Below are 72,089 nucleotides of genomic sequence, written 5' to 3' on the forward strand. Positions count from 1 at the left end.
TGCCGCGCAGTGTGTTAGGAGGCTGCGATTCAGAAGGGAGCTGGTTGCAGACATCTGCCAGCTGCTTCACAGAGATCTGCGTCCACAGCTGATGCGCAGGACGTCTCTGTCGGTGGCAGTGAAGGTGACGGTGGCGCTCAACTTCTATGCCACCGGCTCCTTCCAATCCGCTGCTGGGGACATCGCTAACATCTCCCAGTTCGCCGTGCATTGCTGCATCCGCCAGGTGACCAATGCCCTTTTCAGAAGGAGACGTCAATTCATCTCCTTCCCCATGACCCTGGACAAGCAGCAGCAGCGTGCAGTGGGATTTGCAAGAATAGCGGGCTTCCCCATGGTGCAGGGCGCCATTGACTGCACGCATGTGGCTTTGCGGGCACCTCTGGAGCATGCCGAGGATTACCGCAACCGGAAGGGCTACCATTCCCTCAACGTACAGCTGGTGTGTGACCACAGGCAGCGCATCCTAGCTGTCAATGCCCGCTTTCCAGGCAGCAGCCATGATGCCTTTATCCTGCGACAGACAACTGTGGCTGACATGTTCCAGGCACAGCCTCACCCAAGAGGATGGCTTATCGGGGACAAAGGCTATCCTTTGTGTACCTGGCTCATGACCCCGCTCCGCGCGCCCACGACCCCTGCTGAAGAGGCATACAACGAGAGCCATCAAGCGACCAGGAACCTCATCGAACAAACAATCAGCATCCTGAAGCAACAGTTCTGGTGTCTGGATCGCTCCGGGGGAGCCCTCCAGTATTCGCAGGAGCGAGTCTCCCAATTCGTCGTCGTTTGCTGCATGCTGCACAACCTGGCTATCCGCAGGACTCAGGCACTGCCACCTCACGTTGGACCACCACCTCAGGAGGAGGAGCAGGAGGAGCATGAGGAGGAGGAGGATGAGGAGTACCAGCCCAGGAGGGAGGCAGAAGTTCCAAGGGCCGCCCGTCGGCGGCTTATTGAACGTCACTTCTAGGCCCCCTGTCAGGGAATGGCTTGTGCCAATGAAAGAACATGATTGCAGCCGCTCCGCAAGCCCTCAGCCGGTTAAGGCAACAAACACTTCAAAGATCAAACATGGACAATGTGAATAAATAAAATGGTTTATTGTACAAACTCAGGGCCCTTCCCACATGAAAACCAATAACACACGAAACCCCCAAAAAATACTCACACACATGACTCACTCCCACAACCTGGGGAGGATTAACAAAAGATGTCAACAAAAATGGCCTCATCCTCCAAAAAACAAACATACCAAAAAACACAACATTTGGACACACCCTCTACTTTGTGTCCCGCGAGGGCGATGCCTTCTGCAAACTTTGCCGGCCCCTGGATGCCCTGCTGCTCCTCAAAGTGAGGCCAGTGGCTGCTGCAAGGCTGGGGGACGGCTCCTGAGGGGCACATGTCGTGACGGCAGATGCCCTTGGGGGTCGGCCTAGACGAGGTCTGGCCCTCGAGGGGCCGGCTGGTGAATGCTGCAGCTGTGGCTGGCCAGCATCAGTCGCTGCAGCAGCTCGTGGCAGCTCCACTGGGGGAGTGGCAGTGGCGGCTGGAGCAATGGGGGCAAGCTGGCGGATGGCAGGCGCTCGCTGGTCGCCTGAGACACTGGCACTCGGCCGGGCCAGCACTGCAGCATGCGCAGCAATCTGCCGAGGGACAGACCGCTGTGCTGCTGCAGCGCGCCGGGTGCCCTGGCGATGCCGGGCTGACACAGCGAGTGTGGCAGCAGTGAGTGCCCATGTTGCCCTGTTCTGTGACCGCATCAGAGCAGCCAGTGACTGCACGGCACCACTGATCACCTGGCCAGTCGCTGCCACAGAGGCCCCGAATTCGGTGACACTCCGAGACAGGGACTGCATGGCCTCAGGCATCCGTCCCACTACCCCCATGAGCTCCGTGTGCCGGCGCTCCGAGTCCGCGGACATGTCCTCGAGGCGGCGCATCTCCTCGGCGTTGACTGTCCCCGGACTGGAGGCCGGACTCTCCCTCTGGGGAGAAGGCCGCCGAACTGGCCGACCCTTCCTGCGTTGCTGGACGCCGCTGGGCCCAGCAATTGGACTCCCCTCCAACCCTTCCCCCACGCTCCCCTCCAGGGAAGACGTCTCCCCTACAGTGGCATGGCTTGCCGCGGCTGAGGGTTCCCCTGATGGGCCGCCTTCCTCTTGCTCCTCCTCCTCCTCCTCTTCTGAGGGACTGTCACTGGCAACTTCAGGGACCTCCTCCTCACCATCTGAAAGCAGGAAGGCACAAGAGTAGCTTTAGAGTGAGGAGAGGGCGTCAGCGAGGGATGCATGAGTGGTGGCATTCAGCGCATTGGTCGGACAGTGGCAAAGGATGTAGATCTGATGCGCAAGTGGGACGAGAGAGGTCCAAAAAATGATGTCCTTACCATTGGTGCCCAGAACAGGGTCGGCATCTCCAGATGCAACGGGGCCAATCACCCGGGCACCCATGATGCGCTCCACGCGCTGTTGCAGCTCGGTGAGCTGCTGGATCTGGGGTCCGCCTCCCCCGGTCAGAGTCCGGCTCCTCTTATTATTGGCCAGCTTGGCCTGCAAGAGAAAGGACGGCCTCTAAGTACAGTGTGTAGCCCTGATCTTGTGTGCACTGCCTCCCATGGTCAAATAGCCTGGCCAGTCTGTAGCCCTGATCTTGTGTGCACTGCCTCCCATGGTCAAATAGCCTGGCCAGTGTGTAGCCCTGATCTTGTGTGCACTGCCTCCCATGGTCAAATAGCCTGGCCAGTGTGTAGCCCTGATCTTGTGTGCACTGCCTCCCATGGTCGAATAGCCTGGCCAGTGTGTTAAGTGTACAATGTGCAATTGATGTTCATGACTGACCCATAGCTGCTGCATGAGGGCTGGCCATTAGGGCTTTCAGGTCCCTTTGCCCATTATGTGAGGTGCACATGCAAGGATGAGGAGGACACTGGAAAGGGTACTCACCCTGACAATCCTGGCGAGGTCATTTAGTTTCTTGCGGCATTGTACCGCGCTCCTGCGGACCTCACTGTTCGATGTCACCCTGGTGGCGACATGCCTCCAGGCTCTCCGGTAGACGCGGGCCGGCGGCTTCCTCCCATTTTATGGGAACAAAATATGGCGTCTCTTCTCCACAGCGCTAACCAGCACCCTCAGATCAAGCTCTGAGAAGCGCTGCGCTCGTTCACGGGCCTTCTCCATACTTTGAGGCGCTATATGGGTCCAGCAGCAGTGTTCAGGCCTAGCTGGAGGGCTCCAGTGTGCAGGGCGTGGCAGCAGACCAAGTCGACCCTTCCCCCTTAAGAGCTGGCCGGCGCCAGGGTGTCTGCTGTCAATCAAGAAATGGCCGCACCTGCGCTGCGCCCGGTCTCGGCGGTATCGCTCAGCACCTCCGGCTTAGCGCCTAAAGAGAGCCGTGCATCGCCAGTTTTAGCGTTCGAGCAAGCTCTTAAGGCGAAGCTAATGAATATCGGCGAAGTGGCCTCGAATTTGCGCCGGGCGCAAACTTTAGCGGCCGCCCGACTTTACCGCCCCAAAAGTGGCTATAATGAATTTCTAGGCCTTTGTGTCTTAATGCGAGGAGCATTTGTAATAAGGTGGATGAATTGGCTGCGCAAATAGAGGTAAACGGATATGATTTGGTTGGGATTACGGAAACGTGGCTAAAGGATGGCCAAGACTGGGAACTCAACATCCAGGGGTATTCGATATTCAGGAAAGATAGGCAAAAAGGAAAGGGAGGTGGGATAGCATTACTGGTTAAAGAAGGGATTAATACAATTGTAATGAAGGATATTAGCTCTGATGACGTGGAATCTGTATGGGTAGAATTGAGAAATATTAAGGGGAAAAAAACATTAGTGGGAGTGGTATATAGACCTCCAAACAGTAAGGCGGAGGTTGGGGATGGCATTAAAAGGGAAATTAAAGAAGCGTGCAATAAGGGCACAGCAGTCATCAGGGGTGACTTTAATCTACATATAGATTGGGCCAACCAAATTAGTAACAATACTGTGGAGGAGGAATTCCTGGAGTGTTTACGGGATGGTTTCCTGGACCAATATGTCGAGGAACCAACCAGAGATCAGGTCATCTTAGACTGGGTATTATGTAACGAGAAAGGATTAATTAGCAATCTTGTATGATCGAATTCTTCATTAAGATGAAGAATGAAGCAGTTGACTCAGAGACTGGGGTCCTCAATTTAAGTAAAGGAAACTACGATGGTCTGAGGAGCGAGTTGGGTAGGATTGATTGGGGAATGGCACTCAAAGTGTTGACAGTGGATAGGCAATGGCAAACATTCAAAGACCGAATGGATGAGCTACAGAATTTGTTCATCCCAGTTTGGCATAAAAATAAAACAAAAAAGGTGACTCAACCGTGGCTAACAAGGGAAATTAGGGAGAGCATAAGATCCAAGGAGAGGACATATAAATTGGCCAGAAAAAGCAATAATCCTGGGGATTGGGAGCAGTTTAGGAGTCAACAAAGGAGGACAAAGGGATTAATTAAGAAAGGGAAAATAGAATATGAGAGTAAGCTTGCAGAGAACATAAAAACTGACTGTAAAAGCTTTTATAGATATGTGAAGAGAAAAAGATTGGTGAAGTCAAGCGTAGGTCCCTTACAGTCAGAATCAGGGGAATTTATAATGGGAAACAATGAAATGGCAGGCCAACTAAATACATACTTTGGTTCTGTCTTCACAAAGGAGGACACAAATAACCTCCCAGAGATGTCGGGGAACATAGGGTCTGATGAAAGGGAGGAACTGAAAGAAATCAGTATTTGTAGGGAAATGGTGTTAGGAAAATTGATGGGACTGAAGGCCGATAAATCCCCAGGGCCTGATGGTCTACATCCCAGGGTACTTAAGGAAGTGGCCCTAGAGATAGTAGATGCATTGCTGGTCATCTTCCAGAACTCGATAGACTCTGGAACGGTACCCATGGATTGGAGGGTAGCTAATGTTACCCCACTATTCAAAAAAGGTGGTTGAGAAAAAGCGGGGAATTATAGACCGGTAAACCTGACATCGGTAGTGGGGAAAATGCTGGAGTCTATTATAAAAGATGTAATAGCAGAGCACTTGGAAAGCAGTGACAGGATCGGACAAAGTCAACATGGATTTACAAAAGGTAAATCATGCTTGACTAATCTACTGGAATTTTTTGAGGATGTAACTGGTAAAATAGATAAGGGAGAACCAGTGAATGTGGTGTATTTGGACTTTCAGAAGGCTTTCGATAAGGTCCCACATAAGAGATTAGCATGCAAAATTAAGGCACATGGGATTGGGGGCAAGGTATTGACTTGGATAGAGAACTGGTTGGCGGACAGAAAGCAAAGAGTTGGAATAAACGGGTCGTTTTCCGAGTAGCAGGCAGTGACTAGTGGGGTACCGCAAGGATCGGTCCTAGGACCCCAGCTGTTCACAATATATATTAATGATCTGGACGAGAGAATTGGATGTAATATCTCCAAATTTGCAGACGACACAAAGCTGGGTGGGAGGGTAAGCTGTGAGGAGGATGTCGTGAAACTCCAGTACGATTTGGACAGATTGGGTGATTGGGCAGAAACATGGTAAATGCACTATAATGTGGATAAATGTGAGGTTATCCACTTTGGTGGCAAAAACAGGAAGGCAGATTATTATTTGAATGGCAATAGATTGGGAGAAGGGGAAGTGCAAAGAGACCTGGGTGTTCTTGTGCACCAGTCGCTGAAGGTAAGCATGCAGGTGCAGCAGGCGGTTAAGAAGGCAAATGGTATGTTGGCCTTCGTAGCAAGAGGGTTCGAGTACAGGAACAAGGATGTCTTGCTACAGTTGTACAGGGCCTTGCTAAGACCGCACCTTGAGTATTGTGTGCAGTTTTGGTCGCCTTACCTGAGGAAGGACGTTCTTGCCATGGAAGGAGTGCAGCGAAGATTCACCAGGCTGATACCTGGGATGGCAGGAATGACGTATGAGGAGAGATTGTGTCGATTGGGATTGTACTCACTGGAGTTTAGAAGATTGAGAGGGGATCTCATCGAAACCTATAAAATTCTGTTAGGCCTGGACAGACTAGATGCAGGAAGGATGTTTATGATGGCCGTGGAGTCCAGAACCAGGGGTCATAGTCTAAGGATAAGGGGTAAGCCATTTAGGACAGAGATGAGGAGTAATTTCTTCACCCAGAGAGTGGTGAACCTGTGGAATTCTCTGCCACAGAGGGCAGTGGAGGCCAGTTCATTAAATATATTCAAGAAAGAGTTGGATATATTTCTTGAGGCTAAAGGGATCAAGGGATATGGGGAGAAGGCAGGGACAGGGTACTGAATTTGGATGATCAGCCATGATCTCATTGAATGGCAGAGCAGGCTCGAAGGGCCGAATGGCCTACTCCTGCTCCTATCTTCTATGTTTCTATGTTTCTATGTTTCATCAATGACCAAACTCCATCATAATGTCAGAAGTAGGGCCATTCGCTGATGATTGTACAGTGTTAAGTTGCATTTGCAATTCCTCAGATAATAAAGTATTCCATACCCGCATGCACACAGACCTGGATAACATCCAGACTTGGGATGCTACGTGGCACGTAACATTTGCACCACACAAGTGCCAAGCAATGACAATCTCCAACAAGGGCTCATGGGATTGGGGGTAATATATTAGCATGGACTGAGGATTGGTTAATGGACAGAAAACACAGAGTAGGAATAAACGGGTCATTTTTAGGTTGGCAGGCTGTAACTAGTGGGGTACCGCAAGGATCAGTGCTTAGGCCTCAGCTATTTCCAATCTATATCAATGACTTAGATAAGGGGAGTGTTACCACAATAATACTGCAATTATATAGGGCCTTGGTGAGACCAGACCTGGAGTATTGTGTACAGTTTTGGTCTCCTAAACCGAATGAAGGATAAACTTGCCTTAGAAGGAATGCAACAAAGTTTCATCTGACTGATTCCTGGGATGGGGGGATTGTCCTATCAGGACAGATTTAGACCCATCCTCTTTCAGAGCATTCACAGTCAAACCACAAACAACACTGTCAGATCACAGCCAAATTACTATGTATCTCAAAAAGACAGAAACAAACAACATAGAAACACAGCCCAGTAAACTGTACAACACCAAAAAATCGTACAGATGGGCCAAAAACGACACGGAAAAATACCAGAAAACAATTAGCAATGCATCAACTCAAGCTCTCTTAGACACCTTTCTGGATAACATATACACTCACAATAAAGAAGGCGTAAACCGGGCAGTTATTAACCTAAACAATATTTTTGATAATTTGGCAACAAGTGCAAACTTGAAAGCTCGCAAGAACAAACCCAAAACAAAAAACTATGAAAAATGGTTTGACCCAGATTGCCATAACATGAGGAAAAAACTTAGAAAAATATCAAACCAAAAACACAGACATCCAGAAAACGAGGAATTATGCCTTACTTATTGTCAGACACTAACACAATACAGAAACACACTCAGAACCAAAAAAGAGCAATATATTAAGAATACACTCAGCTCCATGGAGGAATCCATTGATTCCAATTGTTTCTGGGACAACTTGAATACACTACACAAAAAACAACACGACGATTTGGCCATTCAAAATGGGGACACATGGGTAAACCACTTTGAAAAATTATACCAGAAAAACACACTAAGACCAGAGCAACACCAAATATGCAAAAAACTGGAAAAGCTAGAAATGGCCATAAAAGATAACCAAAACCCGCTAGACGCCATAATAACAGAAAAAGAACTTCTTGAAAAACTCAAGGACCTGCAACCAGGAAAAGCTTGCGGGACAGACGGCATACTAAACGAGATGATTAAACACACAGATGACAAAATGAAACTGGCTATCCTAAAACTCTTCAACTTGGTTCTGAGTGTCGGTTATTTCCCTGATATCTGGAACAAAGGACTCATAACGCCCATATACAAAAGTGGGGACAAAATCGACCCAAACAACTATCGAGGCATCTGTGTAAACAGTAACCTGGGGAAGGTATTCTGTAGCATCATAAACAAAAGACTTATAAACTTCCTTGAGGAGCACAATGTTTTGAGTAAAAGCCAAATTGGATTCCTGCCAAACTATAGAACATCCGATCATATCTTCACCCTACAGACCCTAATTGACAAACACGTTCACCATAACAAAAACAAAATCTACGCATGCTTTGTAGATTTCCAGAAGGCTTTCGACTCCATCTGGCATGACGGTTTATTCCTGAAACTTATCGAAAGCGGGGTAGGAGGGAAAACATATGATGTAATTAAATCAATGTATACAAACAACAAATGTGCAGTTAAAATTGGAGACAAACAAACAAAATACTTCCCACAGGGGCGGGGGGTGACGCAGGGCTCGCCAATCTCACCGACACTCTTTAATATTTACACAAATGGATTGGCAAAACTACTTGAACAATCTACAGCACCCGGCCTCACCCTATATGAATCCAAGGTTAAATTCCTCCTCTATGCAGACGACCTGGTTCTGCTGTCACCAACTAAGGAGGGTCTACAGCAGAACCTGGACCTGCTGGAGTCGTACTGCCAGACTTGGGCCCTGACAATAAATCCCCAAAAAACCAAAGTCCTTGTGTTCCAGCAAAGATCCAAACATCAGGGACCCAAAATAAATTTCACAGTAGGAACAACCAAAATTGAACAAACCACTAACTACACATACTTGGGCTTAAAAATCAGTCCTACGGGAAACTTCAAACTGGCTGTGAATGAACTGAAAGAGAAAGCAAGAAGGGCTTTCTATGCCATCAAAAAATCAATCCAAATAGAAATCCCAATTAGCATTTGGCTCAAAATTTTCAAATCAGTAATTGAACCAATTGCACTCTATGGCAGTGAGGTATGGGGACCGCTAACACAACAAGAATTTGCAAAATGGGACAAACACCCAATTGAGATCCTACATGCAGAATTCTGTAAAAGTATCCTCCGGACTCAAAGGAAAACAGTAAACAATGCATGCAGGGCGGAACTAGGCCAATATCCATTAATAATCACTATCCAAAAAAGAGCCACCAAATTTTGGAATCACCTACAAATGAGCAACCCCCAATGCTATCACTACGACGCCCTGAAATGCCAAGAGCTGACCTTAAAGAAGAATACCCTCAGTCAACTAGTCCTGGGACTCAGTGAAGTAACTACTAACAATACTAACAATAACCAGCCCCAGGACAGTGACAGGGTAACACAAAGAATTCGACCCAACACAATCGTCGCTAAGCAAAAGGAAAAATATCTGACATATTGGGCAGAAACAACAAAAACCCAAAGCAAACTCAATTGCTACTTGGCCCTAAACAGACAATACAACATAGCTGATTACCTGACCATGGTAAAGGATAACAAACTGAGAAGAACCTTGACAAGGTACAGACTTAGCGAACATAGCCTAGCGATCGAAAAAGGCAGACACAGGCAGACCAGGCTGCCAAGAGAAGACAGGATATGCTCTCACTGCAGTCAGGGAGTAGTGGAGACAGAGATGCACTTCCTCACAGCCTGTGGAAAATATCAGGGCATCAGGGAGAATTTCTACCAAAAATTCTCACAAATATGCCCTGAATTCAGAAATCTGAATGACAACCAAAAACTCCCATTCCTACTGGGGGAGGAGAGAAGCTGTGTAACACTGGTGGCACACTATGTTACAGCTTGCCATGAACAGAGGGACAACCAGTAAACTAAGAAAAGAGTATATATAAACAAGGCGAAAATAATAGGGTAATAATAGTGGGGGATTTCAACTTCCCCAATATAAATTGGGATAGTCAGAGTGTGAAAGGCTTAGAGGGTGCAGAATTCTTAAAGTGCATCCAGGAGAGCTTTTTGAGCCAACATGTAGAAAGTCCTACAAGAGAGGGGGCGGTACTGGACCTAATTCTGGGGAATGTAGCCGGGCAAGTGGTGGAAGTGTCAGTAGGAGAGCATTTTGGCGACAGTGACTACAATTCGGTGAGATTTAAGGTGGTCATGGAAAAAGACAAAGACGGCCCGGAAATAAGGGTTCTAAATTGGGGGAAGGCCGATTTTAATATGATAAGGCAGGATCTGGCCAAATTGGACTGGGAGCAGCTACTTCTAGGAAAATCCGCATCAAAACAGTGGGAGACGTTCAGAAGGGAAATAGAGGGAGTACAATGCCAACATGTTCCTGTAAAGGTCAAGGGTGGGACCAACAAGCAAAGGGAACCTTGGATGACAAGGGATATACAAAAATGCATTAGAAATAAAAGGGGGGCTTTTGGCAGTTACAAAAGACTAAAGACGGAAGAATCCCTAGAGGAGTATAAAAAATGCAGGGGCATACTTAAAAAAGAAATTAGGAGGGCGAGGAGGGGCCATGAAATAACACTGGCGAGCAAAATAAAGGAAAATCCTAAGATGTTTTATAAGTATATTAAGGGCAAGAGGATAACCAGGGAAAGGGTAGGGCCCATTAGGGACCAAAGTGGCAATCTGTGTGTAGAGCCAGATGATGTAGGCGGGGTTTTAAATGAATTTTTTGCATCTGTGTTCACTATGGAGAAAGACGATGCAGACATAGAAATCGGGCAAGGGGGCTGTGACATACTTGAACATATTAGCATCGAGAGGGAGGAGGTGCTAGCGGTTTTAGCAGGCCAAAAAGTGGATAAATCCCCAGGCCCGGACGAGATGTATCCCAGGCTGCTGTGGGAGGCAAAGGAGGAGATTGCAGGGGCTCTGACACAAATTTTCAGAACCTCTCTGGCCACAGGGGATGTACCAGAGGACTGGAGAACAGCTAACGTAGTACCATTATTCAAGAAGGGTAGCAGGGATAAACCAGGGAATTACAGGCCAGTGAGCCTAACATCTGTGGTAGGGAAATTATTGGAAAAAATTCTGAGGGACAAAATTAGTCTCCACTTGGAGAGGCAAGGATTAATCGGGGATAGTCAGCATGGCTTTGTCAAGGGTAAATCATGTCTGACAAATCTGATTGAATTTTTCGAGGGGGTGACTAGGGGGGTGGATGAGGGAAATGCTGTGGATGTGGTTTACATGGACTTCAGTAAAGCTTTTGACAAAGTCCCGCATAGGAGACTGGTTAAGAAGGTAAGAGCCCATGGGATCCAGGGTGCCTTGGCGCGTTGGATCCTAAACTGGCTGAGTGGCAGGAGGCAGAGGGTGATGGTCGAAGGTTGCTTTTGTGACTGGAAGCCTGTGTCCAGTGGGGTACCTCAGGGATCGGTGCTGGGTCCCTTGTTGTTTGTGATCTACATAAATGATTTGGATGAGAATGTAAAAGGTATGATCAGTAAGTTCGCAGATGACACGAAAATTGGTGGGGTGGTAAATTGTGAGGAGGAAAGCCTCAGGCTACAGGACGATATAAACGGGTTGGTCAGACGGGCGGAAAAGTGGCAAATGGAATTTAACCCTGAAAAGTGCGAGGTGATGCATTTTGGACGGACAAATAAGGCAAGGGAATACACAATGAGTGGTAGGACCCTAGGAAGTACAGAGGGTCAGAGGGACCTTGGTGTACATGTACATAGATCCCTGAAGGCAGCGGAACAGGTAGATAAGGTGGTTAAAAAGGCATATGGGATACTTGCCTTCATTAGCCGAGGCATAGAATATAAGAGCAGGGAGGTTATGATGGAGCTGTACAAAACGCTGGTGAGGCCACAGCTGGAGTACTGTGTGCAGTTCTGGTCGCCTCACTATAGCAAGGATGTGATTGCTTTGGAGAGGGTGCAGAGAAGATTCACCAGGATGTTACCTGGGATGGAGCGCCTCAGCTATGAAGAGAGGCTGGACAGGCTGGGGTTGTTTTCCTTGGAGCAAAGAAGGCCGAGGGGGGACCTGATTGAGGTGTACAAAATGATGAGGGGCATAGATAGGGTAGATAAAGAGGAACTTTTCCCCTTAGTAGGGGGGTCAATAACAAGGGGGCATAGATTCAGGGTAAAGGGCAGGAGATTTAGAGGGGATTTGAGGAGGAACTTTTTCACCCAGAGGTTGGTTGGAATGTGGAACTCAATGCCTGAAAGGGTGGTAGAGGCAGGAACCCTCACAACATTCAAGAAGCATTTGGATGAGCACTTGAAATGCCATTGCATACAAGGCTATGGACCAAATGCTGGAAAATGGGATTAGACTGGACAGGGATGGATGAACGGCGCAGACACGATGGGCCGAAGGGCCTCTTTCTGTGCTGTAAAACTCTATGACTCTATGTATATTTATACACTCAGGGATATACCTGTTTATACACTGTATGAATAGAACTGCGTTTATGTGTTCAACCATAAATGTATTTTGATGCTTTGGCAACATAAGATGTACCTTATCATGCCAATAAAGCGATTTGAATTTGAATTTGAATTTGAGTAGACTAGGCATATATTCCATAGATTTTAGAAGAATGAGAGCGGATCTCATTGAAACATATAAAATCCTTACAGGGCTTGACAGAGTAAACAGAAACATAGAAGATAGGAGCAGGAGTAGGCCATTCGGCCCCTCGAGCCTTTTCCGCCATTTAATGAGATCATGGCTGATCATCCAAATTCAGTACCCTGTCCCTGCTTTCTCCCCATATCCCTTGATCCCTTTAGCCTTAAGAAATATATCTAACTCCTTCTTGAATATATTTAATGAATTGGCCTCAACTGCATTCTGTGGTAGAGAATTCCACAGGTTCACCACTCTCTGGGTGAAGAAATTCTTCCTCATCTCAGTGCTAAATGGCTTACCCCTTATCTTTAGACTGTGACCCCTGGTTCTGGACTCCCCGGCCATCGGGGACATACTTCCTGCATCTAGTCTGTCTAGTCCTGTTAGAATATTATAAGTTTCGATGAGATCCCCTCTCATTCTACTAAATTCCAGCGAATATAAGCCCAATCAACCCAATCTCTCTTCATATGTCATTCCTGCCATCCCATGTATCAGTCTGGTGAATCTTCGCTGCACTCCCTCCATGGCAAGAACAGGGTACTGAATTTGGATAAGGCGACCAAAACTGCACACAATACTCAAGGTGTGGTCTCACCAAGGCCCTGTACAACTGCAGCAAGACATCCTTGCTCCTGTACTCGAATCCTCTCGCTATGAAGGCCAACATACCATTTGCCTTCTTAACCGCCTGCTGCACCTGCATGCTTACCTTCAGCGACTGGTGCACAAGGACACCCAGGTCTCGTTGCACTTCCCCTTTTCCCAATCTATTGCCGTTCAGATAATAATCTGCCTTCCTGTTTTTGCCACCAAAGTGGATAACCTCGCATTTATCCAGATTAGACTGCATCTGCCATATCACCCAACCTGTCCAAATCATTCTGTAGTTTCTGTGCATCCTCCTCACAGCACACACGCCCACCCAGCTTTGTGTCGTCTATAAACTTGGAGATATTACATCTAGTTCCCTCGTCTAGATCATTAATATATATTGTGAATAACTGGGGTCCTAGCACCGATCCCTGCAGTACCCTACTAGTCACTGCCTGCCACTCGGAAAAAGACCCGTTTATTCCAACTCTTTGCTTCCTGTCTGCCAACCAGTTCTCTATCCAAGTCAGTACCTTACCCCCAATCCCATGTGTTTTAACTTTGCACGCTAATCTCTTATGCGGGACCTTATCGAAAGCCTTCTGAAAGTCCAAATACACCACATCCCTTATCAATTCTACCAGTTACATCCTCAAAAAATTCCAGTAGATTAGTCAAGCATGATTTACCTTTTGTAAATCCATGTTGACTTTGTCCGATCCTGTCACTGTTTTCCAAGTGCTCTGCTATTACATCTTTTATAATGGACTCTAGCATTTTCCCCACTACCGATGTCAGGCTTTTACCGGTCTATAATTCCCCGTTTTCTCTCTACCACCATTTTTAAATAGTGGGGTTGCATTAGCTACCCTCCAAACTATCGGAACTGTTCCAGAGTCTATAGAATTTTGGAAGATGACCAGCAATGCCTCTACTATTTCTAGGGCCACTTCCTTAAGTACCCTAGGATGTAGATTATCAGGCCCTGGGGATTTTTTGGCCTTCAATCCCATCAATTTCCCTAACACCATTTCCCTACAAATACTGATTTCTTTCAGTTCCTCCCTTTCATCAGACCCTATGTTCCCCGACATCTCTGGGAGGTTATTTGTGTCCTCCTTTGTGAAGACAGAACCAAAGTATGTATTTAATTGGTAAGCCATTTCTTTGTTCCCCATTATAAATTCCCCTGATTCTGACTGCAAGGGACCTACGCCTGACTTCACCAATCTTTTTCTATTCACATATCTATAGAAGCTTTTACAGTCAGTTTTTATGTTCCCTGCAAGCTTACTCTCATATTCTATTTTTCCCCTCTTAATTAATCCCTTTGTCCTCCTTTGCTGAATCCTAAGCTGCTCCCAATCCTCAGGTTTGCTGCTTTTTCTGGCCAATTTATATGTTCTCTACTTGGATCTTATGCTATCCCTAATTTCCCTTGTTAGCCACAGTTGAGTCACCTTTTTTGTTTTATTTTTATGCCAAACTGGGATGAACAAATTCTGCAGTTCATCCATGTGATCTTTAAATGTTTGCCATTGCCTATCCACCATCAACTCTTTGAGTAACATTCCCCAATCCGTCCTAGCCAGCTCGCGCCTCATACCATCGTAGTTTCCTTTATTTAAATTCAGGACCCAAGTCTCTAAGTCAACTACTTCACTCTCTATCTTAATGAAGAATTCGATCATATTATGATCGCTCCCCCCCAAGGGGCCTCACACAACAAGATTGCTAATTAATCCTTTCTCATTACATAATACCCAGTCTAAGATGGCCTGATCTCTAGTTGGTTCCTCAACATATTGGTCCAGGAAACCATCCCGTATACACTCTAGGAAATTTTCCTCCACGGTATTGTTACTAATTTGGTTAGCCCAATCTCAATCTATATGTAGATTAAAGTCACCCATGATAACTGCTGTGCCCTTATTGCACGCGTCTCTAATTTCCCGTTTAATGGGCCCTGACAACATTCTGGCAATAGTACTGAAGACTTGTGCTCCAGAACTAGCTGTGCCCCTAGCCAAGCTGTTCCAGTACAGCTACAACACTAGCATCTACCCGGCAACGTGGAAAATTGCCCAAGTATGTCCTGTCTACAAAAAGCAGGACAAATCCAACCCGGCCAATTACCGTCCCATCAGTCTACTCTCAATCATCAGCAAAGTGATGGAAGGTGTCGTCGACAGTGCTATTAAGCGGCACTTACTCAGCAATAACCTGCTAACTGACGCCCAGTTTGGGTTCCGCCAGGGCCACTCAGCTCCTGACCTCATTACAGCCTTGGTCCAAACATGGACAAAAGAGCTGAACTCAAGAGGTGAGGTGAGAGTGACTGCCCTTGACATCAAGGCAGCATTTGATCGAGTGTGGCATCAAGGAGCCCTAGCAAAACTGAAGTCAATGGGAATCAAGGGGAAAACTCTCCATTGGTTGGAATCATACCTAGCAAAAAGGAAGTTGGCTGTGGTTGTTGGAGGTCATTCATCTCAATCACATGACATCACTGCAGGAGTTCCTCAGGGCAGTGTCCTAGGGCCAACCATCTTCAGCTGTTTCATCAATGACCTTCCCTCCATCATAAGGTCAGAAGTGGGGATGTTCGCTGATGATTGCACACTGTTCAGCACCATTCGAGACTCGTCAGATACTGATGCAGTCCATGTCCATATGCAGCAAGACCTGGACAACATTCAGACTTGGGCTGACAAGTGGCAAGTAACATTCGCAGCACACAAGTGCTAGGCAATGACCATCTCCAACAAGCGAGACTCTAACCACCTCCCCTTGACATTCAATGGCATTACCATCGCTGAATCCCCCACTATCAACATCCTGGGGGTTACCATTGATCAGAAACTGAACTGGACCAGCCATATAAATACTGTGGCTACAAGAGCAGGCCAGAGGCTGGGAATTCTGCGGCGAGTGTCTCACCTCCTGACTCCCCAAAGCCTTTCCACCATCTACAAGGCACAAGTCAGGAGTGTGATGGAATACTCTCCACTTGCCTGGATGAGTGCAGCTCCAACAACACTCAGGAAGCTCGACACCATTCAGAATAAAGCAGCCCGCTTGATTGGCACTCCATCCACCACCTTCAACATTCACTCCCTCCACCACCGGCGCACTGTGGCTGCAGTGTGTACCATCTACAAGATGCACTGCAGCAACTCGCCAAAGCTCCTTCAACAGCACCTTCCAAACACGCGACCTCTACCACTTAGAAGGACAAAGGCAGCAGACGCATGGGAACATCACCACCTACAAGTTCCCCTCCAAGCCACACACCATCCTGACTTGGACCTGTATCGCCGTTCCTTCACTGTCGCTGGGCCAAAATCCTGGATCTCCCTTCCTAACAGTATTGTGGGTGTACCTACACCATATGGACTGCAGCGGTTCAAGAAGGCGGCTCACCACCATCTTCTCAAGGGCAATTAGGGATGGGCACTAAATGCAGGCCTAGCCAGCGACGCCCACATCCCATCAATGAATAAAAAAAAATAAAAAAAAGAGTACCTTCACCAAATGGACTGCAGCGATTCAAGAAGGTGGCTCACCACCTTCTCAAGGGCAACTAGGGATCAGCAATAAATGCTGGCCTTGCTAGCGACTCCTATATCCCAAAAAATAATTTAAAATAATTATGTTATATAAGAAAGCTAGTACATTTCCTGCGGTGTTTTTCCATGGTACGTCAGAATGTACGCTGTTTTATGAGAGCATCATAATGCCATGAAATGTATTGTTATGTAGTATTTGCAGATCTCCTGTTATATTGCTAATAATGGGGAATCAAAGTTTTATAAGAACAGTGCTGTTATGCCAAATAACGGGCTAAAAATTCGGGGGCTTAAAGCCACCCGTTACTGGCAAAAAGTTGCTTTAATTGGGTGGCTGCCGCCAGCTCTTTCGCCAGCTGGGGGCAGGTCCCGCGGCTTCCGCCATTTTCCAAGGCCCAGCAACGCTGCCGGTAACATTCATTGCCCTGCAAATTGAAATGAGGGAGAGGTGACGTGCAGGGCGAACTTGGACCTTTGCGCGGAGTTCAGCGCTGGGTCATAAGCTCACCATGTAAACCTAGCATGCAGCAGACTGACAAGAGGCGCTGGCAGCATCTCTTAAAGGGACACACACATCTTTCAGGTAAGTTTGCATTTAAGCCTTTGGACTGTTTTTTTATTATTTTATTCAAGTCCTGGCTTGCTGCAATACATGTTAAAAGTTTTTTTTTAAGTAAGGAGTGCTGCTGGACATTTGCAAGGCCTCGGATGGTAAACAAAGGCTTGAGAAGACAGAAAATGCTGCAAATACTCAGCAGGTCAGGCAACATCCATGGAGAGAGAAACAGAGTTCATGTCTGAGGTCAAGATACTGCCTGACCTGCTGAGTATTTCCAGCATTTTATGCTGTCATTTCAGATTTACAGTAGGAAGAGGAAGACGCAGAGGGAAGAGGAATACGCAGAAGAGAAAGAGGCCAAAGAGGAGGAAGCAGAAGGAAGGATGCAACCTGGACAGCCCCTTTCTAGCTGGGATATCCAGGATGGAGATATCCAGGATGGAGTCATCCACCTGCGGTACCAGTGACCACAACCCTAATTCCCCTTTCAACATTTGTCCCACACCTTACCTTCCCTCTGTTACTGACCATCACAGCGTCCTCTTGGCCAGGATGCAGAAATAAAAGCCACCACAAGGCAAACTTTCCAATTCAACTTTATACAGCTCTCCATCCAATATGACATCTAGAAATCAACTCATCAAGGCATTCCCTTATTGACTGTCTTGTGTGTGCCTTTGCCTATCCAACTTATGTCACACAGTGCTACCCTAGTGGCTGCAGCATGGCTAGCTGGTAGCTGCTGACTTTCAGTGGGAGACACTGCAAATGACCTTGCTGGTCGACCTTGAGATGCTGGTGGCTGAGAGTGTCAAATTGAGTGACGGTGTTTCTTCTTCTTCATTTTCCTCTCCCTCTCCTTGGTCAACCACTGGCTGGGCAGGCTGCATTTCTTGGGTATGTGAAATGAGAAAGGCACAAGGGTGGAGTTGTGGTGAGGGGAGGGCAGGAAAGCAAGAGGTGCATGTGAGAAGGAGGATAACGTATGAGGATACCCACATCTTGTATCCTTCCTGCCCCGCCGCTGGCCAAGGGCTCAGCCATGTCCCTGCCAAGAATGGCCTGCACTGACTTCTCCAAGGGGGTGAGATGAGGCTAGGAATGGGAGGCATGTCTCATGATTGGTACAGATTGTTGGTAGGTGAGTAATTGTTGTTGGGGCGGCGGGCGGGGGAGTTATGCATTGAGCATTGTGTGAGGCTGGGTATGCAGCTGGTGTGAGACGGCTTTTGAAGATGTATTCACTGACCTTGATCAGTGGTTTGAGGACATGAAGCCTTTTTGGGCACTGGAGCCAGGTGGTGGGTGCGACACTGCAGGCAGTGACGGCCTCAGTGATCTGGTCCCACATCCTTCTTTCTGGAGGGTCTCCTGGCCCGTGGGTAGAGGACCGCTCTTGCAGTGTTGACTCCCTGCACAAAGGGGGAGTGCTGCATGCGAGACTCTGGGTGCCCCTTCCCTAGCTTGCTGAACCTGTTGTGTTAGTGCTGATTTTTTGAGGTTCGGAAGGGAATTCAGTTTTAAGAGCTGAAGACTCCCCTTTGGGACTTTTTAATGTAATTTTTTTTTAATAGGCAGTAAGGGCTGAAAACTGCATTTTTTCCACTTCATTTTAATTTTTATTAGTTCAGAAGGCATTGCCCTTTTAATGCATCGCCCTTTTAATTTCCCACAATGCCTAACGAACTCTATTGCCTCACTTCCAGAGGCTGTTGGAAGCTGGAATGCCGCCTCTAGATGGCAACTTCAACTCTGATGTCTGCACGAACGCCACCGGGAGGGCGTTACACAGTCAGTTAGCGCTGGGCTGAAAGTTTTTCTCTTGTACCATTTTCAGCGGCCGTTAACCTGAGGCTGCCGTGACACTGGCAACTATCATGGCAGCCACAAAGTTTTAGTCCAATATTTCTAAAGACACTGACTTATCGGCATTTGTGGCAGCCCTGGTATTTGGGAAGGGACCTGGAGTTAGGAACTACAGGGATGGAGTCTCATGGTTTACCAGTACTTTGATGGGGCTCCGAGTCTGAGATCTCTGGGAGGGGTTTTCAGGATTACTGGAGAGGAATGGTTTGGGATTAGTATACTAGACCCTAGGTTCAGGGATCACTCGAAGAGGAATCCTGGGATCTGGAAAAATTGGAGAAGGAGGTCTTAGGTTTGGGAACATTGACAGTGGTATTAGAGTGAAACTGCACTGGGAATGCAGTCTAGGGGTTTGTGAGCACTGACAGGAGGTCTCAGGATTTCAGATTGGTTGGAAGTCTGAAGTAGGGAGATCTTGGGGTCCAGCAGTAGTGGGGAGGGGATTATATAACATTGAAGGACTGAGTCTGATAATGTTAAGGGAAGCAGCCATAGCGGGGGGAAGGGAACGAGGGCGGTGGGGGAGCAGGTCCTGGAGGATGGGACCCAAACAGCCCTTGGCCCTGCTTTGGACCACCACCACCACATTCCCATCCATCAACCTCTTTACAACCTGTTTACAGTTCCTTTGGTGTCCTCGGGTACCCCCTAATTGATTTTCCCATTGTCAGTGGTTCTTGTCTTTATGTTCTGGCCTTAAAGTATCTAAGGGTAAACTTTACACATCTGTGCTCCTGGTGCATATTGACAAATTGTGCACCTCCTCATTAAAATTAGTGGAAAGAAAATAATGTACTAGGAATGTATGGAGCCGATTTTCAATTTCGAAGGTCATCAGACAGACGGTGGATGCAGCAATCAGTAGGCCTGCTAGTTGTCATCATCCAGAGGCCTGCAACATTTTGATGGTTAGGCCTCATTTACATTCAATTGGCAAGCTGCCCGCATGTTTTCAGTGCTAATGGGAAGCTTGTCATTTCGGAGGGTGGGATATCAGGTGGGCCTGAAGTGTATTTAAAAGTGTTCTTACACCTCCCCCTCTTGCTTACAACTTACTGCCTCTCCTTCTCAGTACACTGTCTGATACTGCATAACAAATCTGCAGAACCACACACTAGCCCACTCCCACTCTTCTTGCAGGATAAGTTAGTTTGCAAAAGATGGGAGAGGACCAAAATTTGGAGAGGTCCAGCAAACAGTTAAGCACTCACTCCAAAGGAGGATCCTGCCATGGAGATTTTTGGCACCAGGGGAATGCAGAGCAGGGTGTTTGGCTATTTCCATTACCCATTAAATTTGTTAAAGCTTAAATCCCTCCTTCCAAAGCCTTAGCAACACTGGTGTCCTTTACACCCAGTGTTGTTATGTCGCAAATGCAGGGAAATGTATATGACTTATTTCGGTCATTTTCATTACGTCATAATACTGTACGTCTGTCCTGAAATGCACCAGAACATCTGACAGGGTAAAAAGGGTGAGAAACTAAATTCTGCCCCTTATTCTGCTCCTGCCTGATTAGATAGCATTCCTCTTGTGCCCCCAGAATCAGGGAATTACAGCATGAGGATGTTTTAAAAATAATTAGCTACAGCCGGAATTTTCTCTCTAGCTTAGCTCTGTACAAATGCTTTAAGTTTAGTTCATCTGTTTGCAAGCTGAGGGAAGAGCCAAGCTTCTTTTGTATAAACACTAACTGTACAATTTGTTTAGTTATATGGATGACAGACTTAGTTTATAATGCAGTCGACAGTTATTGGAAGACCCAGTAATTGTTTTTGGAGATATTTAAAGAGAAGAGCAGAACTGAGACTGCAGGTGAGTTGGGTGAAGATGAGTTTGGTCTTCTCCAGAAAATAGTCTAAGCCAGTATCAGCTGCCATGAGGGTTGCCAACTCTGGTTGGATATATTCCTCAAGGTTTCATCACGTGACCTCAAGCAGCTTTTTTTCTCATCTATATAGAAACATAGAAACATAGAAGATAGGAGCAGGAGTAGGCCATTCGGCCCTTCGCGCCTGCTCCGCCATTCAATGAGATCATGGCTGATCATCCAAATTCAGTACCCTGTCCCTGCCTTCTCCCCATATCCCTTGATCCCTTTAGCCTCAAGAAATATATCCAACTCTTTTTTGAATACATTTAATGAACTGGCCTCCACCGCCCTCTGTGGCAGAGAATTCCACAGGTTCACCACTCTCTGGGTGAAGAAATTCCTCCTCATTTCAGTCCTAAATGGCTTACCCCTTATCCTAAGACTATGACCCCTGGTTCTGGACTCCCCGGCCATCAGAAACATCCTTCCTGCATCTAGTCTGTCCAGGCCTGACAGAATTTTATAGGTTTCGATGAGATCCCCTCTCAATCTTCTAAACTCCAGTGAGTATAAGCCCAATCGACACAATCTCTCCTCATATGTCATTCCTGCCATCCCAGGTATCAGCCTGGTGAATCTTCGCTGCACTCCTTCCATGGCAAGAACGTCCTTCCTCAGGTAAGGCGACCAAAACTGCACACAATACTCAAGGTGCGGTCTCACCAAGGCCCTGTACAACTGTAGCAAGACATCCTTGTTCCTGTACTCGAACCCTCTTGCTACGAAGGCCAACATACAATTTGCCTTCTTAACCGCCTGCTGCACCTGCATGCTTACCTTCAGCGACTGGTGCACAAGAACACCCAGGTCTCTTTGCACTTCCCCTTCTCCCAATCTATTGCCATTCAAATAATAATCTGCCTTCCTGTTTTTGCCACCAAAGTGGATAACCTCACATTTATCCACATTATAGTGCATTTGCCATGTTTCTGCCCAATCACCCAATCTGTCCAAATCGTACTGGAGTTTCACGACATCCTCCTCACAGCTTACCCTCCCACCCAGCTTTGTGTCGTCTGCAAATTTGGAGATATTACATCCAATTCCCTCGTCTAGATCATTAATATATTGTGAACAGCTGGGGTCCTAGGACCGATCCTTGCGGTACCCCACTAGTCACTGCCTGCCACTCGGAAAACGACCCGTTTATTCCAACTCTTTGCTTTCTGTCCGCCAACCAGTTCTCTATCCAAGTCAATACCTTGCCCCCAATCCCATGTGCCTTAATTTTGCACGCTAATCTCTTATGTGGGACCTTATCGAAAGCCTTCTGAAAGTCCAAATACACCACATCCACTGGTTCTCCCTTATCTATTTTACCAGTTACATCCTCAAAAAATTCCAGTAGATTAGTCAAGCATGATTTACCTTTTGTAAATCCATGTTGACTTTGTCCGATCCTGTCACTGCTTACCAAGTGCTCTGCTATTACATCTTTTACAATAGATTCTAGCATTTTCCCCACTACCGATGTCAGGCTTACCGGTCTATAATTCCCTGCTTTTTCTCTACCACCTTTTTTGAATAGTGGGGTAACATTAGCTACCCTCCAATCCATGGGTACTGTTCCAGAGTCTATTGAGTTCTGGAAGATGACCAGCAATGCATCTGCTATTTCTAGGGCCACTTCCTTAAGTACCCTGGGATGTAGATTATCAGGCCTTGGGGATTTATCGGCCTTCAGTCCCATCAATTTTCCTAACACCATTTCCCTACAAATACTGATTTCTTTCAGTTCCACCCTTTCATCAGGCCCTATGTTCCCCGGCATCTCTGGGAGGTTATTTGTGTCCTCCTTTGTGAAGACAGAACCAAAGTATGAATTTAGTTGGTCAGCCATTTCTTTGTTTCCCATTATAAATTCCCCTGATTCTGACTGCAAGGGACCTAAGCTTGACTTCACCAATCTTTTTCTCTTCACATATCTATAAAAGCTTTTACAGTCCGTTTTTATGTTCCCAGCTAGCTTACTCTCATATTCTATTTTCCCTTTCTTAATGAATCCCTTTGTCCTCCTTTGTTGAATCCTAAACTGCTCCCAATCCTCAGGATTATTGCTTTTTCTGGCCAATTTATATGTCGTTTCCTTGGATCTTATGCTATCCCTAATTTCCCTTGTTAGCCACGGTTGAGTCACCTTTTTTGTTTTATTTTTATGCCAAACTGGGATATAACTAACAAACGAAAGTGTTCAAAGAAAATAAAAACAAACATATAGGGCTAGAAATTCGGGTACTTACTGCCACCCCTTACCGGCAGATTCATGAAAAAAATGGCGGCCGCCTCACTTGCGCCCGCCTCTGGCGCAGGACCCAGCGGCTGCCATTTTGCTGAGGGCCATAGCACAGTTGTTAGCAGCGCTAGCCCTAGACATGCAAATCTGGAGAGCATGACATCAGTCATTGTGCAATGCTGACTTGTCACCATGATCTGCGAATGTGGACCTTTGACCTGAGTTTAGCGCTGGGGCCTAAGCTCGCTCTGAAAAGCAAGCGTGCAGCAGACCTACAGAGACACTGTCAGCGCCTCTTAAAGGGACGTACACATCTTTCAGGTAATTTTGCATTTAGGCTTTTGGACTGGAACTTTTATATTTTATTTGAAGCAGTGGCTTGGTGCAATAGATGTTAAAAGTTATTAAAGCGTGCAGCAAGTGCTGCTGGACGCTTACAAGCCCTCGGATGGTAAATGAAGGCCTCTGAGAAAACAAAAAATGCTGGAAATACTCAGCAGATCAGGCAGCATCCACGGATAGAGAAACAGAGTTCCTGTCTCAGGTCGAGATGCTGCCTGACCTGCTGAGTATTTCCAGCATTTTCTGCTTTTATTTCAGATTTCCAGCATACTCTCACAAAAGAGGAGGAAGCAGAAGGAAGGATACAACCCAGCCAGCCTGTTTCTGGCCGGGATATTCGGGATGGAATCATTCGCCTGCGGTACCAGTGACCACAACCCCAATGCTGAAATAAAAGCCACCACAAAGCAAACTTTCCAATCCAACTTTATACATCTATCCATCCAATATGACATCAAGAAATCAACTAATCACCCTTACGCATTCGCTTAGCGACTGTCTTGCGTATGCCTTTGCCTATCCGACTGATGTCACGCAGTGCTACCCCAGTGGCTGCAGCATGACTGGTGGAAGTTTGCTGAATTTTAGTGGGGGCACTGCAAATGGCCTTGCAAGTCGACCTTGAAGAGCTGGTGGCTGGGAGTGTGAAATCGAGTGACAGTGTTTCTTCTTCTTCACTCTTCTCTCCCTCTTCTTGGTCAACCACTGGTTGGGCAGGCTGCATTTCTTGGGTGTGTGAAATGAGGAAGGCACAAAGATGGAGTTGTGGTGAGGAGTGGGCAGGAAAGCAAGAGGTGCATGCGAGAAGGAGGATAACGTATGAGGATACCAGTATCTTGTATCCTTTCAGCCCCGCCGCTAGCCAAGAATGGCCAATACCGTCTCCTCTAAGAGGATGAGGTGAAACTAGGAATGGGAGATATGCCTCATGGTTGGTACAGATTGTTGGCAGGGAGTGATTGGGGTGGGGGGGGTGGTGGCAGGGGAGTTGTGTATTGAAAAGTGTGCGAGGCTGGTGGTGCAGCTGGTGGCAGATAGCTTTTGAAGATGCATTCACTGACCTTGACCACTGGTCTGAGGTCATGCAGCTTCTTTGGGCACTGGAGCCAGGTCATGGGGGCGACACTGCTTGCAGGGCCTCCTGGCCCCGTGGGTAGAGGACCTCGCTTGCAGTGTTGACCCCCTACACAAAGCTGGAGTGCTGCGTGCTGCACCCTGGGTGCCCCTTCCCTGGCTTGCTGAGCCATTTGTATTAGTGCTGAAGCACTTTTCCTATTTTGTTTAGGTGCAGAAGGCAATTCAACTTTAAGAGCTGGAGACTGCCATTTGGTAATTATTTTAATGTTTGTTTTTGTTCAGAAGGGAGTTGAGCTCTAAGTGCTAAAAGCTGCCTATTTTTAAAAGATTTTAATTTTTTTATTTTCATATTTTTCTAAGAGCCTTGCTTTCAGAGAAGGCTGTTCTTGCTCCAGGGACGCTATGGCCATGCTACATTGGGCCTCCTACTGAGATTACTGCCCAAAAATCAGCCTTACACAGTAAGTTTAACTCTATTAATTTCAGCAGCCGTTAACTGTGGCCTGCGGTGGCACCGGCAGGTTTCCAGCACTCTGGAATTTTTAGCCTATAATCTTTGTTAATGCCCCTGTGATTTTCTCTCCCAGTTTGTTCGCAGCACCATCTAACAGATTAATCTTTAATTCCTGGAGACTCATGGACAATGCTGGAGGGGTGGCAATCATAGCTGCCATAGTAGTAAAACATATAAAAAGAAAAGAAACACTGGGCAGGATTTTCATTGGGCCGTGGAGGTGGGATTGGAGGCGTGCAGTGGGGTTACAATCCCGAAAGCGGGGGTCCTGACACCATCCCGCCCCCATACCAGTTTCAAAGGAGGCAGGTACCCGCCCTGCACTGGGACCCGCCTCCCCGAGGCAGGAAGGGGTTTAGTGCCAATTAACTGCCTGTTAACAGGTAGTTAACAGGCAGTTTTTAGCCTAATCCCTATTTTTAATGTTCAAGTGTGGGATTCCCGACGGCTGCAAACCACAGCAAGTTAGAGGAGGCGGACCGTCAGGATGAAGGGCTTGGAGGGTTCAAGATGTCCAGTGTTCAGGTGAGTGATGGGTGCATGAGTGCAGAGGTACGTGTGTTTGGTGTGTGTAAAGTGTTTAAAGAAGTTTTAATTACCTTTACAGCCTTCCTTCCTTCAGGTCTCGGGAGTCCCTCATCTCACCGGCACAGAAAGCAGAATGGCCGCGAGCTGTCAAAAGTTGCAGGATTCAGCTTTCTGTTCTGGAGAGATCTCTAAATCAGCCTGAGAGGAAGGAATTAACTTAGAGTACAGATTGTCAGTGTTTGACAGCTTCACAGAGCTGTCAAACGCTGATATTTCATCTGTCAAAAGCTCTTGACAGATGAAATGTCAATCTGTGACGTCACCTGTTGCCGGGTGGCCCTTAATTGGTCTGTTGAGCCCGCTGGGCGGGCTCAACAAGGTCAATCAAGTGAAAATCGCGTGGGTTGGCCACAACTCGATGGAGGCGGGACTACAACCCTGAAAGTTGTAGTCCCGCCTCCAGCCCGATGACTCAATGAAAATCCAGCCCACTGTGTCTATGTATTAAAGAATACTGCAAAGGTATAGCTTAGCATTAAATTATGACTTTTCATTGTTTTGTTTTGAGGCGATAGATAATTTTACTGTAAATATATACTTTATATCACTGTTAGTTATTTATTCACTTGTCCATTTTTTGCAAAATAAATTTACTTAATTTAAACTTAAAATGATGTCTGTTATTCTCATATTTTAACATTCATTGAAGACTGGAAAGAGATTCTGTGGAGCCATAGTGTAACTCCAGTTGCTAAAAGCAATTAACAGTAATGTTTGTTATCCTGGGTGTGTTAACAAAAGCTTACCTAGTTATCAAGGCTGGATAAAATACCCTCAAAGGCACAGGGACTCACCTATCAGAGTGATCAAAGTTACAAGAGTTCAAAAGTCTAGACGAAGATGTCTTGAAAAGATCCAGATTTGGTGGCAGCTTACAAAGGGATTTCATGGAGCTCATGCCAATTTGATGCAAAATTTAAAACAAGCAGACTACTAACAGACACTGTTGTAAAAAAAAATGATGCAGACAAGGGCTTGGACTTTCCATCACCCACTGAATGAGGATTGGGGTGAGATTTTCACATGCTGCACTGATCCTGCCATGACTTGACCTTTTTTGTTTTGGATTGGGGCTGATTATTTATGCATAGCAGGCTCCCGGCAGGACTCCAACAGCAAAAGGGAGCTTGCTGATGCCCAGAAGAAAAATTCAGTGGTGCTGGAGTGGTACACCTGTTGCAGGACCAGAGGAGGAGAAGCACTTAAAAGGGACCAGGCTCCCCACAGAAACAACAGCTAATGTGCCCAAAAGTGAGTAGGATTAGTCAACCACCGCAGCAGTGGATGTGGCAGAAGCAGTGACATGGACATCTCCTGTCTCAGCACAAGGAGGTATATGGCTACCTCATTCCCAAGAGTTTTCTACTAACACTGTAGTGTATGTACCCGTCTACCTTTAAGGGAACTATTGAATGTAACCGTTCACCTTTAAGGGAACTACTTTAGGTGTGGGCACTATTTGTTTGGCTTCTGTATACTGTAATACCGATAGTGACCACACCAGTATATAAGTGTTGTAGCAGGATTTCTGGGGCAGATTCGCCCGGACCTTCGAATAGTAAAGACCTGTTTGTTTGTTACTTCTGAAGTCTGTATATTTATTAACTGCACAACCCACAGACTTTACAGTGGCGACGAGTCCGATCGTACCCTGCGGCAAGATTACCATAAGCAACGAAGAGCGTCGAAGAGAGACAACCGCCCTCGTCGTGCTACCAAAAGAAAACACGAGGCTGCAACAACAGAAAGCAGGAAGACTAACAACAAAAGCTGTATCAGCAACAGGCACTGACTACCCTTCTGCCACGGTGCGGAGTGAGCCGACCAGCAAGAAACAAGGCGGCCGAAGAGACTGTGAGTAGGGGAAGGTGTAGAAGCATCCGGAGGATAAGGGCAGAGCACTTGACCTCGGTCGAGGGGGAGCTGTGCCGGCCAAAAGTCGGGTCCAACGGCGTCGGGTGACAGCCGGACCGCGATCGGCGGGACAATCGGGGCAGCGACCGCAGCCACGAAGCGCTGAGCCTGCGAGTAGGCGCGGGAAGAGAAACCCAGCCGCAGCCGGGGAGGGAAACACCGGTCTGCGAGAGGGCTGGGGAGGCGAACGGGAACCGTGCGGGTGAGAGCCGGGTGCGGAGAGAGAGACTGCGAGGAGCCGGTCCAGCGGCTGAGCTGTTCTCCACCAACGGGGTACTCAGAGCCGGCAAAACCGAACGTGCGGGAGTGGGTGAGAGACACAGCTGAAAACGGGGTGAGAGACTGCGCGAGAGCCAGTCCAGCGGTGAGCTGTTCTCCACCAACGGGGTACCCAGGGCCGGTAGCATCGAACGTGCGGGTGAGAGAGACAGAGCCGGGTACGGAGAGAGAGACTGCGCGAGAGCCAGTCCAGCGGTGAGCTGTTCTCCACCAACGGGGTACCCAGGGCCGGTAGCATCGAACGTGCGGGTGAGAGAGACAGAGCCGGGTACGGAGAGAGAGACTGCGCGAGAGCCAGTCCAGCGGCTGAACTGTCCTCCGCTAACGGGGTGTACCCAGCGCCGGTAGAGCCGTGCGGGCGGGAGGAAAAGACATAGCCGAGTAAGGGGAGCTGTGCGGTAGCCAGCCAGCGGCTGAACCTGTCCGCTGAGGGGGAAGCGTACCCCTTCCACCGGGAAGAAACACGGGAAGCCGCCATTAGGCGGAGAAGACGCCAGAAGCGGGAAACCGCCATTGAAGTGGGCGGGGCGAGAAAGGAAGAGCGGGAAACCGCCATTTTCACGGGAAAACCGCCATCTTGATTGACATACCGCCATTGAAGTGGGCGGGGAGAGAAGGAAAGAGCGGGAAACCGCCGATTTCGCGGGAAAACCGCCATCTTAGAAACAAATAAATAAATAAGAAATACTGGTGCTGCTCCCAAAGGAAGAAAGATGCCTAAGCGAGGGAATATTAACGACTTTAATTCTGAAATAGAAGACTGGGCCACGTACGTGGAACGCATAGAGATCTATTGCGAAGCCAACAAAATAGAGGAAGACGACAAGGCGATAACATTGCTAAACTCGATGGGGGCAAAAACATACGGGCTCTTGAAGCATTTAATAGCACCAAATAAACCAGCGGATCAGACCTTCGAAGAGATTGTGGCTGTGCTGAAGGACCACTTGAACCCCACACCGCTGATGCTGGCTGAACGATTCAAATTCTACGCAAGAACGCAGAAGAAAGACGAAAGCAATGCGGAATACTTGGTCGAACTGCGTAGGCTAGCGAAATACTGCCAGTTCAGAGGGAATCTGACAGAAGCGCTGCGGGACAAGTTCGTATGCGGATTGTCCAAAGAAGGGACGCAGAAGCAACTACTGGAAGAGAATGACCTCACACTGGACAGGGCTGTCCTTATAGCTGCATCGCACGAAGCCGCAGCGAAAGGAACGGCGGAAATGCAACTAAAGGCGGCGGCACTCGGGGTGGACCAAATTACTTCAAGCACAACAAAATGCTACCGTTGTGGGAAGACAACGCATGACCAGAATCAATGCTGGTTTAAGAACCAAGAGTGTAGGAAATGTGGCAAACTGGGTCACATCGCGAAGGTATGCCGGTCCGGGAAAAAGATCAATAATCAAAGGAAGCCACCACCAGAAAAGTACAACAAGGTACACAAGGTGGCTGAGAAGAGTTCAGACGAACAGAATTCAGACTCAGACCCAAACAACCAGGAGCTGGGTAGTCTGAGAATCCACAATGTGGGTAAAGAAACGGATCTACAGGCCATCTGGGTCATACTAAAAATAGCTGGAGTCCAAATAAGAATGGAGCTGGACACTGGATCAGCTCTATCAGTCATCAACCGAAGGGACTACCACCGGCTATTCTCTCACATACCTTTAAGAAATACCAAGTTCGTATTACAGACATACACGGGGCATAACGTATACCCCGTGGGGAAAATAAGAGTCAAGGTGAGAGATAGGGGCAAAGAACACCCAAGAATGAGCTTGTACGTATTACCTGAGGGAGGACCACCACTTCTAGGATGGGAGTGGATTAAGAAAATAGACATGGAATGGCATTACCTAAAAGCCATAATGAGGGAGGACTCGGTGCAAGCTATTAGCTCAGATTCTGAAATGGATGATGAGAAGACCAAGTCGAAAACGAAGACAGGCAGAAGGACTTATGGTACCAAGAAGAATAAAGCTGCAGAGCAGAACTCCAGGTTGACAGAGAATTCTGAGCCTGTTCAAGCAAAGGATTCATCCATGACGGAAGAACACCGAGCTCGGACGCAAACTTATGTCAAAGTACGACAACAATTAGAACAGTTGAGTGATCGTCTCGTACAGGAGATGAAAAATATGGAAAAGTTCTGGGACACCGAATGGGGGAACCTGGAAAGACTACAGAGACAGCTAGCTCAAGCAGAGAGCGACCATAGAGCCATCATGGTCAAATACCAATCACATTCCCCTGATGCTGTTCAGGAACTAGAATATTTACAGAATGAACCAAAGGAAGAGGAATCTTCAGGGAGCCAGGATTTTATTCCAGTTCTTCTTTACGACTCCTTACAAGCAGAGTGTGAGAAGTTGAAAGAACAGTATGAACAGGCCCAGGCTACAATTCAGAAGGGGGTTAACTCGGCAGCCTCCGAAAAGCTAGTTTCAGTAGAAGCATATGAACAACTAAAGGTTGAACATGAGCAAGAAGTCCAAAGGCTGCAGGAAATTCTTGATGAGCTCAAGGCCAAGACAGACTCATCGATAGAAGCTCCATCCATAGAGGAGCAATTAGAGGTGAAAATCATGGCAGAGCATGAAAGACAGGATGTCCAAGAACTTATAAAAACATTGAAGGACACCCAAGACAAATATGAGGCGGCAATGTCTGAGGTTCAACAACTTGAAGAACAGATTCAACTGGGAATCCTTGCAGTGGAAGAACAGGACACTGTAAAAATGGTCCCTGAACATGAACTAGAGAGCATCAGGGCGCAACTTTTCCGAGCGCTGAAAGCCAAAGTTCAAGAGGAACGTAAGGTGGAAGTATTGGAGAAAGAGGTGGATGAAATGGAGAAGACTCTGATCCACCGTGTTCCCAGGGAAGAGTTAACGGTCGGCCAACTCCTTCATATGCTGAAGGACAAGACTCTACAAGGGGAACAATCTGAACACGAGCTTCAATCTTCAGGGGGAACGAGTTCGGGGCTCTCAAAAGTCACGGAGATAGCTGAGGTGGCAACACAAATTTTACAAGGATGCCAAAAGTACGTTGAATCACGTCAAGGTGAACAGAAGAAGGTGGAAACCGTTACTTCAGTAGAAGGGTTAAATAGCCTGATAACGCAATTACCGGTGGAAAGGAAGGTATTGAACTCACAAATGAGGTCCGTCGTGAAGGAATGGCAGATAACCCAGGAAGAGCGGGATGAATATGAATGCATGAAGAAGGCTTTTCAAGAAAGATGTTTAGGGAAGGAACCACCGTCAGCTAACGTCCAGACGGGTGAGGAGGAAGAAGAAGTCTCTCTCGCTGGCCTAACTCAGGACGAACCTGAATATTACCATGACCTGTTGAGTGACACTGAATATTATGAGGATGTGGTCTGCCCAGCTTGTGATGAAAACTCTCAAAGTGCTGAAATCCGGATGAAGCACTTAAGGTCTAAGGAACATAGAGAGTTGGTGGCACTACAGCTGGCAGCCGAGAAAGGCGCTCCGAGAGTTTCAAAAAGGCAGAAAAGAAAAAGAAGAAGCAGAAGATAATAACTGTCTAAAATATTAGCACTTCTACCATTCCAGGCGGGACATTACGAAAGGAGCTAAATTAGTTGAAAAACTGGTAAATGTCAAGACAGCCAGTTGGTTGTCAAAGTCCGCACTGCTGGTTCAACAGGACGAAAGTTCAAGCTGCTACGTCAAGAAAAAGGCTATGGAGGAGTCACGCTAGCCAGGTGAACCGGCTACCCCAAAGAAATGTTGTTCGGAACGAGTCAAGATCAGAGACTGAATCTATGAACTGTTTCCGCAGAGACGGAACCTGTGAACTGTTTCCACCGAGATTATATTTGTAAATTGTTTTATATGACATTGACTCCACCGAGATTATAGCTGTAATTTGTTTTATAGGAAGTTGAAGATATGTATGTTTAACGGGGACTCTGTAAGTAATAAGCTAAAAAGGGAGGATTGTAGTGTATGTACCCGTCTACCTTTAAGGGAACTATTGAATGTAACCGTTCACCTTTAAGGGAACTACTTTAGGTGTGGGCACTATTTGTTTGGCTTCTGTATACTGTAATACCGATAGTGACCACACCAGTATATAAGTGTTGTAGCAGGATTTCTGGGGCAGATTCGCCCGGACCTTCGAATAGTAAAGACCTGTTTGTTTGTTACTTCTGAAGTCTGTGTATTTATTAACTGCACAACCCACAGACTTTACAAACACTTAGTAATCACTTACTGCTCCCAGTGGGGATAATCTAGAAGGAACAGTAGAATAGGGTGGAGAAGACATACATCATACACTTTAACCAAGGGGAGACACCAGGGTAAAAATAATATCATGACATACACTAATCATTTGTAGGGGAATAAATTGGTTGCACTTTTGGAATCATTTTATGAATTCACTCTCCAGGCATAGAATTTACTCTGTCCATTTTAGTGGGTGAAGGTCTGAGCCAAGGGTGTAAATTCCTATAATTTATCCTCTATTCCAACTCTGATCATTTTTGATGGGGCAGAATAAAATAGCAGATGAAAGGATGGGCCTGCATGGGAGATTAAATAAAGCAGAAATAATAGTGGATGTGGTTGGTGTTTGATGGTTTACTTCATTGTATGCATGTGGACATGACTGGTTGTATGTGGAGCAACTTTGCTATTTAATTAAAAGTGATGTCTGTAAAACTGACATGAGTTTTTCTAGGTGCACCTCTGTTTAGCAACTACTGTACTTCTGCCTCAAGCTCAAACCACTGGTTCCAGCTATTTTTTTCTTCAAACTGCACAACAGCCCTTTGTACAGAAGGTTTGTTGCTGTCAAAAAATCATGGTTGTGGGGTAGGATTAGGAATCAGGCCTATTCGTCATTCGTAATGTCATTGTAGTGGCACTTCTTAGTTTCCAAACAGGCAGGCCACTGAGCTGTGGGGCCTTTAACAACGAGTAGACGCGTGTCGAAATAAAACGTTCCCAAACGTAGCTTTGTCTTTTAAACCGTTTATCACAGAAATCACAGAAACCCCACAGTGCAGATAGAGGCCATTTCGGCCCATCGAGCCTGCACCGACACATATCCCACCCGATCCCCGTAACCCCTACACCAACACCAACACATATCCCACCCTATCCCTGTAACCCCACGTATTTAATCCCCCTAACACTAAGGGTCAATTTATCATAGCCAATCAACCTAACCCGCACATCTTTGGACTGTGGGAGGAAACCGGAGCACCCGGAGAAAACCCACGCAAACACGGGGAGAATGTGCAAACTCCACACAGACAGTCGCCCCAGGCCAGATTCGAACCCGGGTCTCTGGCGCTGTGAGGCAACGTTTACTATAACACTTAACAAACAGAATTACAAAGCAAACACGTATAAACGAACACGGTCAAAAACTGTACTGCTCCAAACCTCACAGCTTCTGCCTCTTTCACCACGTGCAGTTTAAAACTGTAAGATGGCTGCACCCATGTGTGGCTTAGGGACTGTTCCATTGTGGCAAGAATGAAGGGGGTGTCGGACTATACTACTGGAGCAAGAAAATAGGGGGTTTCTTAATACAATAAGTCGTTCAGGTAAATTAACTGTATTATGCCATTTAGCCACTATTTTAAAGTATTTTCTTAAGCTTTTATGGCTCTTACATTCCGGCCCCTAATTGACTAGGCACATGAAGCATATCAATTACTCAAACATTAAGAGTCATAAACTAATGAGTTCAACATATTTACAATACAAGTGTCCACTTTTTTCTTTCGTTCAGGAGCTTTTCACGCTGCTTCTTGTAGCAGGCAGAGCTTTGTGATCGGTCTCTCCAGGGTACTGGTCTTGGTTTGCAAACAGACGCGACGAACGACGCCTCTGGAGTCTGGCATGGTCTTAATTATTTTTCCCATCAACCAAGAATTTCTAGGGGCTGAATCATCCACAATTAAGACAATGTCTCCGACGATGAAGTTCCTCTTTATTTTGGACCATTTTTGACGCTCCTGTAGCAGAGGTAAGTATTCTCTTGTCCATCTGGTCCAGAAGAGGTCTGACATATACTGAACTTGCCTCCACTTCCGACGGGCATACAGATCTTCCTTTTTGAAGACTCCCGGGGGCATGGCTGGCTGTGTTTTCAACAACAACAGGTGGTTCGGAGTCAGGGCTTCGAGGTCATTGGGATCATCTGATGTCTTAGTTATCGGTCGGTCATTAATGATGGCTTCGACCTCGCACAGAACGGTTTGGAGTCCCTCGTCGTCCAGCGCTTGCTGCTTCAGTACAGAACTGAGTAGTTTTCTTACGGTGCGTATCTGTCTTTCCCAGACACCTCCGTGGTGGGATGCAGCCGGAGGATTGAGGATCCACTTAATTCCTGTTTGCATCATGGCTTCCTGTATTTTAAGCTGATTCCAACCTTCAATAGCTTCCCGTAGTTCTCTCTCCGCTCCAACGAAATTAGTGCCATTATCAGAACGCATAATGGACACCTGTCCTCTTCTACAGACAAAGCGCCGCAAGGCGTTAATACAGGAATCAGTGTCAAGCGTGTGTGCCACCTCAATATGAACTGCTCTGATGGTCAAACAAGTGAAAAGCACACCATATCTCTTGGCAAGGCTCCGTCCTCGCTTTACCTCGAAAGGCCCGAAATAGTCCACCCCTACGTTTGTAAATGGGGGCTTGTCTGGTAACAAACGGTCTTCAGGCAGGTCTGCCATTTTCTGCTCCCCAGCTCTAGCGTGTAACCGTCTGCAAACAATACATTCAGAGAGTATTTTTCTTATTACGGAATTAGCTCCTGGAATCCAGTATCTTTGTCTTAGCTTCAGCACCGTCGTGCTATCCGTCCAGAAGACGGATTCTTCTAATGGGAGCTGTAACTCTTTACGCATCACCTGGTCAACTTTAACTGCAACAACCGCTGCCGTCAATTCCAGTCTCGGGATGGTGACCTGCTTCAGCGGAGCCACCCTGGATTTTCCCATGAGGAAGGCACAATGTTTCTGGCCCTGTTGATTTGTCAGCAAGAGGTAGGTAGCCGTGCCATAGCCGTCCTCACTGGCGTCCAAGAAATGATGTAGTTGAGCCGTCTTTGTAACTCCAAAACTCGCGGGCTTGATGCATCTACTGACGTTGAAGCTAGAAAGTTGTTGCAAATCTGTCAGCCATCTGTGCCATCTCTGAGCTTGACCTTCTGGGATATCTTCATCCCATCCTCTCTTGTCTCTACACAGCTCTCGTAGCATCAGCTTCACCGGCAGAATGAGTGGTGCCAGGAATCCGAGAGGGTCGTAGATGGAACTGACCACGGAGAGAATCCCTCGTCTTGTGGATGGTCTTTCGTTCACCATTATCCTGAAGTTGAACGTGTCTGACTCGATGCACCATTGTACACCAAGAGCTCTCTCGATAGGAAGGACATCGTGGCTCAGGTCCAGATCTTTGACTTCAGTGGCTCTTTCCTTTTCTGGGATAGAAGCTAGAACTGCTCTGCTGTTGCTTATCCACTTAGTCAGATGGAATCCTCCATTCGAACACAGAGTTCTAAGGTCTCTTGACAGTGCGATGGCATCGTCTTCTGTTGACACGGACTTCAGACAGTCATCGACATAAAAGTTTCTGAAGATTGTCTCCACAGCCTCGGATGGTGCTTTGCCCTTGCCATCTTCTGCAGTTTTTCTGAGAGCGTAGCTTGCACAGCTGGGAGATGATGTGGCTCCAAACAGGTGTACGGCCATTCTACATTCCACCATCGCTTCACTAACGTCGCCATCTGGCCACCAAAGGAAACGCAGAAGATCAGCATCTTCGTCAGGGATTCTGACTTGGTAGAACATTGATTCTATGTCTGCCATCATGGCAACGAGCTCTTGTCTAAACCTAGTCAAGACGCCAATGAGGGTATTAGTAAGGTCAGGACCTTGAAGCAGCTGGTCATTCAATGAAGTTCCTCTGAATGAGGCGGCGCAGTCAAACACTACACGGATCTTTTTCTTCTTTGGGTGATACACCCCGTGATGAGGCATGTACCAGACCCTTCCATCGTCTCTGTTCAACTGTTCTTCGGGCACTTTTACAGCATAGCCTTTCGCTATGATGTTTCTCATGAAGTCTTTGTAGTCTTCTTGAAAGTCGGGGTTCTTGTTCAGCTTTCTCTTTAGATTGATGGCGCGTTGCTCTGCTATGCAGCGATTGTTCGGCATCTTCGCGGTCTGTCTTCTCAGTGGCAAACCAATGTGATAGTGGCCATCAATGAACTGTGTAGACCTTGTCATCAAACCCATGAACTGATGGTCTTCTTGTGACATCTCTGTCTTTTCCTCACAGCTGCGTTTTGAGAAGTCTGCGTTGAACTGCTGTATAAACAGCTCTTCAATGCTTGCGATAGAGATGCGATTAACTGTGACGTTTTGTCGTTCCTCCTTGTTCGACTTGTGGCCATCATCTCTCCTTACCGGTCCATTGATTACCCATCCAAGGGCTGTCCTGATGGCGTAGGGTCCGTCATCCTTGCTGTTTATCACCTGCCATGGCTCCATAGTTTTGTAGGCATTGGTTCCAATTAATAGGCCAATTTCTGCTTCAATGTATGGGAGACGCACCTTTTCTAGGTAGGGCCATCTATCCACATCCTTCTGCAGGGCTAGGTTCCCTATTCTAACAGGAATCTCCCTCTGTGTGAAAACATTAGGCAGGTCTATGAAGTCCTTCTCTTCAAGTCCACACACTTCTAGGTCTGACAGGATATAACTTTGCATTGACTTCTCATGACCCATGGTGCGTAATAGGATTTCTGTTCTTCTGCCTCTAACGTTCAGCTGTCGCATGAGTGATTCTGTGCAGAACGTTGCTGAACTACCTGGATCCATGAAGGCGTAAGTCTCCACAATCTTCTCACTCCTCTTAGACTTGATCCTTACTGGTACGATGGCAAGAATACAGTCACTGTCACCGGCCCCAGTGAGTCCACAAGTCTCTGGTTCTAGCGACACCAGAGCACTTGAAACAACCTTCTCGTTGGTATTGTTTTCTTCACTCTTCTTAGAGACTTGTTCTTCTTTATGGATATGCAGCAGACTGGGATGTTTCCGAGTGCACTCTCTGCATGTTGTTCTTTGCTTACAGTTTCTACTCAGGTGCCCCTGAGAGAGACATCCAAAACATAGGCCGTTGTACTTCAGGAATTCGATTCTGTCCTTATGTGGCTGTGCTTTGATGTCGCTGCAGAAATCCAATGTATGATTCTTCTGGCAGAATAAGCATGGCTTCTAAAAGGCATTAGCAGGCGTCACTGTGCTGCTCTTTTTGGGAGATGAGTTCTGGGGCCTTTCTTCCTCGGCCTGAGTGACGATAGTTGCAAAGCTGCTTCCCCTGGAACCACCTTTCCTGAGAGTCTTTGATTCAGCAGGCTTGGCTTTCACTCTTCCATCGGTGGTCGGGCTGACATCCTGGATGTTTCCAAACAATGGGTCCCTAGCAATTTTAGCCTGTTTGTCTATGAAATTCACTAAGTCTGCAAACCTGGCTCTACTTTTCCGTCTCTCCATTATCTCAAAGGCTGTTCTTCTCCATTGTTCTCTCATCCTGTAAGGAAGCTTAGAGATGACGATTCTCATAGTCGTAGGATTGTCCATCTCTTCCATGAATTCAACATCCTCCATGGTGTTGCGACATCCTATGAGGAAGAGAACATATGCGTTCAATGCCTCTCTGTCTTCCGATCTGATCTGTGGCCACTTGGTAGCCTTTTCGATATATGCAGTGGCTATCTTCAGCTCGTTACCATAGTGCTCCTGCAGCAACTTCCTGGCTTCTATGTATCCCCGGTCCGGTCTCATGTGTTCACAGCTTCTGACCAGGTCTTGTGGTTTACCACTGGTGTACTGTCCCAGGTAGTACAACTTATCACTGCTGCTCTCTGTCTTGGAGTCAATGGCTTGTTCAAAGGATCTGATGAAGGGCTTATACTTGAGTGGGTCGCCTTGGAACACTGGTATGTCTCTTTGAGGGAGTCGAAACAGATTCTGTTGTTTTACAAGCATCTCTGTAATTTCGTTCTGACGTTGCATCACTCGGTATAGGCTTCTCCCTGTGTCTTCAGGCCTCTGGTGGTCATCAGCAGGGTCTAGTCTAGACCATCTGACGTCTGGGGTAGCATCACGTGCTCCTGTTAGTGGAGAGGCCACTCTTCCACGCTGTGATGCCGGGGAATTGCTTTCGGGCTCTGTTGTAACTCTTGAAGGTGCCCTGGATCCAACTCTATGTGGCAACGTTGACTGGCAGTGGCTCCCGCCGTCCCGTGAGCCTTCATAATCTTCGTACGCACTCAACCTGGCATCTGAGACCTCGATAGCTGTTTTCATCTCCAGCCGTTCTTTCTTTGCCTGCACCTGGGCCCGCTGGGCCTGCACTTGGGCCTGTTGAGCCTGCACTTGGGCCTGCAGTTGGGCCTGTTGGGCCTGCAGTTGAGCCTGCAGTTGGGCCTCTTGGACCTGCAGTTGGGCCTCTTCCCGTTCAAGAGCTTGATTCTCATCTAAAGATGTTGCGCGCGCCATCAACGCCGCCCGTTCAGCCTCCGCTCTCATGCGTCGCGCCGAGCTTGTGGTAGAAGCGACTGACCTGCGTCCAGAAACAGAGCTACCTTCTTTTCGATTTTTGCTCGGTCTGGCGGAAGTCTCTGAAATGCTATCGTCTGGTCCGACTTCATCGTCAACCTTATCTTTCTCTGCTGTATCAGCATCTTGACGAATTTTTAACATCCACTGCTCCGTGGCCTTGATATAGTCCTTAATGCTGGTTGATTTAAGATCAAACCAGTCGTGCTGATCAGTGTTTCCCTCTTCTTCAGACAGAAGTGCTAATACATCTTCATTGAGTATATTAAATTCTTCATGCAGCTTGGAGAAATCGTAATACATCATGTCTTCAGCTTTCTTAATATTAGCATTATCTTCCATGAGACGATCAATTATCTTCATTTTTCCAGTTATCTGAACTAATTTAGCCTTCCTTGCACCTATGCTTCTATGTAACTTCTCTTCCCTTGCCTTTGGGGTGAGCTTTATTTCCCTCTTTTGGCCAGCAATCCTTCTGGCTGGGGGAAGCTCCTGGCTCCGTAAGGCCTCGGCCATTTTACCCGCAGCTCTTATTTAGCTTCTCAACAGAATGAACAAAGCAAGTAACAGTCACTGTACCTTCGCTTTCTTAAATTGTCGTCTGGCTCCGTGACCATTCATGTATACGTTCGCCGACGATTCCGTCCCTTCCTTCTTAGGGAGCTAGTTTTTGACTAATGTAGTGGCGCTTCTTAGTTTCCAAACAGGCAGGCCACTGAGCTGTGGGGCCTTTAACAACGAGTAGACGCGTGTCGAAATAAAACGTTCCCAAACGTAGCTTTGTCTTTTAAACCGTTTACTATAACACTTAACAAACAGAATTACAAAGCAAACACGTATAAACGAACACGGTCAAAAACTGTACTGCTCCAAACCTCACAGCTTCTGCCTCTTTCACCACGTGCAGTTTAAAACTGTAAGATGGCTGTACCCATGTGTGGCTTAGGGACTGTTCCATTGTGGCAAGAATGAAGGGGGTGTCGGATTATACTACTGGAGCAAGAAAATAGGGGGTTTCTTAATACAATAAGTCGTTCAGGTAAATTAACTGTATTATGCCATTTAGCCACTATTTTAAAGTATTTTCTTAAGCTTTTATGGCTCTTACAGTCATCAATGCCACAGCCAATGAGGATCTTTGAAAAATTGACCCTTATACGCTTAAACGGAAAAATGTGAAACAAATTATTAGTGAAATGCTCATAAAGCTGATGGAAACCAGGCAGATATTGAAGTGCCACAGATGATAAAAAGAATCAGAGAATTTCTGAGTGGGTAAGAAGGAGATTTGGAACAATAATTTTCTCTAAAACTCCAGTGAAACTGCCAAGCACGAAGATAAATGCGCCAGTAGTGTGTGTTTGGAAAACTAGAGACTTCTGAATTCTGAATTAAAAATAAATCCACTGAACAAATGGCTGATTCTGTGGAGTCAAGGCAAGGCACATTTTGTAACACAAAAGCTTTGTTTCCTCAGGTAGAACGAAGACAAATAAAGATAAACTGACAACATTTTTATTCTCTGAGTATGACATTCACAGTATAAAATGGTGTTTTAAGTCCTATATGCAGCGCAGTAGAAAAATCCAATTTACAGTATCTGGTTGTATTCCTCCCATGATCTAAGCAGAATTTTGTAGCAAAGCCACAGTACAGATGCTAACTGAAACCATATGTCAGTTATCTAAATAACTACTGCAAAAAGAAATATCAAATTCCGCTAATATACAGCGAATAACATGTTCTGCTCTTTCCAGTGCTTCTGCACCACAAGTCATGCAAACAGCATGTATTACAAATATAGATAATTGTTCCTGTGATTTTCAAACAGTGTCGAACTTGTTTACCTTTATTTTGGGTCTCATCCTCTCTCCAGAAATATGGTTAAGATTGACATGAGGGATGCAGCTTCTGGTAAAGGCTTTCAGACACTTACATCACCATCTTGCTAATTTCAGTTTGCAAAGACTGGAATATCCTTTCCAATAGCTCAATTAAAAACTAAATTTCCACAATGCAAAAAAATGTAGTGCTCCACACTTTTAAAAACAAATCTATATTCCATTTTGGTGCTATATTTAAAAACACTTTTTAAAAATCTAAATAAAAATAAATGTTAATGGTGAAGAATTTGTCCATTTTTCCATGCACTATCATGATCAATGTCCTTCCCTCCTTGAGCACTGCAATCTAAAACATATCTGCTTGCCTTCCACAGGCTCCCTAGGCAATATAGCACAATTTGACTGAGAAGGATGGGCAGGCAACTTGCTGCGTGGTCTCTACCAATAGTATTCTTTAGTTGGTGGCTAGACAGTGTTCAGAAGTGAATTATGATAGCTTGCCACCTGACTCGGGCCCACTTATCTATCTCTTCCTTTGGGAAGGGTCTTTCCTCTATGGTACACAAGCTCTGATAAAATGTTAACATTGGGAACTCAATGTGCATTTCGCAATTCATAATTAATAATTTGTGTTAAAGGTTAAGAAAATTAAAAGGAATGGTAAATTACCCACCAGAATACAATATCTTAAACATTTAAATTAATCAGAATTTCTGAAATGCAGTAACAGATATTTTTCAGATGACTTGTTGGAAGTCAGAATTCTGATAAATCATGAGTCATTACTCTACTGAAAATCATTGGAAAAATAACTAAATTAATGGCTAAGGACTATTCAACCCTGAATTTCAGGAGGAATTTAATAAAAGTTCCATATTTGAAGCTTTAAAGGAGGGCACACATCATGCAATGAAAGGTAGTTGCATCTGCTCATTCATCCTCTGTGCCTCACCCAGTGGATTCCCCAGTCCTTTATCTCTCATTTCCCAGGGGTGGAGAGGTAATGGCCTGTGCTGTGAAGTGCTGTCAGAGTTGGATGTAGCGGGGCCTAGCTCATCTTCTTCAGGCACTCTGCGCACGAAGAGGGGTTAGAACAGGTTGCTGAGGAACAAAGTTCCTAAGTTACTTTCAGTAGGAGTAACATGAAGGATTCTTGATCTAGTTTGCTGATAGGTGGTAATGTAGGGTACAGTAGGAAGAGAAATAGATGCTCAACATAAACCTCCAACTGGCATCCACCTTCCTACTTCCCCATCCCTAACCTATGTCCTCCCTCCCAAGGATCGGAACAGCTTCCTCCTCATAGGGAGTCATTAGGTGGACATTTGGGGTTGTTTTCCTTATTACAGCTCTCTCTCAACTATTATGGGCTATACTGTTCTTGAAAAACGATGTAAAAAATAAGATTTATGGTTGGTTATAAAGGCCATAACGAGCATGATGGCAGGCACCAACACAAAGCAATTAGATTCCATATGAGGCTTTTCATAGAATAAGGCTGAGTGAAGAAACACTTCCAGGTGAATACTAGGGGTGTAAAAGGTATCACACTGCCTCCTGTACATTGATGATAAATGATTCAAGCAATTTAACAGATTGTGAAAGGGAGGTCATTGTAAGTGGAGACATGCTTAGTACAATACATTCTTGAAAGATGTGCGTGGCTCCTCTACCTTGCCAGACCTCTTAAGTTCATGAAATTTTCTCAGGTACTGAATTCTCATTCGTGGGCTCATACATTTGACAGTGACTGCCCTGGCCACCTCCTGCCACTGCTGATTTACTGCTCATTTTTGATACCTACACGACTCCAAATCAAACAAAGTGATCCTCACTGTCTAACATCTAATAGTAACATTTCCACATCTTCATTAGACAACTTGTGAACTATCTCCCACTAAAAAGGCCTCACAGACATCAATCCTAAATTGATCATTTTCTTCAACAGAAATGTTTAGATGCTGACCACGTGGTGGCTTTTAAGTCTGGCAGCAGCTCCACAAATGGCAAACTTCGAATCTGGTACTAATGCCAGGAACTCGCCACTTGTTGCAGGTAGGCTTAGGTACTTCGATGCACTGCAACGGCATTTGATAATAAGTCAAAAAGAAATTATTCAAATCTTATCCATGACAAAAGGTGGAAAACATCTCGCTGTCAGACCGTACTGTCAAAGTTAATGCTAGTGTCAAATTTATTTGCAAGAATTATAATCATACAGAAACAAAAGAATACAGAAAGAAATTAGATAGTTATAAAACCAAAGAGACTGAATCACAAGATTTTCGATGGGGGAGAAATTTAGCTAGTGAGATAAGTGCTCGATTGGAACCCGCACCCATTGACGTCAGGGAGAAGCCCTTGCGAAATTGGTGAGCGTGCTTCATTTTCATAAAATTACATCAAATTCACAGCACAGCAACAGGCTCTTCAGCCCAACTGGTCTATGCCAACATTTATGCTCCACACAAGCCTCCTCCCACCCTACATCATCTAACCCTACCTGCATATCCTTCTATTCCTTTCTTTCTGGATAAAGACATTTCTCCTAGATTCCTTATTGGCTTTATTAATGATCATCTTTTATTTATGGCTCCTAGTTTTGAACTCCCCCACAAGAGACCTCTATTCGGTCACCCCTCAGCCTCCTTTTTTCTAGAGAAAAGAGCCAGAGCCTGTTCAATTTTTCTTGATAGTTATAATATAGAAACATAGAAGATAGGAGCAGGAGTAGGCCATTCGGCCCCTTGAGCCTGCTCCGCCATTCAATGAGATCATGGCTGATCATCCAAATTCAGTACCCTGTTCCTGCCTTCTCTCCATATCCCTTGATCGCTTTAGCCTTAAGAAATATATCTAACTCCTTCTTGAATATATTTAATGAATTGGCCTCCACTGCCTTCTTTGGTAGAGAATTCCACAGGTTCACCACTCTCTGGGTGAAGAAATTCCTCCTCATTTCTGTCCTAAATGGCTTACCCCTTATCCTTAGACTGTGACCCCTGGTTCTGGACTCCCCGACCATCGGGAACATCCTTCCAGCATCTAGTCTGTCTAGTCCTGTTAGAATTTTATAAGTTTCGATGAAATCCCCTCTCATTCTTCTAAACTCCAGCGAGTACAAGCCCAATCGACCCAATCTCTCCTCGTACATCATTCCTGCCATCCCAGGTATCAGCCTGGTGAATTTTCGCTGCACTCCTTCCATGGCAAGAACATCTTTCTTCAGATAAGGCGACCAAAACTGCACACAATACTCAAGATGTGGTCTCACCAAGGCCCTGTACAACTGCAGCAAGACATCCTTGTTCCTGTACTCAAACCCTCTCGCTACGAAGGCCAACATACCATTTGCCTTCTTAACCGCCTGCTGCACCTGCATGCTTACTTTCAGCGACTGGGGCACAAGGATGCCCAGGTCTCGTTGCACTTCCCCTTCTCCCAATCTATTGCCATTCAGATAATACTCTGCCTTCCTGTTTTTGACACCAAAGTGGATAACCTCACATTTATCCACGTTATATTGCATTTGCCATGCTTCTGCCCAATCATCCAACCTGTCCAAATCATACTGGAGTTTCTCGGCATCCTCCTCACAGCACACACACCCACCCAGCTTTGTGTCATCTGCAAACTTGGAGATATTACATCTAGTTCCCTCGTCCAGATCATTAATATATATTGTGAATAGCTGGGGTCCAAGGACCGATCCCTGCGGTACCCCACTAGTCACTGCCTGCCACTCGGAAAAAGACCCGTTTATTCCAACTCTTTGCTTTCTGCCTGCCAACCAGTTCTCTATCCAAGTCAATACCTTGCCCCCAATCCCATGTGCCTTAATTTTACACGCTAATCTCTTATGCGGGACCTTATCGAAAGCCTTTTGAAAATCCAAATACAACACATCCACTGGTTCTCCCTTATCTATTTTACCAGTTACATCCTCAAAAAATTCCAGTAGATTAGTCAAGCACGATTTACCTTTTGTAAATCCATGTTGACTTTGTCCGACCTGGTCACTTTTTTCCAAGTGCTCTGCTATTACATCCTTTATAATGGACTCTAGCATTTTCCCCACTACCGACGTCAGGCAATTCCCCGTTTTCTCTCTACCACCCTTTTTGAATGGTGGGGTAACATTAGCTACCCGCCAATCCATGGGTACTGTTCCAGAGTCTATTGAATTTTGGAAGATGACCAGCAATGCATCTACTATTTCTAGGGCCACTTCCTTAAGTACCCTAGGATGTAGATTATCAGGCCCTGGGGATTTATTGGCCCTGAATCCCATCAATTTCCCTAACACCATTTCCCTACAAATACTGATTTCTATCAGTTCCTCCCTGTCATTAGACCCTATGTTCCCCGACCTCTTTGGGAGGTTATTTGTGTTCTCCTTTGTGAAGACAGAACCAAAGTATGTATTTAATTGGTCTGCCATTTCTTTGTTCCCCATTATAAATTCCCGTGATTCTGACTGCAAGGGACCTACGCTTGACTTCACCAATCTTTTTCTCTTCACATATCTATAAAAGCTTTTACAGTCAGTTTTTATGTTCCCTGCAAGCTTACTCTCATATTCTATTTTCCCTTTCTTAATTAATCCCTTTGTCCTCCTTTGCTGAATCCTAAACTGCTCCCAATCCTCAGGTTTACTGCTTTTTCTGGCCAATTTATATGTCCTCTCCTTGGATCTTATGCTATCCCTAATTTCCCTTGTTAGCCACGGTTGTTTTCGAGTATTGGTGATGCCATTTAAAAGCAGTCTGCACTTCTTAAAGGGGAGGTGGACATGGACTTTATTTAACTGAATTAGTCCTGTACAGTGCAACTGGCAGGTAGAGGAAATGCATCAAGGCCCCCCTCTTCGCACATCCCGACGCTAGGTGACTGATCTGGAGGTTCTGGTTGAGGAGGTGAGCAGGAGGAAGGAAGTGCTGTACCAAACAGGCAACAGAAGGGTGTCAAGGCAAGTTGTCTGTTACCAATGGGCCTTGATTTAATGTCTCATCTGAAAGACAGCACCTTCGACAGTACAGCATGCTGTAAGTACTACACTGAAGTGTCAGCCTGGATTAAATACTCAAGTCTCTGGAATGAACCCCCAACCTTCTGTCTCAGAGGCGAGAGTGTTACCACTGAGCTACGCCTGACACCTTGAAGACCCAGATGCTACTTTCAAGGGCTCAGGCTACCAAAGAGGCTGATGCCATATAACAGGAGATGCTAGGTGCACTGGGCAGCCTTACAGTGAGCTTGAACATAAGAACATAAGAAATAGGAGCAGGAGTAGGCTATTTGGCCCCTCGAGCCTGCTCGGCCATTCGATAAGACCATGGCTGATCTGGTCTTGGCCTCAACTCCACTTTCCTGCCCGCTCCCCATAACCCTTGACTCCCTTATTGTTCAAAAATCTGTCCATCTCCACCTTAAATATATTCAATGACCCAGCCTCCACAGCTCTCTGGGGCAGAGAATTCCAAAGATTCACAACCCTCAGAGAAGAAATTCCTCCTCATCTCCATTTTAAATGGGTGACCCCTTATTCTGAAACTATGCCCCCTAGTTCTAGATTCCCCCATGAGGGGAAACATCCTCTCTGCATCTACCCTGTCTAGCCCCCTCAGAATCTTATACGTTTCAAAAAGATCATCTCTCATTCTTCTAGACTCCACATGCTCCTAAATTGTTACTTAAATGGAGGGAGACTACAAAATGCTGTGGTACAGAGGGATCTGTGGTCCTTGTACATGAAACACAAAGAGTTAGCATGCAGGTACAGCAAGTAATTAGGAAGGCAAATGGAATGTTGGCCTTTATTGCTAGGGGGATGGAGTATAAAAGTAGGGAGGTCTTACTACAACTGTACAGGGCGTTGGTGAGACCACACCTGGAGTACTGCGTACAGTTTTGGTCTCCTTATTTAAGGAGGGATATACTTGCATTGGAGGCAGTTCAGAGAAGGTTCACAGGTTAATTCCTGAGATGAAGGGATTGTCTTATGAAGAAAGGTTGAGCAGGTTGGGCTTCTCCAATGCTACCTCCTGGATCCCCATACCTGCCTCATTCGTAGTCACACCCCCCTGTCCCTGACCATGGACCAAATCTGAAGTATTTAACCTAAGGGGTGTGACTGCTTCCTGGAACAAAGTTCTCCCTCCCTGATGTATCGCAATGTCTGTAGCTCGGACTTCAGCTCATCAACTCTGAGCCGAAGTTCCTCGAGCTGCAGACACTTACTGCAGATGTGGTCGCCTTGGATCACACTGGGGTCCACCAGCTCCCACATGCTACAGCTGCAACACATCACTTGCCTTGCCATCTCTATTGTATTTTATTTAATTAATTACATTAATATCAATCAATTGTCTATTTAGAGGTTTTAATATAGGCAAACTAGGTTATAACCTTGTTTAATTTATTACATTTATTAAAATATAAGTTTAGTTAGTTATAAATTTAGTTATATGCTATAGGTCTTTACTGTAACTTAGCCCTCAGTCCTAAGAGAAAAGAAATACTCACCGCCAATCACCTACCTGCTTACGTGTGACGTCACACTTTGATTTTTTTTTTGTGATTGAATCGGAGCCTCGCTGCTCCTCCCCCGCTGGCTCTGCTTGCACACAATATTGCAGAGCATGGAGGAGTCCAGGTCCAACTTGTGTCAAGGCTTTGTGCAGAGCATGGAGACCCTTCTGTCCAACATGGATCAAGCGGTCCGCTCCATCAACCCACCCACCATTATGAAGCCTCTCTTGACAGCTCTAACAGCTGTCATGGAAGCTCAGACGGCTACCATGTTGGCTTTGGGGACCACTGGTGGCACAGGCTTCCAGAGCGTCATGTCACTCTTGCACTCAGTTCTCACACAGAGCCACAGGAATGCTGAGGAGCAGTGGCCTTGGCTCCATGGGAGAGGCGCCTATTGTCCTCTCTCAGGATGATAGCGTGCTTGCTCCACTGCCAGCTACTCTGGCAGTATCCTTGTTAGTGCCACACAGACAACTGGACCAGATGGCTCTGGCCCTTACCAAGATGCTGCAGTCTGCAGCAGGGCCCTCAAGGACCACAGATGCTCAAGGTTGCTTACACGGCCGTCTGAAGTGCCCTCAATGGTAGCTCAGGAGCCTTCCACCTCCCAAGCTGTAGCCACTGAGGATACAGTGTAGAAGCAGTAGGATAGGTAAACAAACACAGAAGATTGACACTAAGGACTTGCACAAGAGTGATTCATAATTATTTCTGCTAACTTTTAAGACACTGATGGAATTGAGTTGTTTGATAAATTTATTTTTTGTTCTGGTGTTGGTGTTTATATTCATAGTGAAGTGAGGGCAAGACCCATAGGCTTCACTGAAGGAAGACAATCGAATGGTGGTAGTAAGGACAGTGGTAAGGATTATGAGACTGTTGGTGTATTGGAATGGGAGGGATGATTTAGGTTAAACGCTCTTTGCTGAGCTGCTTTCTGAGAGCTCTGGCAACTTGGGGCACATGTAGTTGATGTCTCTTCTGCTCTTCCTTCTCTGGAGCATGCAGCAGATGACCACAGATCTGGATACCCACTCAGGGGTGTACAGCAAAGCTCCTCCAGAATGGTCCAGGCAGCGGAAGTGTTGCTTGAGCATGCCAATTGTTTGTTCCATGACGTTTCTGGTGGCAGCATGGCTCTGGTCATAGGCCAGTTCTGCAGCTGTGCCTGGTTTTCTGAAAGGATTCAGGAGTCGTCTCTGGAAGGAATAGCCCTTGTCGCCCAGTAACCAGTCTGTAACAGAATGGCCTATCTGGAATAAAGGCAGCACAGAGCATTGGCACAGGATAAATGAGTCATGACGACTGCCAGGATGCTGGGCACAGGCCTGCATGATGTATTGCCTATGGTCGCAAACCATAAGAACATAAGAAATAGGAGCAGGAGTAGGCCATTCAGCCCTTCGAGCCTGCTCTGCCATTCAATGAGATCATGGCTGATCTTCTGCCTCAACTCCATTCACAAGCGCTATCGCCATATCCCTTGATGCCCATACCAGTCAGAAATCTATCGACTTCTGCTTTGAATATAACCAATGACTGAGCCTCCACAGCCCTCTGGGGTAGAGAATTCCAAAGATTCACCACCCTCTGTGTGAAGAAATTTCTTCTCATCTCAGTCCTGAATGGCCTACCCTTTATCCTGAGGCTGTAGCCCCTGGTTTTAGACTCCCCAGCCAAGGGAAACATTCTCCCAGCATCCACCCTATCAAGCCCTGTAATAATTTTGTATGCTTCAATGAGATCCTCTCTCATTCTCCTGAATTCAAGAGAATACAAACCTAGTTTACTCAATCTCTTCTCATACGACAGTCCAGCCATCCCAGGAATCAATCTCGTGAACCTTCGTTGCACTCCCTCTATGGCAAGTATATCCTTCCTTAGGTAAGGAGACCAAAATTGTACACAGTACTCCAGGTGTGGTCTCATCAAGGCCCTATATAATTGAAGTAAGACTTCTTTACTCCTGTACCTAAATCCTCTTGTAATGAAGGCCAGTATACCATTTGCCTTCCTAATGGCTTGCTGCACCTGCACATTCACTTTCAGTGACTCATGTACAAGGACACCCAGGTCCCTTTGAGCATCTGCATTCCCCAACCTTTCACCATTTAGGAAATACTCTGCCTTTCTGTTTTTTCTACCAAAGTGGATAACTTCACATTTATCCATATTATATTCCATCTGCCATGTTCTCGCCCACTCACTGAGCCTGTCGAGATTCCCTTGAAGCCTCTTCACATCCTCTACACAACTGACACTGTCACCTAGCTTTGTATCATCAGCAAATTTGGAAATGTTACATTTAGTCCCCTCATCCAAATCATTGATATAGATTGTGAATAGCTGGGGCCCAAGCACTGATCCTTGCGGTACCCCACTAGTCACAGCCTGCCATCCTGAAAAAGACCTGTTTATCCCTACTCTTTGATTTCTGTCTGTTAACCAATTCTCAATCTATGCTAGTATATTACCCCCAATTCCATGTGCCCTAACTTTGTTCACCAACCCCTTGTGTGGGACCTTATCGAAGGCCTTCTGAAAATCTAGATACACCACATCTACCAGTTCCCCTTTGTCTACTCCACTAGTTACATCCTCAAAGAACTCTAGTAGGTTTGTCAAACAGGATTTCCCTTTCATAAATCCATGCTGACTCTGCCCAATCTTACTATTAGTTTCTAAGTGCCCAGTTATTGCACCCTTTATAATAGATTCCAGCATTTTCCTAACTACTGATGTGAGGCGAACAGGTCTGTAGTTCCCGTTTTCTCTCTCCCTCCTTTCTTAAAAGCGGGGTTACATTTCCTATCCTCCAATCTGCAGGAACCACTCCAGAATCTATAGAATTTTGGAAGAGGCAAGCCAGCTGGACTTTGAGGGAGTGGAATCCCTTTCGATTGATAAAGGTGCAAGGCTTGATATGGGATCATGCAAGGCAATTTGGGTGCACTCCATGGCACCTTGTACCCTGGGGAAACTTGCTCTCTTGTCTTGCTTTGCTCTGACCATGGGGAAAATAATGTAGCTCTTCCTCCTGGTGTAAAGAGCCTCGGTGACCTCGTTGATGCAGCAGTGGACTGCAAACTGTGATATGTCGCTGATGTCACCTGCTCCAGCCTGAAAGGAGCCTGTGGCATAAAAGTTACGGGCAACGACGACCTTGACAGCCACAGGCAGTGCTGAGCTGTGCCTGCAGCAGATAACATAGCTTGGTGACTGCCTCCTTTGTGACGCGAAGGTGCCTCATATATTGCTGCTCCAAAAAGTTTATGTTGTAGAATTACACCCTGAATACCCGCTATGGGTATGGCCTCCTGCGCAATGCCCTTGATGTGCCTCAATAATTCCGAGACTCGAAGTTAGCAGAACAAAAATAAGGCTTTTATTAACTTAGAAAGTAACACGTAAGAGAGAGAGATGTCTTCCTTCTGGAGACTGAGGCCAGACTGAAGCTAGCTTACAAACGGGGCCAGGTATGGGCGGAGCCCTACACACAGCACATTCCAGCACATTCCAGTATACAATACAGCACATTCCAGTACACAATACAATGAGGTCTGGGGGAAGGGAAATGAAACTGAAACCGATCTCAGTCACAGGCAGTGGTGAATGGAATATTTCATCACATTCACCCCTTCTATAGATTTAGTCTGTTCGTGGGTTTGATAGTCCTCTGCGACCGACGTGGCTGTTGCGGTGCCGCGGGTGTCGGCTGGGTGTCCCCGGTAGCCTCCTGGGTCTCTGCCGGGGGTGCCGCCAGGGTTGTTGGAGGGGTAGTTGGTGGGGGTGCCGTTGGTCGGTGTTCTTCCGGGGGTGATGAAAGAGTAGTGGGTGGGTAAGAGTTGCTGTGATCGTCGTTGCCGCTATTGCCGTGGTTGTTGTCGATGCCGGCTGGGGCGACGTCTTTTATGGACATGGTGTCCTCCCTTCCGTCGGCGTGCCGGACAACTGCGTATTGGGGGTTGGCGTGGAGTAGGTGTACTGGCTCCACGAGAGGGTCCGTCTTGTGGCCCCTCACATGCCTTCGCACGAGTACCGGACCTGGGGTGGAGAGCCATGACGGCATGGATATGCCTGAGGTGGATTTCCGGGGAAAGACAAACATTCGTTCATGAGGCGTGATATTAGTGGCCGTACACAATAGCGACCGTATCGAATGGAGCACATCCGAGAGGACTTCCTGCCAGCGGGAGATAGGGAGGCCCTTGGTCCTTAGAGCTAGAGTGACTGCTTTCCATACTGTCCCGTTCTCTCGCTCCACTTGGCCGTTACCCCGGGGGTTGTAGCTGGTGGTACGGCTCGTGGCGATCCCCTTGGACAGCATGTACTGGCGTAGCTCTTCACTCATGAAGGACGCCCCCCTATCCGTATGGATGTAGCTCGGCATACCGAACAGGCAGAACAGGCTGTTGAGGCATTTAATGACCGTGGCGCTGGTCATGTCTGGGCAGGGGAAGGCGAATGGGAACCAGGAGTATTCGTCCACAATGTTCAGGAAGTAAACATTGCGGTCGACGAACGGGAGGGGGCCCTTGAAATCTAAGCTGAGCCGCTCAAAGGGCCGTGTAGCTTTGATCAAGTGGGCTCTATCTGGGCGGTAGAACCGAGGCTTGCACTCAGCGCAAGTGCGGCAGTTCCTGGTCAGGGACCGAACTTCCTCAATCGAGTAGGGTAAGTTACGGGACTTTATGAAGTGGAACAGCCGCGTGACCCCTGGGTGGCAGAGGTCATTGTGGAGGGTCTGTAGCCGATCCCTGGTGGCGCTGGCACACATCCCTCGTGAGAGGGCGTCAGGGGATTCGTTAAGGGCCCCTGGCCGGTAAATGATGTCGTACTCGAAGGTGGAGAGCTCAATCCGCCACCTAAGAATCTTATCATTTTTAATCTTCCCCCTCTGTTTATTATTGAACATAAACGCTACCGACCGCTGGTCGGTAAGTAGGGTGAAGCGTTTGCCGGCTAGGTAGTGGCGCCAGTGGCGCACTGCCTCCACGATGGCTTGGGCCTCCTTTTCCACGGAGGAGTGTCTGATCTCGGGCCCTTGGCGGGTCCTCGAGAAGAAAGCTATGGGCCGCCCCGCCTGGTTGAGGGTGGCCGCCAAGGCGAAGTCAGACGCATCACTTTCCACTTGAAATGGAGTGTTCTCGTCCACTGCCTGTAGCGTGGCCCGCTCAATATCCTGCTTAATGCTTTTGAAGGCGGCGTGGGCCTCAGCAGAGAGCGGGAAAGAGGATGCTTTTAAGAGGGGGCGGGCTTTGTCGGAGTAGTTGGGGACCCATTGGGAATAATAAGAAAATAACCCCAGGCACCTTTTCAGGGCTTTGGGAGTGTTGGGCAGGGGCAGCTCCCGTAGGGGGCGCAATCGGTCGGGGTCTGGCCCGATTTCCCCATTCTCCACCACGCTGCCTAGTATGCAGAGGCGCGTGGTGTTGTAAACGCACTTGTCCTCGTTGTAGGTGAGGTTGAGTTTTTGTGCGGTTTTCAGGAACCTCTCGAGGTTCGAGTCGTGATCCTGCTGGTTGTGACCGCAGATGGTGACGTTGTCGAGGTAGGGGAAGGTTGCCTGCAAGTGGTGGTCATCGACCATGCGGTCCATCTCCCTCTGGAAGGCCGAGACCCCATTCGTCACCCCAAAGGGGACTCTGAGGAATTGGTAGAGGCGTCCGTTCGCCTCGAAGGCGGTGTACGGGTGGTCCTCTGGTCTGATAGGGAGCTGGTGGTACGCTGACTTGAGGTCGATGGTGGAGAACACCCGGTATTGGGCGATTTGGTTCACCATTTCTGATATGCGGGGTAGCGGGTAGGCGTCTAGTAGGGTGTACCTGTTGATCATTTGACTATAGTCGATCACCATCCGTTTCTTCTCGCTACCCCTTACCACTACCACTTGGGCGCGCCACGGGCTGTTGCTGCGTTCAATAATGCGCTCTTTCAGGAGCCTGTCTACCTCGGTCGCGATAAACCGCCTGTCCTCCCAGCTGTACCTCCTGCTTTTGGTCGCTATTGGCCGGCAGTTAGGGGTAAGGTTCGCGAATAGCGAAGGCGGCTTTACCTTCAGGGTAGCCAGACCGCACACTGTGAGGGGCGGCTGGGACCCACCGTACTTGAGCGTGATGCTTTGGTGGTTGCACTGGAAATCCAGGCCCAAGATCACGCTCGCACATAGGTTCTTCATGATTAATACTTTTTGTGGTAAACCACTGTTTTATAGACCAGACAGGGCCCACCTGATAAAAGCCACTCGCCCCTTCGAGCGCCTGAGCGTCGATTTTAAAGGGCCTCTCCCCTCCTCCGACCGCAATGTGTACTTCCTCAATATTATTGATGAGTACTCCCGTTTCCCGTTCGCCTTCCCCTGCCCGGACATGACCAGTGCCACGGTCATTAAATGTCTGAACAACCTCTTCACCCTGTTCGGCTTCCCCAGCTATATCCATAGCGACCGGGGCTCATCGTTTATGAGCGACGAACTCCGTCAGTACCTGCTAACTAGGGGTATTGCCACAAACAGGACCACCAGTTACAACCCCCGGGGGAACGGACAGGTGGAAAGAGAAAATGCGACAGTTTGGAAGGCCGTCCTGCTAGCCTTAAAGTCTAGGGGCCTTCCAACCTCCCGCTGGCAGGATGTGCTCCCCGATGCGCTCCACTCTATTCGGTCACTGCTCTGCACTGCCACTAACGCCACCCCTCATGAGAAAATGTTTGTCTTCCCAAGGAAGTCCACATCGGGGACATCGCTACCGCCATGGCTGACGTCCCCAGGGCCGGTCCTACTGAGAAGACACGTGAGGACCCATAAAACGGACCCCCTGGTCGAGAGGGTCGACCTCCTCCACGCCAACCCCCAGTATGCTTACATCGCATACCCGGACGGGCGAGAGGACACAGTCTCCATAAGAGACCTTGCACCCTTGGGGGCCGCAGTAACCCACTACCCACTACCACCCCCCCCACGATCCGATATCCAGCCCCAGCAGACGGCAGGCCTGGGCCCCGCGACCCGCTCGACATCTACGAGGACGACACGCCTGTGCCACAGCCTACGCTGGACTCGACGCCGGAAACTTCACTACCCCTGCCGTCGCCACGCAGATCACAGCGGCAGACAAGACCTCCGGAGAGACTCCAATACACTAACTTTTAATACACTTCACCCCGCCGGACTCAATTTTAAACAAGGGGTGAATGTGGTAAACCACTGTTTGTATTCCTGTTTGTCCTGTTTGTATTCCACTGTGTACATGCCTGGACATGCCTCGGCTGACTCCTCCCACAGGTCCTAGTATAAAGGTGACTGCTCCCCAGCCCTTAGTATCATGGACCGGTCGACCACGCGAGGCAGACCTCCATTCTGTTGTTAATAAAAGCCTTTGGTTACTCTTCTAACTCTCAGTCTTTTATGAGTAATTGATAGCGCATCACTTTTAAATTATCATATACAGTTCCGTTAACGCACAATTGTACCATGCAGTAACCCAGAATGGTCGATGTCTGGGTTTTATCAGCCATAGAGATGGTACCCTGAGTAGGGACCACCTTTAGGGAGAGTTGTTGTGCCAGTTCTGGGTGGATAAAGCTCTCCGTGCTTCCACTGTCAATTAAGCATTTAACCCGGCACCCGTTTACCTCGATGTCCACCATTGATCTGGATAGCGGGTGCGGCCTGGTCTGGTCCACTGACCGATGCCACTGTAGGGCCCTGATCGATACAAGATGGCGTCCACGCTGTCTGCTCACAAGATGGCGGACCCCACGAGGTCGGGCAAGATGGCGTCCAAGATGGCCGCTCCCACGGCGCACACGCGGCGGTGGCGGGTTTTCCGGCGGTTGGTTTTCCGGTGGGTTTCCCTCTGCACACCTTCCCGAAGTGCCCCTTCTTACCGCACTTAAAGCAGGTGGTGCCTTTCGCCGGGCACAGGTTTCTGGTGTGCTTTGGCTGCCCGCAGAAGTAGCAGTTGGGTCCCTGACGCATCGCGGCTGTCGTAGGGCTTCTGGGGGGGGAGAGGCCCAGCCGGTGTCGGGCTGTCGGGCGGGGAAGATGCCTTCCAAGATGGCGGCGCCCTCGGTGCACACGTGGCGGCGTGGACGGCGCGGGCTGAAGAGTAGGCGTCCGAGTTTCTCTGGGCCACATCCAGGTGTCCGCAGCCTGTTTCAGGTCCAACCCCGTTTTTTCCAGCAGTCTTTGCCGGATGTAAGTGGAGCTGAGGCCTGTGATGAAGGCATCGCGAACAAGCTCGTCAGTGTACACTGCGGCTTTTACATCTCGGCACTTGCAGTCTTTGCCAAGCATTTTCAGGGTGCTTAGGAACTCCTCCACCGATTCCCCAGGTCGCTGTGCGCGGGTAGCGATCAGGTGCCTAGCATACACCTCATTCGTAGGCTGCTGGTAATGCACCTTTAAGATGTCGCAGGCGGCCAGGTACGTCTCGGCGTCTTGGATGAGGGGGTAAACCCGGTGGCTTACCCAATTCCGCAGAATTCCGAGTCTCATCCTCGCAGCGTCCGTAGCATCTTTGACGGCTGCGGAATTGTCCAGGAAGAATTCCATACACTCAAACCAGTGTCCGAAGCGTGCTGATGCGTCCGGAGCATGTTGATCCAAATCCAAACGTTCGGGTTTCAGGAGTTGATCCATAGTGTTGAAAAATAAGTTAATAAAATTGATGTGCCTCAATAATTCCGAGACTCGAAGTTAGCAGAACAAAAACAAGGCTTTTATTAACTTAGAAAGTAACACGTAAGAGAGAGAGATGTCTTCCTTCTGGAGACTGAGGCCAGACTGAAGCTAGCTTACAAACGGGGCCAGGTATGGGCGGAGCCCTACACACAGCACATTCCAGCACATTCCAGTATACAATACAGCACATTCCAGTACACAATACAATGAGGTCTGGGGGAAGGGAAATGACACTGAAACCGATCTCAGTCACAGGCAGTGGTGAATGGAATATTTCATCACAGCCCTCCTCCTCCTCCCATTTGTCACAGCTGCTCCTGCTCTCAGCTGTCTTCTTTGCTGCTCCCCTGCCTCCTCCAGCCCCAAAGGCAGCTCTACTAGACACCTACTTGTCCAACCAGATTCTAATCACTCAGATTTACAAAGGTGGACCACCTCTGTTTTAAAACTAACTATCCCTCTTTTGAAACTAACAAATGTGGCCCAAAATCGAATGTCAATTTGCTGGCAAGCTGCCAAAAATCGGGTGTGCCTCAGACTACCCGTTCTGGCACAAGAATCATTCCCTGTGCCTATTTCAAACCAGCAACTGTGAAGCTTTTCGAGCTACAATGTAACTCATTCTTGTAAAGTCCGCGCCTCAATAATACAAGGACTTCGGGAGAACAGTTTAACAGGTACTTTACTGAAACTACAGAAGCCTGCTAGGGCCTTTTATACAGGGGTGGTCACTGCCGGTACTGCAGTCTAAGGCCAGTTATTCCCTTAAAAGGTACATACACAACAATTCCTCCCCTTTTAGATAAACAGTACATAACATTCATTTAACAACTAAATAATAACTAATTACAATTACAATTTTCTCAGTAATATATACATCAACTGAAATAGTCATTTATAAGTTCAGTCTTTGAGGAGGCTTCCTGATCCGGACTGGATAGCGCCTTTCTCGAGTATCCTGTTCTGGCGGTGGAGTCAATTCTGGCTCATTGTCATTGGTTGGTTCGTCAGCTTCCAATACCCCTGCTTCTGAGGTAGACGCAATCTGTACTTCGGGCTCATTACCAGGTGCACATGCTTGTGGTACAGGTTTGGCTTGTTCCTGTGACTCTAGAATCTGGTCAGCATGGCGTCTCACGATGCTCTCTCCAACGTCCACTGTGTACATTAGTGGTCCCTGCTGTGTGCATATCGTGCCTGGCTGCCATTTTTCTGTTCGGTAGTCGCGGGCCAAGACTGGTTGCCCTATCTTGAAGCTCCTGGTTGGCTTCTCATTTATGTGCTGGAACTGCTTATCCTCAACATCTCGTCTTATGTTTGGTTTCAGCAAATCCAAGCGACATCTTAGTCTCCGGTTGAAAAACAGTATGGCTGGAGTTTGGTTGGTTACTGCATGTGTCGCATTCCGGTAAGCAAACAGGAAGTTATCCACCTTGTGTTGCAGTGGTATGTCGTCATTATACATTGCCTTCATGGCCTTTTTAAAGGTCTGAACAAACCTCTCAGCCAATCCATTTGTGGCTGGATGATATGGGGCAGATGTGTAATGTTTCACCCCATTATTCTTCAGGAACCTCCGGAAATCCTCAGACACAAACTGTGGGCCATTGTCGGAACAGATCTGTTCTGGCAACCCATTCCTGGCGAAGATGGTCCTTAGGACTGCAATAGTTTTCTCCGTGGTGGTGGAGGACATTTTAATGACCTCTGGCCATTTCGAATGGGCGTCCACAGCGATTAGAAACATTGAGTCCATAAATGAACCAGCGAAATCAATGTGTACCCGTTGCCATGGAGATGAGGGCCACTCCCATGGATGTAGCGGGGCCTGTGGTGGAGCGTTTTGGACCTTCTGGCATCCTGTGCATCTCTTGGTCATATCCTCGATTTCTTTATCGATTCCCGGCGACCACACAAACGCCCTGGCTAGGCTCTTCATTTTTACCCCTCCCAGATGACCCTCGTGAAGCTCATTGAGTACTCTATCTCTCAACTTGGGTGAAATTACCACTCGGGATCCACACATCAAGGTTCCCCGGCACACTGACAGCTGTTCCCTCCTTGGCGAGAATGCTGGCAACAGTGAGTCGCCATATGCTGGCCATCCCTTCACCATTAAATCGTAGACCCGAGAGAGTGTCGGGTCATTCGGGTTTCCTTCTCAATACTTGCGTTTGTAACAGGCAAACATTCGACTATGGTCGCATGGAATATCTCCACAGGGTCCACTGCAGGTGTTTCTTCCGCCATAGGCAACGGTAGGCGCGACAGCCCATCAGCGTTTCCATGTTGTTTCGTACCTTTGTACTCTATGTCGTACTGATGTGCCCCTAGAAAAAGTGACCATCTTTGCAGCCGTTGCGCCGTCATCACCGGAACGCCCTTCTTTGGGTTAAAAATTGAGACCGGGGTTGATGATCAGTCAGTAGGGTGAATTTCTGCCGGTGCAGATAGTGATTGAACTTCTTCACCCCCCACACCAGGCTGAGGGCCTCCCTGTCAATCTGGGCGTAGATACGCTCGGCTGAGGTTAGCGAGTGCGATGCAAAGGCTATTGGCCTCTCTGAACCGTCACGGAATTTGTGTGACAGCACCGCTCCAATGCCGTAAGGTGACGCATCACATGCCAACCGAATCGGTAGTGTTGGGTTGTAGTGGGCCGATACTTCTTTTGAAGTGATTTGGCATTTACATTCCTGAAAGGCACGCTTACACTCATCACTCCATTTCCATGTTACACCAGTTTGAAGGAGGGCGTTCAGTGGGTGCAGCATTGTAGATAAATTCGGCAAGAACTTATGGTAGTAGTTCACCAACCCGAGGAATGACCTCAGTTGCGACACATTTTCTGGTGCTGGAGCCTTGACTACAGCCTCAATCTTGTCCGGCGACTTATGCAACCCTTCCTCATCAATCATGTGGCCACAATACGAGATATGTCTCCTGAAGAACTCGCATTTGGGACGGTTGGCTCGTAGCCCATATTCCTGCAATCTCGTGAGCACCTGTTCCAGGTTGGCAAGGTGTTCATTGTCATTTTCGCCCGTAACCAGGATGTCGTCCAAATAACACTGGGTCCCCGGGATCTCTTGCAGGACTTGTTCCATTGCCCTCTGCCACATAGCCGGGGCCGATGCTACTCCAAATACCAGTCGATTGTACTGGTAAAGGCCTTTGTGAGTGTTTATCGTGAGGTATTTCCTAGATGCTTCTTTCACCTCCATTTGTAGATATGCTTGAGCCAGGTCAATCTTTGTAAAACGTTTCCCTCCAGATAGTGAGGCGAAAATATCTTCTATCCGCGGAAGCGGATACTGTACTGTGTGCAGGACTGGGTTCACAGTCACCTTGAAGTCCCCACAGATGCGAACCTTCCTTGGCTCCCCAGGCGTGCTGCTCAATGCTTTCTTCATTACAGGAACGATGGGTGTGGCCCACTCGCTCCAGTCCACCTTAGACAGCACCCCTGAACGCTCCAGACTCTCCAGTTCAGCTTCCACAGCTGGGCGTATCGCGTATGGCACCGGTCTGGTGTAGAAAAATGTTGGGGTTGCGTTATCCTCAATCTTTATGGTCGCCTTTACTCCTTTTAGAGTCCCACGTCCTTGTTGGAACACCTCTTCCGCGTCAGATAGAATTTGTGACAGACGTCCAGGTGCGACGTCATCATCTTTTTTGTCAGTCACAGTTAGTGCCAGAATGGAATGCCAATCCAATTGTAGTCTTCGAATCCATTCACGTCCCAATAATGGTGGTCCTCCATCTCGTAGTATATACATGTATAGTTTCTGTGTTTCCTTTCCGTTATATTCAACTGGCACCCTTATTTTTCCTCTGGGGTAGACCTTTTGCCCCGTGTATGTCTTCAATACAATGGACGTGTCCTTTAAGGGTATGTGTGAGAATAGCCGCTGATAGTCTCGTCGATTCATGACAGTTAGGGCTGATCCTGTGTCCAATTCCATCTTCACTGGGGACCCTGCTATCATGAGGGTGACACAAATGGTTCAGTGATCTTCTTTTGCGATCACGTTGTGTAACTTTAAACAACTTAGTCGCCTGCTCCCGGAGTCCTTATCACTCTCCTGATCTTCTGAACTACTATCTGTCAGTTTCTTTACTTTCCGGTACTGTTCCTTAGTAGTTCTTGTCGTGTTGGTCTTCTTTCCCGACCTGCAGACTCTTGCTATGTGTCCCATCTTCCCACATTGCCTGCATGTTTTGTCTTTAAACCAGCAGTGCTTCTGCTCATGGGTTGTTCTGCCGCAGCGATAGCACTTTTTGGCTCCATACGCCATTTTGTTAGCGCTGTATTCTTGTGGTTTCTGTTGTATTTCCGCAGCTCCCCATGCTGCTGCTTCGTAGGATACTGCCACGCTGAAAGCCTGTTCTAGCGTCAGGTCCTTTTTTGAAAGTAGTCGTTTCTGGGTTCCTTCACTCTGGAGCCCGCAGACAAACTTATCCCGTAAGGTGTCTGCCAGTCCTGCTCCGAACTGGCAGTGCTTCGATAACTTGCGTAGTTCTGTAAGATAGTCAGCATTGCTCTCATCTTTGTGCTGGTTTCTTTTATGGAACTTGAATCTTTCTGCTATCAGCAGTGGTGTAGGGCTTAGGTGTTCCTGTAAGATATGAACAATCTCCTCAAAACTTTTCTCCATTGGTTTAGCTGGGGTAATTAAATTCCGCAATAGGCCGTACGTATTCGCCCCCATCAGATTTAATAATACCGACGCCCTCTTTCCATCGGCCACCTCATTTGCCTTGCAGTACACTTCGATTCTTTCTACATACGTGGTCCAGTCTTCTACCTCGTTGTCGAAAGCAGTGATACTGCCACTTTTCAGCATCTTGGGCGATTTAAAATGGCGCCTCCCACGCTTTTGCTTCTTCCCCAATGGAATAAAATGGCGCCTCCCGTGCTTTTGCTTCTTCCCCAACGGGATAAAATGGCGCCTCCCGCGCTTTTGCTTCTTCCCCTTACTGCCACGCTGCTCCTAGCGTTTTACGGGGTAATGGCGGTGACCCGCAGCTTCGGCGCGTCTCACTTTCCTTCCCCCCCCGTTTAGTTTCTCTCCGCTGTCCTGTTCTCGAGCACCGACCGCGCCCTGTGCGCTCCACCCTCTCTCTCTTGTTTTCTTTCCCCGGCGACGCTGCGCGGCCCGATTTGTAGAGCCGCTCGATCGAACTTGAGCCCGCCGCAGTCCGGAAGGGTCAGTGCGCTACCTGCTACCAGCACGATTCGCTGGAACCACAGTCTCTCCCACAATTCTCGAAACACCGATGGATTCTTTGGGCGGTTGCCCTCGGTCGACGCCCATTGCTCAGGCTACGACCTTCCAGGACCTTCCTTTCAGGCGAGATCCCCGTGAGATGATGCCACACTGCAGGTGAGTTCGAACTTACTCGTCGCCACTGTAAAGTCCGCGCCTCAATAATACACGGACTTTGGGAGAACAGTTTAACAGGTACTTTACTGAACAAGAGGCAGCTTGAAACAAACTACAGAAGCCTGCTAGGGCCTTTTATACAGGGGTGGTCACTGCCAGTACTGCAGTCTATGATCAGTTATTCCCTTAAAGGTACATACACAACAATTCTGATGCCATAAAAATGCATTAAAAGATACAGAAAATGCCATGCAGGGCTCAGTGAGGAGGAATTTTTAAAACTGCTTTAAAAAAAAATTGCCTATTCAGAACTTGCATAAATCCAGGAAACACACATTCTCTGGTCTATTTCATGGGGGACAGAGCTGCATTAATGATTTTGGCAGAGGTTTCAATGAATTAGTGCAAAAGATCAAGGAAACTCAGGCGTACTGTAAAAATTGGCATAAGTCACTTAAGCACAAATTTAATTTATCATTTTGCACTGTAAAGCCGCATTATGCCACATTGCTTCAGTGCTAGTTTTCAAGAAATTCCAGGCTGATATCTACTGGGTCTTCCAGAATCAATCATTTTAGTCACTTACTCAAAAAATTGTATTTGGTTTATCAAACATGACCTTTATTTTCTGTACCTATGTTGGTATCCCCTAAATCTCCTGTAAGTTCTAAATGCTCATTTACTGCATACCTTATAATATGTTTCAATGGCCTAGAAATTCCTCGGTGTAGCACCGGCTGTAAAGGCCTGTTTTGTTGAAAAAATGGCGGCCGCCTCACTTCTGCTTGCTTCCGGCGTAGGACACATTGGCTGCCATTTTGGTGAGGGCCATAGCGCTGCCGTTGACAGCACTCGCCTCTCAAATTTAAATAATCAGATCGTGACGTCAATCAGCGTGCAATGCCTGATTTGATGCCACGATTGCTATTTTGGACGTTCTCGCTCTCCATAACGCCGTGTCTTGAATACGCACAGAAATGCATGCCTGAAGTAGCCCTGCAGAGACGCTGTCAGTGCTTCTTAAAGGGACACACAAATCTTTCAGGTAAGTTTGGATTTCAGCTTTTGGACTTTAAAAAAAAAAATGTTTTATTGAAGCAGTGGCTTGGTGCAATAGATTTAGAAAGTTGGTAAAGTGTGCAGGGAGTGTAGAGAGTGCTGCTAGATGCTTGCAAGGCTTCGGATAGTAAAGGAAAGCCTCTGAGAAGACAAAAAATGCTAGAAATACTCAGCAGGTCAGGCAGCATCAGTGGAGAGAGAAACAGAGTTTACGGGCTAGATTTTGTGGAGGGTCAGCGGGCGCAATCGGTGGCGGGTCGGGTGGGAATGTGTTTTTTTTCCCAGCGGGTCAGGACCCCGCTGTGAACCCACCAGCACGCCAAATGTCAGGTCTGTCAGCGCTGAGCAGACCAGACACGCAGCGGCAGGGGAGGCAATTTTTCCCAGCTTTTTGGATTTGACAGGTCGCCCACCAGTTTCCTGCTGTGCCTAGACCTTGTCAGTGGAGCTGAGGTGGGAGGTCAGTGGCCATTGAATCAACTGATGAGTTGACAGCTTCAAATGTCAAGTCAAAGCTCCCAGCTGATTGAGAAATGTTCCCTTAATCACTAGCTTCTCTAAACTGCATTTCCACTACAGATTCAGGTGCTGCAAGTCTTTACACAAGTCTCTATCCAGTCTGACCTGATTACCTCTCCCAACATTGACAGATCGCTTCTGTCATCTCTACTTCACCTGCCATCTATTCCATCAGCATGGGCGCACTTGAAACTCTCTCGCCTTGGTCCTCAGAATCCCACCACGATCAGCCCCAACACCAGCAACATCTGGCACACCAGCAGCACCAGGCACACCAGCAGCACCAACAACACCAACCTTCTCTGCAATCAACTGATGCTGCACAGGACTCAGGGCATCAGCACCCGACCACACTGCGGCCCGGGAGGACAGGGATTTCCTCACCTTGGACAGATTTACTTCACTTGACACTGTACATTCTGGCTGCCACATGATACGCCAAGTTGGCACCACCCCACTCCAACACCATAAAGCATCCCTACAATGCCAAGCCATTCCTTTCACACCCATCATCATTGCGGGGGTAACGTTATGTCTCACCATTCATTGCAATTCACTAAGCCACTTTCAAAGGTGCACACAAATCTGTCCAAGAACGCAAAGTGTTGAAAATAAAGGTTTCAATGTTTGACACCAAATTAACAGAAACCTTACATGAACATTGCATAAAATACCCAAGTGCCTACCCTTGTGTGTTGTTAGTTGGTATGACTGCACTAGGATGAGGGTGAGCGTGAGGGGTGGCTAGTGAGATGGGGATGTGCTAATGTAGGTAGAGAGAGATGGGTGGAGGTGCAAGATAAGTTGGTGTGAGTAAGGATGTGCAAGAGTAGGGTAGGGAAGGCAGAGTGATGGGGATGTAATGAGAGGCACAACAGGATGAGATTGAGTGTGACTTTGCACTAGCGTTTCGTGATCTACTGAGATCATTGAAACGTTTGCGGCACTGCATCCAGGTCCTCCTGACCACATCCCCACTTGTGCTTTCCTGTGCAATGTGCAACCAGGCTGCATTAATCTCCTAGGGAGGTCTCTTCCGCCCATGGGAAGGGAAGAGGACCTCCCTGTGTGCTGTGACTCCCTCGATAGCATATGGAGGGAATCATGGGAGAGCCTAGGTGCAGCCGTACACCTCTGCGCAGTCCTTGTCAGTGTTTGCAGCACCTCAATGCTGTAGAACACGGACAGCACAAATATCAAAATAAAGTTGGCCATGGTCCCTTTAAGGAAACCAGCTGATGACGCGTCATCAAATAACATCATCAAACCTGCTTCCTCTAATTGGCTGGGAAACTCGCTGGGCGGGCTTAACAATCCCAACCACGGTGAATTAATTTCAGAGGCCTGGATGGAGACCCGCCACCGACATCGCCCGCCACCGCCGAGGTTTGTAAAATCTAGCCCACTGTCTCAGGTCGAGATGCTGCCTGACCTGCTGAGTATTTCCAGCATTTCCTGCTTTTATTTCAGATTTCCAGCACCTGCAGTATATTGCCCCTGAGAAGACCACTTGCTCACAATCCTGAGGGCCACATGGAGATGAAGCAGAGGCAGCAAAAGGGACAAGCTGCTCAAAGAGGGACGAAGCAGAAGGAAGGATGCAACCCAGACAGCCCCTTTCTGGCCGGAATATCTGGGATTGAGTCATCTGCCTGTGGTACCAGTGACCATAACCCCAATTCCCCTTTCAACATTTGTCCCACACCTTACTTTCCCTCTGTTACTGACCATCACAGCATCCTCTAGGCCACAATGCTGAAATAAAAGCCACCACAAAGTAAACTTTCCAATCCAACTATCCATCCAATATGACATCAAGAAATCAACTCATCACCCTTATGCATTCCCTTAGTGACTGTCTTGTGTCTGCCTTTGCCTATCCTACCGATGTCATGCAGTGGTACCCCAGCGGCTGCAGCATGGCTTGTGGAAGGCTGCTGACTTTCAGTGGGGGACACTGCAAATGGTCTTGCTGGTCGACCTTGCTGATGGCTGGGAGTGTCAAATCAAGTGACGGTGTTTCTTCTTCTTTGCTCTCCTCTCCCTCTTCTTGGCAACCACTGGGAGGGCATGCTGCATTTCTTGAGTGTGTGAAATGGGAAAGGCACAAGGCTGAGTTGTGGTGAGGAAGGGTGGGAAATCAAGAGGTGCATGCGAGAAAAAGGATAACTTATGAGGATACCAGCATCTTGTATCCTTTCTGCCCTGCTGCTGGCCAAGGGCTCAGCCATGCCCCTGCCAAGAATAACCAGCACCATCTCCTCCAAGGGGGTGAGGTGTAGCTAGGAATGTGAGGTGTGCCTTATGTTTGGTACAGATTTTTGGTAGGTGAATGATTGTAGAGGGTGGCGGGTTCTTGCAATGAACAGTGCGTGAGGTTAGTGGTGCAATTGGTAGGGAGATGGCTTTTGAAGATGCATTTACTCGCCTTGATCACTGATAGAAGGTCATGAAACCTCCTTGGGCACTGGAGCCAGGTCATGGGCCGACACTGCTGGCATACGGCCTCGGTGATCTGGCCCCACATCATTCTTTCTGGAGGGCCTCCTGGTCCCCTGTGGGTAGAGGACCTTTCTTGCAGTGTTGACCCCATGCACAAAGCTGGAGTGTTGTGTGCGAGACTCTGGGTGCCCCTTCCCTGGCTTGTTGAGCCATTTGTGTTAGTGCTGAAGCACTTCTCCATTTTTTTATATGCTGAAGGCAATTCAGCTTTAAGAGCTGAAGATTGCCATTTTAAAATTATTAATGATGGGTTTTTTTCAGAAGGCAGTTGAGCTCTAAGGGCCAAAGCCTGCCTATTTATAAATGATTTTTTTTTTCCTATTAGAAGGCAGTTTCTCTTTAAGGGCTCGAAACTGCTTTCTAAAATGATTAGCTAGTTATAAGACAACGCTACCTTGCTCCAGGGGCTCTACAGCTAGGCTACATTGGGCCTCCTCCTGAGAGTGCCGCCCGAAACAGTGTGTTACATGGTTGGTTCTGCACTCTGATCATTTAAATCAGCAGGCAGCACTAAATTAATGGTGCTGCCTGCACTCTTTTAATGGGCAGGAGATAACCTCGCCCTGTGGTGGCACCGGCCGTTTTCCGTCCCTATCGGATTTCTAGGCAATAATCTCTCCCATCAGAGAGGTTAGACTCAATTGTCTATTGTTTCCCAAATGTTTAATATCCATTTGAATATGGGGATCACATGTAGTTTTATCCAATCCTCTGGCAATATCCTAGATCTCAATGAGATATTAAAAGCATCTACCCGGGAATTATCCAAGACCTCCATCATTTCCTTCAGCACCCCAGGATAAATTAGTCTGGCCCTGCTGCTTTTCCATCCAAGCCAGGAACTCTTTTGAAGGTATGCAATGAATCCATATGAGCCGGCAACCTGTTCCATAGGTCTACAATCCTCTGGGAAAAGAATCTCTTGGCACCCAACCTAGTTCTAACCTTGCATAACTTATACCCATGAACTGCAGTTGAGAAACGAGGGAAAATTGCCATTTACTTATCACAATGCTGAGGGAGTGAACAACAGCTTTTACCAACATCTGATAGAAACACTCTGATCAGGTGTTTTTGATGGGTCGACCATCGGGAGAAATTTCTCCATTAGGAGGGAAACAAGAAAGGAGAGAAACCTGTGAGTATGTAGCCGGAAATCCCAAGGAAACCAATATTGAATCAGGGACAGGGACTCAACAAAATTAACGTAAGCAAAATAGCAGTAATGAAGAAAATAATAGCATTAAAGAGTTACAAATCCCCAGGCCAAAGCAAATTAACTGCTCATATATCTCAATATTTGTGGAAAATAATCAAAAAGGCTAATGGAATGCTGGCCTTTATATCTAGAAGACTAGAATACAAGGGAGTAGAAGTTATGCTGCAGCTATACAAAGCCCTAGTTAGACCACACCTGGAGTACTGTGAGCAGTTCTGGGCACCACACCTTAGGAAGGTGTTGGCCTTGGAGGGAGTGCAGCGTAGGTTTACCAGAATGAAACCCTGACTCCAGGGTTAAATTACGAGATTACACAAACTAGGGTTGTATTCTCTGAAATTTAGGGGTGATTTGATCTAAATTTTTAAGATATTAGGGGGAACAGATAGGGTAGATAGAGAGAACCAATTTCCGCTGGTTGGGGAGTCTAGGACTAGGGGGCATAGTCTAAAAATTAGAGCCAGACCTTTCCGGAGTGAAGTTAGGAATCAATTCTACACACAAAGTGTGGTAGAAGTTTGGAACTCTCTTCCGCAAACAGCAATTGATGCTCGATCAATTGTTAATTTCAAATCTGAGATTGATACATTTTTGTTAACCAAAGGTATTAAAGGATATGGGGCAATGGCGGTATATGGAATTAGATCACAGATCAGCCATGATCTCACTGAATGGCAGAACAGGCCCGAGGAGCTAAATGGCCTACGCTTGTTCGTAGGTTCCTATATTACCCATGTGTAAGATGCTCCTCCCACACTACTTTTATTCTGGAATGAGGCAAAAATTTCAAATCTAATATGCAAGTGTGTATGGTAAAATATTTGGTGCAACAATATTCACTGAATTTTCTGATAGAGTATGTTGTCATGTAGAAGCCAGAAAAACATTGTTTTGCTGCTTTAATGTAGTCTAGATTTTTTGTGCAATCCTGGCCAAAATTGAGAACCTTAAGAGAACCATAAGCTTTTTAAAAATATCCTAAAAGGGAAATGCAATAGTTTTCAATGCACAATTACCATGCCTTTTACTTCCCCATCTCACAATACTGAGTATTTGTTGATTAATTTTAAAATCACCATAAAATTACACATTACAACAAGAATCACAAAATATTCCCAGATGTATGAATTACCATGCAAAGGGGACTTATGACAAGTTGGTGAAAATAGATGCACACAGCTTGAATCCAGGATTAAAGAATTAAACAGAAAACTTTAATCAAGGTTCACATATGTGCATTTTTGAAAATGCAAGACATGAAATTGGAAACAAGTGCAAATACTTGCCATAAACAATATTACTGGCAACATTCCATTAGCATGGAATTGTAGGATATGAGGGCAATAAGTCTGCTGAGCTTTTGTCCAACATGTACTATTCAGTTCTGGACATTCTCAAGTGACTAACAGACATAAAATACCTACAACATGGAACAAGTTGGAAAGAATTTGACAGTGAAAGCAATAAAACAAAACAATGTTTGTTCTGGCTTGTACATCACAACATACCCCAACAGAACATTCAGTAAATATTATCACATTAGACCAATGCTTAAAAGCTTATTAAATATTGAAGCTCTCACAGACCATATTATTCCCCGCAATTTCTGTGATTTGGCTCCATATATTGTTATTAAACCTTATCGAACAAACATTGTAAGAACCTTGAATCTATGTTACTCCAAAATTATGCAGAACATTTCTGACATTTGATAGATTGTAAGCTACAGATTTCTCCTGTTCTCATAGAAATGCATTTTAAATTTGAATTTTGTCCTTTTATATTTACTTCAGGCTCTGATTTCTAAACAGAAAAAGCAGAACATGAACTTTGTGTTTTTGAGAATTAACAAAGTACAGTCATAACTGTTTTCAAAGATAATTTTTTTGTTGATTTCACACTATCTATCATTTTACATTTTTGTTAAACAACAGTAAAAGGCTTTTAATCTGAACAATTCTAAACTACCTCACGGAGAATTGCTAAATCAATACTTTATGAAGAAATATTTTGCACATCACTCCAGTTATAGAAAGCATTTTTACAGCATAATTTATATTCTTGGCTGACATTTTAGTGAGCTAATAAAAGGAGAGTTAATGGGTTTGCTATGCAATATGTGGATTGAAAAAATAAACACAAAATCACAGATACCTGGAAGAGAGTTACAAGGCTATAAATTAAGTGAAGGGATTCAGGTGGTGTTTGAAACTATGACAGGAAATTTCATGTACTATAGTTTGTGTACAGCATTTGAACCCTAAAATTGATCTAGTCTTATTACTCACGCTCAGCAAATTACAATTTTATACTTTATGAGGGTATGGTAGCCTAGTGGTTATGATATTAGACTAGCAATCCAGAGGTCATAAATTTAAATCCCAGCATGGCAATCAGCGAAACTACATTCAATAAATCTGATTATTTGTAGGCTAGCGCCAGAAAAATAATCATGAGAGCTTCTGGATTGTCATTCAGGGAAGGGTGCCTGCTATTCCTATCCAGTCTGACTTACACATGACTCCAGTCTCACACTACGTGGATGACTCTTAATGCCCTCAGATGTGGCCACGTTATCAGGTTCAAAGAATTCAGACAGACCTATTGGCAATGGCCCAGGCAATCTCAAGCCAGTCAACCCAGCAAAGTCCTTGTCACTAACATCTGGGAGCTGGTGTCCAAGTTGTCCCTTAGACTAATCAAACAACTGCCTGAACTGACATAGTCATACTCACTAAATCATCTATGAGCCAATATCCAAAACTGCTTCATCACCATCCCTGGGGGTGCCCTGACCCACTTGGAGAATAGACCCACCTTTAGTTGGGCCTGGCTCTGGGAGTCCTCAACATTGACTCCAGACTCTGTAGTCCCATGGCTTCAGGTCAAACAAGGTTATGGAAACCGCCTGCTGAAATCCATCTACTACACCTCTTTAACTGCTGAATCAGTACTCATCCATGTTGAACATCATTTGCAGGAAGTTCTGAGGCTTGCAAAAACACAGAATGGACTCTAGGGGACGTCAATGTCCGTGAACAAGAGTGCCTCGTTAGTACCACCACTGACTGAGCTGACCGAGTCCTAAAGAACATAGGTGCCAGATTGGGCCTCCATCAGAAGATGAGGGAATCGACACGAGGATGTAACTTACTTGTCCACATCCTCAGTAACCTACCTGTCGCAGATATGTTTGTCCACGATACCACTGCTATAAGTGACCACTAAGCAGTCCTTGTGAAGACAAAGTCTTATCTCCACAGCAAGGACACCTTTTATCCTGTGGTGTAGCATGATCGCTGTGCTAGGTGGGACAGGTCTAGCAGCCTAAAACGGGGAATCTATTAGGCACTGTGGCCCATCAGCAGCAGAACTGTATACCATTGTGATCTGTAGCATCATGGCCCAGCACATTCCTCACTCCATGATTACCATCAAGCTGGGAAACCAACCTGGTTCAATGGAAATGCTGAGGGTGTGTCAGGAGTAGCACCAGGCATACCTTAGAATGAGGTATGAACCAAGTGAAGCTACTGCACAAGACAGAGCTAAGTGGTTCTACAACCAACTGATCAAAGCAACGCTCTATAACCCTACTACATCCAGTTGAGAATGGTGATGGATGACTAAACAAACCAGAGTAGGAGGCTCCATGTAAATCTTCGTCTTCAACCATGGTGGAGCTTAGTACCCAAGTGCAAGAGACAAGACAGTGTTTGCAAGCATCTTCAGCCAAATGTCCCAACTAGACAATCCTATTTGGTCTCCTCCTATGGTTTCCACCAACATAAATGTCAGTATCCACCCAATGCAATTCATTCCATGTGAAATTAAGAAGGGAATGAGTACACTGGACAAGCAAAGTCTATGGACCCTGACAATATCCTATCTATTAGTGCTAAAGACTTGTAGACCAGAGCTAGTCGCTTCCATAGCCAAGATGTTCTAGTACTGTTACGATACTGGCATCTACCAGTGGAAGATTTCCACGATATGTCCAATCCACAAAAAAAAACAGCATAATTTGACCTAGCTAATTACGGCCTCATCAGGCTTCTCTCAATCATCAATAATATGATGGAGGTAGTCATCAATAATGTCATGCAGCGACACCAAAACTGTAGATGGGTTAAGAAATATTGAGATTGTCTTTTTAAAAATATTGAGGCTGTTTTTTTTAAAAACAGATGGTGTGTGTATGAAAAAAGTCAGATTACTGATTACACACCTCTAGTAGTTCCTGTTTTGTGTTCTATAAATTTCCAGAACTGCATTAAGCTAAGTCAGACAGTAGGGTTGAAAATGAGTGTGGCTGATCCTGTGGGCTCCCACCATAACTTAACAAAAAATTCTTGGGTTGTGGGCATCGCTGGCAAGAACAGCATTTATTGCCCATCCCTAGTTGCCCTGAGTGGTTTGATACAACTGAGTGGCTTGCTAGCCACTTCACAGGGTGGTTAACAGCCAACACTTTGGTGTGGAACTGGAGTCACATATAGGCCAGACCAGGTGAGAAAGGCAGCTTTCCTTCCTTAAAGGATATTGGTAAACTAGTTCCAGAGGGAAGGAGAGAGTGACTTCCCTTGACATCAAGGCAGCATTTGACCGAGTGTGGCATCAAGGAGTCCTAGTAAAATTGAAGTCCAAGGGAATCAGGGAAAAGACTCTCCACTGGCAGGCGTCATACCTAGCACAAAGGAAGATGGTTGTGGTGGTTGGAGGTCAATCATCACAGCCCCAGGACAACGCTGCAGGAGTTCCTCAGGGCAGTGTCTGAGGCCCAACCATCTTCAGCTGCTTCATCAATGGCCTTCCCTTCATCATAAGGTCAGAAGTGGGGATGTTCACTGATGATTTCAGTGTGTTCAGTTCCATTCACAACTCCCCAGATAATGAAGCAGTCCATGCCCACATACAGCAAGACCTGGACAACATTCAGGCTTGGGCTGATAAGTGGCAAGTAACATTCATGCTACACAAGTGCCAGGCAATGACTGTCTCCAACAAGCAAGAGCCTAACCACCACCCCTTGACATTCAATAGCATTACCATCGCCGAATCTCCCACCATCAACATCCTGGGGGTCACCATTGACCAGAAACCTAATTGGACCAGCCACATAAATACTGTGGCTACAAGAGCAGGTCAGAAGCTTGGTATTCTGCAGCAAGTGTCTCACCTCTTAACTCCCCAAAGCCTTTCTACCATCTACAAGGCACAAGTCAGAAGTGTGATGGAATACTCTCGACTTGCCTGGATGAGTGCAGCTCCAACACTCAAGAAGCTTGACACCATCCAGGATAAAGCAGCCCGCTTAGTCGGCACCCACCACTGGCACACTATGGCACTATGGCTGCAGTCTGTACAATCTACAAGAAGCACTGTAGCAATTCGCCAAGGCTTCTTCGACAGAACCTCCCAAGCCCGCGACCTCTACCACCTAGAAGGACAAAGGCAGCAGGAGCATGGGAACACCACTCCAAGCTCCCCTCCAAGTCACACGCGATCCTGACTTGGAAGTATATCGCCGTTCCTTCATTGTCGCTGGGTCAAAATCATGGAACTCGCTCCCTAATAGCACTGTGGGAGTACCTTCACCACAAGGACTGCAGCGGTTCGAGAAGCGGCTCACCACCACATTCTCAAGTACAATTAGGGATGGGCAATAAATGCTGGCCTTGCCAGCAACACCCACATCCCAGGAAAGTATTAAAAAAAAGTTGGGTTTTTACAATAATCCAACAGTTTCATGATCATTTTTTAGTGGTACCAAGTTTATAAATTTTTTAAAACTAAATTCAAATTCCTATACTGCCAAAGTGGTATTTGAACTAACATTTCCTGGATTATTAGT

The sequence above is a fragment of the Somniosus microcephalus genome, chromosome 5 (assembly GCF_052327205.1).
Source record: "Somniosus microcephalus isolate GS21.2 chromosome 5, FLI_Smic_1.0, whole genome shotgun sequence".
NCBI classification, from domain to species: domain Eukaryota; kingdom Metazoa; phylum Chordata; class Chondrichthyes; order Squaliformes; family Somniosidae; genus Somniosus; species Somniosus microcephalus.